General features: G+C 42.6%; 3 protein-coding genes across 3 annotated transcripts; 1 reads left to right on the top strand and 2 right to left on the bottom strand.

The window, feature by feature from the left end:
* Window positions 1-9,780: 9,780 nt before the first annotated feature.
* On the bottom strand, window positions 9,781-26,100 carry LOC149305661 (TBC1 domain family member 31-like). The gene is made up of 22 exons (XM_089477330.1): window positions 26,024-26,100; window positions 24,977-25,123; window positions 24,558-24,673; window positions 23,282-23,460; window positions 22,521-22,672; window positions 21,249-21,408; window positions 20,277-20,477; window positions 19,953-20,141; window positions 19,463-19,542; window positions 19,201-19,347; window positions 17,753-17,886; window positions 17,343-17,476; window positions 16,463-16,642; window positions 15,758-15,990; window positions 14,575-14,727; window positions 14,334-14,469; window positions 13,570-13,662; window positions 13,205-13,339; window positions 12,299-12,493; window positions 11,950-12,103; window positions 10,371-10,484; window positions 9,781-9,923 (listed from the first exon to the last, which is right to left on the bottom strand). Exons 1-22 carry the CDS (start codon window positions 26,098-26,100, stop codon window positions 9,781-9,783), a joined length of 3,252 nt encoding a protein of 1,083 aa, XP_089333456.1.
* Window positions 26,101-28,380: 2,280 nt separating this feature from the next.
* Window positions 28,381-40,471, top strand: LOC149305660 (derlin-1-like). The gene is made up of 8 exons (XM_089477405.1): window positions 28,381-28,533; window positions 32,353-32,464; window positions 32,829-32,893; window positions 33,811-33,837; window positions 34,469-34,564; window positions 39,084-39,136; window positions 39,829-39,939; window positions 40,333-40,471. The coding sequence occupies exons 1-8, from the start codon at window positions 28,381-28,383 to the stop codon at window positions 40,469-40,471; spliced, it is 756 nt and encodes a 251-aa protein (XP_089333531.1).
* Window positions 40,472-47,396: 6,925 nt separating this feature from the next.
* LOC149305659 (zinc fingers and homeoboxes protein 2-like) lies at window positions 47,397-49,802 on the bottom strand. The gene has a single exon (XM_089477276.1). The coding sequence runs from the start codon at window positions 49,800-49,802 to the stop codon at window positions 47,397-47,399; it is 2,406 nt and encodes an 801-aa protein (XP_089333402.1).
* Between the last annotated feature and the right edge of the window lie 17,642 nt (window positions 49,803-67,444).

Genomic DNA, 67,444 nt, shown 5'->3' with positions numbered 1-67,444 from the left:
ACACCTCGCCTTTAGGCTACAACAGTGGTTTGGCAACTCCTCTGCCGGGTTTGTGAAACCCTGTCATATATCTGCTCGGGATTTCAACACGTCGGTGGAGAAGAGGCTACTTCAACTCGTTGAGGTGATGGAGCAGTTACGTCGGAGCTTTCCGGAATGTTTATATACAGGGTCAAAAATAACCACTCGCTAGGGGTCTGTAGCAAATGTCATTATGTGCTAGAAAAGCACGGACTTGTGAGTATTGAATTCCACGAGGGAGAAGTGTCCAAAAACACAAGGATGGACAAAATCTTATGGACGTTATCCTGGAATCGAAATTTTATTTTATTTTATTTTTCTCTATTTTATGCAGGTTGAGTAACCCCTTATCCGGAATGCTTGGGACCAGAAGTATTGCGGATAAAGGATCATTTCGAATAACGGATCTGTCTTCTCACCCGCATCCGCTCCGTTATTCATGCTTCTCCCGCGGCCCCTGAGCATTTCCGGTTCGTTGTTCCGGCTTCCCCAGAGCACTTCTGGTCCTGAAAAGGCGAAGCCTGAACAACGGAGGGGACAGCAGAGAACGCGAAAAAGGAGATGGAGAAAGAATCTATTTCCAGGGCTAGCATTTGGTTATTAGGGTTTCTAATTAAAAAAGGGTCCCTCGTCTCTGTGTTTTTAAATGTTTATATATTTAAGGACTTAGCAATTTTAAAAGACTGGGGCGCCCATGCATGAGGCCCTCGAGTTGCTGCTTGATTATTCATATACCGTAATAGTCACTGATGGAGCATCCAATTCCTGCATTTATGGGCAATATAGATTACACTTGGCTCATGGAACATATTACTAGGTGACTGAATACACATAAATTACACGGAAAAATGCAATTAAGATGGACTGATTGTCCTGGCATGTGTATAAGCGGTATTTAAAGAGTACATAAAATCTGTATTTTTCCATGAAAGCATTAACCCTTTTTTTACAGCCCAATTAATTGTTGCTTTGATTCTCTTTCTAGCCCCATTCCCTTTTGCCCATTGACCTTCCTTTATAAAACAAAATTGATGTATTGGCATTTAATTTATATATAAATACATGTGCATAGCCGGGAACTCTCAGGGTTTGGCCCCGAATCTCAGGGTTTTTGCCATAATCTCAGGGTCTCGGTATAAAGGGCCAAAATCTCAGGGTCACACATTCTGGGGCTGACTCATTCCTATTCTACACTGCTGGGATAACATATAAGACTCTAAATTGGAGTGATGGGAGTGATAAGGGGCCATTGGAACACAGGAGTAATGGGAGTGATAAAGGGCCATTGGAACACAGGAGTGATGGGAGTGATAAAGGGCCATTGGAACACAGGAGTGATGGGAGTGATAAGGGCCCATTGGAACACAGGAGTGATGGGAGTGATAAAGGGCCATTGGAACACAGGAGTGATGGGAGTGATAAAGGGCCATTGGAACACAGAAGTGATGGGAGTGATAAGGGGCAATTGGAACACAGGAGTGATGGGATTGATAAAGGGCCATTGGAACACAGGAGTGATGGGAGTGATAAAGGGCCATTGGAACACAGGAGTGATGGGAGTGATAAAGGGCCATTGGAACACAGGAGTGATGGGATTGATAAAGGGCCATTGGAACACAGGAGTGATGGGAGTGATAAAGGGCCGTTGGAACACAGGAGTGATGGGAGCAATAAATGGCCTCTATTCCCCTATAAACATTAACCATTCAAAATCAGCCATTCCCAGCTACATTAGTCATTTACAGCATTAACCCCGTGTGCGCTGGATTCCTGATCCATTTCATGTTATTTTGACATTTCAAAAAACAAGCAAATTTCAAAGTGACCCCAAACGTTTGAACGGCAGTGAATATAATTTCCTCCTCCATTTGTTTGTTTTATTGTGTTTACGTTGGTTCAGCGTATACAAAAAAAATTGTCCCGAAAATATTTCCCAAAATATTACGTATTATACCTGGTATTTGTTCCGATAATTTTATTTTTCTTTTTTAGAGGACGGTAGGTTAATGTTTTCCATGAGAAGGAGAGAAACCCAAAGAGGATCAAAGGAACTAATTGTACCGTGAAGGTAATTACACTTTCCAAAAACCTGAGGTGTGCTCCTCTTTGAAAGGCAAAACACCTGGCTCTCCTGACACTTTCATGCGCGGCGTATGGATACATCATGTCTGTACGCGATAAGAACACCCAGCATGGATAAAATCTTTGAGGAACAGATGGAGCTGTCCTCACGTTTCCAAGAGTCCTGTCTTCATTTGCATTTATGAGCCCTGGATCGTGTCTTATATTCAGGATACCCATATGCCCATCCTAGGGATGTTTTAATCCCCCCCACTGCATTAGTCTCTACCACCTCTGCTGGGAGGCTATTCCACATATCTACCACCCCTCAATAAAAGAAAATGTCAGCTACAATGGCCATGTTCCTCTTTAGATCAATTTGGTCTTTGCTGAACCATTATACAGTTTTTTTATTGCACAGAAAATGTGCATTTTTAAATTATATTAATTATAGAATAGGTAAGAGGAAAGAACGTGCTATAACCTCATTTCATGGGATTATTTCTGCTCTTGTATCTCCGTTTGTTTCACGCGACCTGCAGTTGTTACGCTGTTAGTACGCTGGAAACTATTAGTTTATTACACTTGGAAGTTGCTCCATCGGGATAACGGAGTAAGGATACCACGAGAATAGATTTATTTTAGCGTCCGCTAAACTACTAACATAACGGGACGCTCTAACTATTTTACATACCTTGGGACACCCCAGGGCAGGCAACCCAAACTTCTACCCCTACTGTAGGAGAGGGGCTAGCCAGGAGATGTGGTCGGCTAAACAAATCTGGCCAATGGCAAGGTGCTGGGGACTGAGAAACGAGAAAATGGGGGAAACCACAGAAATATCACGGGACCTTTCAGCTTTCATACGCATAAAAGTGCACACGATGGCCGCAGCGCCCCCCAAAAGTGTGGCCCCGGAATGTCTCTAACAGCGTTATAATATCCATTTGGATGTTGGAGGTCTTTAAGGACACCGTCAATAATTGATGGAGTAGGTGGATGCGTGGAAGGGCCGGCTGACAGACTGTACAATGTGTAAAATATGTAATTTTGTTACCGATCTGCTGCCCCAGCCCTGACGACTCTCGCAGGTATTGGTGGCTCCACTTAGTCTCATTGTTGGGTAACCTTCAACTATAGACATAATCCGGCTCCAATTGGCCAACTGGCAGACTCAGCAAACGCCCGGTGGGCCGATGGCCGACAGCAATTAATTTTTACCCAATTCAGTGGTATATTGGGTGCCACCGAACGTGCATCCACGCGTATCCAGCCGCATTTATGTAACTAGCAGCCTGAAAATATTTAAAAAAAATGTAAAAATAGGTGCAAAAACACCCCCCATACTAAATGAAAGACTTATATAAATTGTGTGGGTCACTAAACACGTTTGAACAAAGATATTGTAAAAATGGCCAAAAATCTCCAGTCGCTAAGGGAAGTAAAACCCCTGGTCGCAAAGAGGTTAATGATGATCGCATATTGGCTATTGTGACTGTATTGTAATTATATATAAATCTGCATGTATTGTGGTCTGGCAGACAATCTCCCCGCGTACGTTTGGATCGTCGACAATAAATCTGTCGCGTTGAAGGAACCGGTTGGCCTCGAACGCACAGCACTCAGCATCTGTATTTTATTCTCCAAATGTTACCGGGTGAAAAAAAGGCCAAAATAACCAATTGTTCCACCAAGTTACCAGAAAATGAGTAACGCTTTCCAGAAATACAAGGCGTGCGCCTCCTGAGAAAAAACGCACAATGTTATTCAAAGGACTTTTTCCTACACAAGAACGCGCTGTGGGCTTCACGCAAAATGCGACTAGACAATAAAATATACAATTTATAAATACACCGATCAGCCATAAAATTGTGACCACTTCAGGTGAGGGGAATAACGCTGATAATCTTGTTATCGTGGCGCCTGTCAGTTCGGGGGATATATTTGGCAGGAAGTGAACATTTCGTCCTCAAAGTTGATGTTAGAAGCAGGAGAAATGGGCAGCGTAAGGATCTGAGCGACTCTGACAAGAGACAAACTGTGATGGCGGGGTGACTGGGTCAGAACATCTCCAAAACGGCAGCTCTTGTGGGGTTCCCCGTCTGTCAATCAAAAGTGGTCCAAGAAAGGAAAAGCGGTGAAACGGCGACAGGCTCATGGGTGGCCAAGGCTCATTGATGCACGGGGGCGGTGGGGGTTTGAAGGCTGGCCTATGTGGTCAAATCCAACAGACGAGCGACTGTAGCTTAAATTGCTGAATTAGTTAATGCTGGTTCCGATAGAAAGGTGTCAGAACACGCATCGCAGTTTGTTGCGTATGGGGCTGTGTAGCCGCAGAGCAGTCAGGGAGCCCATGCAGCCCCCTGTCCACTGCCGAAAGCGCCTACAATGGACACGTGAGCAGAAGAACTGGACCACGGAGCAATGGAGGAAGGTGGCCGGTCTGATTACGCTTTCTTTTATATCACGTGGATGGCCGAGTGCGTCACTTACCTGGAGAACACGCGGCACCGGGACGCATCCATGGAGGCCGCAACTTACAGGACTTAAAGGATCTGCTGCTATCGTCTTGGTGCCGGAACCCACAGCACACCTTCAGAGGTCTAGAGGGGTCCATGTGCATTAATTTATATCATGCTTTTAAGTACCTTTTAGGATCCTTGGGCATTTCCACCCAGGCACATTGCTATTTATTGACTGGTAAATATTAGATCATACACGATGCACACAGAAGGGAAAACGTTGATTTGATGGTTACATAGAATTAAGTTTCACTTGTGGGGGTCTGATCTCTTGAGTTGAGTCCAGTTAACCCGCCTTGACTCGACTTAAGTTGCAAGCACTTGGAAATCCAACCCAAGACTCATAAAAAAGAATTGTCATTAAGTGAATAAAAGTGCTTGAGAGCCGTCGTGCGTATGAGAGCTGGAAAGTCACTCGAGATTCCTATATGAACCTGATTCCAGTTTGAAAAATAATATATATATATATGACAAACAAGCAACTTTCAGCAAAAAAAAAAAATGTCGACTCCATAGTGTAAATGGGCCGGCTGGGGAGAACAGAGATGTCCCTTCTAAACGGTCCATTGGGCAGCAGCACACTAAAGGCCTAACAGACCAAGCCACTGGTTTTGTGGCCCTCATGGACCTGGTGCCCTAGGCTTAGGCCTGGTGTTTATGTGTTTCATGTATCAAGCTATAGCTCATCTGGAGAAGCATCGGGTCCACTTCTACTTTACTTCTCGGTGGAATATGGTAATAGTCCTCCTCTCTCTTACTTTCGAATGCTTATCTTTTATCCGGTCCTTTGGTTTGAGGACATCGTGGTTTGCATTGAAAAGCAGATGACCCGGCACCAATTATTTTACAAAATAGCCCCGATCTCTGGCTCTGAAGCTGCAGCTTCTTCTAGAGGTAAGTCATTCATTTTACTTTTTAACGGGTTTAATGAAAGCATATTAACGTACTTAACAAAGTTGCCGAGGCCCCGTGGGACATTAGTCTGTCCCTTTAATAGACATGTTCTCCTGAGATTTCCCAGGTTCCGCTCGGTACAAGCGCCCTCCTTTCTCGTTTATAAATCCAATTGAAGGATATTAAGTAAAGTTGTCGTTTATTTTCATGAATTATAAGTATGCGTGGAAGATATTTTATATTTATACGTGATGAGAATTTGGCTTCATGCATCCCACAAGGGAGCAGCTGCACCTCTACACCTACTTGAAACCGTGAACAATCTCATTAAAGCGTCAGAACACGCTGTCCTTGTGTTACGTTTCCGTGCTTTCCGCTGCCTCTTGAGTTTGTAGGCAATCCGAACCTTCTATGAACTGATAGTTACACCTTATTTCTGATGTGGTTTGCACCTGAGGTCTGGAGCACTCGAAAACAAGCCGATTACCTGTAATAATGGGTTTCTGTTCCAAGAACATCCAGTATCTAAGTGCCAGAAATAATCGTAAAGAAAATATGCCGGGAACACGAAAGGCACGGAAGACACTGGAAAGCACTAGGTTATCTTCAGAAACAGGATGGGTCATGTCGTGTAGGAACAGGTCCTGTAAGTCTCTTATGAGCAGCAAACTACCTTTTACCATACCCCACAACTTTCCAAATGGACAAAAATGGGCATTTTGGCTTTTGGGGGTGTGGTTACAGGTGCCCCGCTAGGGGCGTGGCTTTATAAATACTTGTGCGCAATAGAGAGCCAGTTATGGGATTGTTCTCATTCGGAGGAATGATGTATTTTACATTCTTAAATAAACATGGCCGTCCAGCTTTGTATATTCAGTAAGGAATTTAGAACAAGACCGCGGGGTCTATGTGAGCCGCAAAATCATTGTCCGGTCTTGAAACCGGTCCCTGGAGGACGAGCATTGGGAACAGGCACTTTCAATGCCTGGGCACCACTTGGGGTTTCATTGTGGCTTCATTGCAACAAGGGCATTAGGTTTTGCCCCATCGATGCCCAAAAGTTGGACATTATGCCAAATGTACATATTGAGGCCCAACCTGTAATAAACATTGTATTGTATGATTCCAGAATCCTCATAACCAATTAACCATTGTGAATAAGATCAAGAGCCGCCATCTCTTTCTGGATCGATCTACTCTAAAGGAGCAGTTGTGGTTATTATTATCATCTTTTGTTTGCTTAGCGCCAACAATTTCCACAGCGTTCTTACAGTCCCTACGTTCAAAGGATCTGACAGAACTTGAACCGACAGACTAAGATGAATCGACACATTCATAGGGGAAGAGGGTCCGGCTCACAACCTGACTATTATATTCCTATTGGTAGTGGCAGCTATTTGTGTGCTGCTGTTGCACCCAACGCATTCCTCCATTGCAGATGTGTTCAAAATTAAACCAAAAAAAAAAGACAATAAGAGCAGAGCAAAAAAAAAAGTAAAAAAAATTATATAAGCCCAGCAGTGCCTTCAGTGACGTATTTTTTAGGGTGGCAGGTTGAGGGGTGGTAGACCCCCTGCGGCATAACCATACCTGGGAACATTCAGGCTGCAGCTACTTGGAGCCCTCCTTTTTCGGGATGAGGGTAGGTGGTCCCCCCGACGTTGAGGAAAACTGAGGCCGTAGTTTAAGGCTAAGAGGGACCAGGAGTTGGGCGCGCTCAATTGCCGCTACCGCGACCTGGAGTTTCTCTATGGTGACTCGGAGACCCCGAGATGCACCGCTTTATCTGGAGTCACAGAGTGAGACCCACCGGGTTCCCAGGTATGAGCGTGATGGGGAATCGGAGGCCATTACTCAATGGGTCGGTTAAAAAGGAGATTATGAGTCGCCACAGTCGCCAAAGTGGGGCGCTGGGATAAGACATCATATCCTGATGCCCAGAAGTAAGAACAGCGGCGCGGAGGGGGGGGGTAACATGTGGCAATGCCCTGGGTTATGGCCAAAGGTCAATGCATCACCGAGTGCCTCGTAGCTAAACCGGCTACTGTGCCAGATCATGGCAATGAGGGGGCTTAAAAGCTCTGCAGAGTGTTTCTCAGCTACGCTGGGGTAATTCATTTTTAAACTAAAGACCGATGCTTTAGTAAAACCCCTCGATTGGCTCTCCACACCTAGGTGTATCGTTGCTCACGTACATATTACATGTAGAGACAATAACATGCCAATCAGTACTCAACGTGCAAAAAAACATTTCTCCCCCTCATTAAATACAACTTGTTAAAACGTGCTTAGAAAAAAAAACACCTACAGGGGTAATGGTATACTTCTAATTACCAAAACTATCACACGCATCAATAAAATATATATGTTACAAGGTGGATTTTTGTATTACGGGAATAGGCTGCCTGTCGAAGCACTTAAAGGGACACATCAGTCATCATATGCACTTTAATGCATACAATAGCTGCGCGGACCCTTTAATATTTTTTGGTGTCCATTTTGCAACTTTATGGGGGGATTCTGCAGAATCTCCCATATGAATTCCCCAACCCCACAGCTACATGATGTGCTAGAGATGTGCTTGCCCAAGCTCCAGCGCCGAGTCGGCAAATGCTACTGGTGGGGTCCATTCAGACCTTCATACGCATGGTATTGAAAGTACTCGTATTGTTTTTAATGGGAGCTTATTTATTTCTTTAGGATTCCTTTACTTAATGTAATACAGTAGAAACGAATGACTCTTCAGGCAGGACAGCAGCTGTTTAATTCATTTAAAGGCTGCATCTGACTTAATCACGTAATGTAACAATATCTATCGTATCACAGTACCAGAGTTGACCGGTGGGGTTGGAGAAGCCCAACCAAGCAAACATGACTTTGCTTTAAGATGCCCAGGTGCCTCTGCCACGGGTTAAAGACACAATGTAGGTTCTTGGGCTTCTGCAAGGGAAATTCCAAGCAGAAAAGAGCTCAACACAGGCCATAATACCCCTCCAAAATAAAATAAAAATAAAGCACGTGATAAACGATAACAGGAAAAACAAACTTTATTTTGGGGGGCAAAGTACCCAGAGACTCGAACAAACTCAAAATGTTATATGTGCTAAACTTCAGATTGGAATTTTCATTGCGTTCAACAGACAGTATCGCCATCTAGTGGCTGTTTGTGTCATTGCATGATCAGATGTGCCGAATAATTCAAATCTGCCGTCAAGTTCCATGTCTACCCTTTCCGCTTTCTGTCCCAGTTTCGGGTTCCGCAGTCTTCTCCTTATAGTCCGTTGAGGTCGTAGCCACCCGTACTCACATTGGATCTTTCAGGTTAATACCCAAAGCAAAGCAAGCTTCTTAATACTAAAATATATCAAAAAGTGCGAGTGGAGGCAATAGTGATTTAACGCCTCCGTTAGGGGTCCACCATCACAATCAAAATTCGTTTCATGCTGTACTCATTCAGTAGACATATCCAACCCCCCTTCTTCCTTCCTTTTCTCCATTCTTTCTGTAAGTCAAAACTCACTGGAATTGTGCAGTTTTGCCTTTATTGGAGGAGCGCTCTTCAGTTATACCCAACAGAACATTCACATTTCTACATAAAAGACGGATCTAACGTAAATTACACATCAGGGTGTTTGGCAGGACCTCCGGCACATAGAAGATTGAATCGGGTATCAGGTTTATTCACTCGGCACTCCTTTTCTACCATACTGTGACTGATGCATTAACACGAGGCAGAGCTTAAGTTCTATTAATGCCAGGTTTATTTTTAGTGACAGTTTCACTAAAGGGATGGGTTTACAGAAGAACGAGAAGTCTTTTACTGGAATTACTGGAATACTGCACTGTGAAAGCTAATTCTCCCAAAAATCTTGCTTTACAAGACCTACTGGGTCCTATTAAAGGATCATTTAGCGTAACTTCTACATATTTCTTAACCTCAAACTTTAGTCGGCCCCCCAGTCTTGTCTTCTATTCGGTATAGTCTTATTTGTATCCTTTACACGTTTAAATCATGCATATACTAACCTCTACCACTTCGGCTGGAAAGCCATTGCAATTATCCACTCATGGAATGAAGAAGCCTGTATGATGCCGCAGCTTCAATAAGAAACATTGCATGTCACAAGGACTAGGCAGCACAATATAGACAAGGAGACGTTTATTTTAATAGATTCAAGCTTTTTGAACCAACTGTACAAAACTCAGCAATCACGCAGAAAATAACCGTAATAAATAGAATAAAATCACTTATGGAACTAGTATAGGAATGTAATTTATGTCTTTATGTCCAGTTTGTATCAAAGAAATGCGGTGTGTGATATTTTTTCCGAGCCTGAGAAGCCAGTTTTTGCCTCAGATCTCGTACTTCGCTCATTAGGACACGTTCTTGGCATTCCAGGTCAGTGCGGCCCCGATCCAAGGAGACTAGACACAAAAATTCAAAAAAAGACATTAAGTCAGTAAAAAAGAATTAAAAATGTTTTTTTAAATGTAGAAATAAATGCATAACCAGCAGGACTTCACACTCACAGAGAAACAAAGCTTCATAAAATCACCTGCAACAACAAATGCAGATTACAGGGCAGTTTGGGCCCTAGTGCCAGATATTAGAACTTTAAAGTAAAGGCTAGGAGTAATAATAACAGCAGTATTATATTATTACAAGTCATCAGGTACACTTGGCAGTACATTTGTGTAAAGGCTGGTAATGTATACGTATTGTGCCCGTGTTTCTTTTACACATAACCTTTATTATTTAGGAGTATTAATCTTGCACCGAACCCGCCGTGTTATTTGCCATTTATTTCACTCACTCATAATGACGTAAGAACTGGTGATCAGGAACAGTATTAGAAAAACAAAAAATCTTACAATGAGCAGAGGAGCTGGTGGAAGAGACATCATTTAAGCAGACATTTGCCGGTTTTGGACCACGTTGCCCTTGATTTCTGTCCGAGGAGTCAACTTTCAGATCGCTGATACTTTCTGCATCAAATAAATAAATAAAAAAGTTTTAAACAGCCAATAGTTTTAATTGCCAACAGCGAATGGCAGCCCAGATGTGACTCTAGGTTGGGATAAAGTTTTCTTCTGTTTCAACACCAAGTGTTCTAATACTTTGAAAGTACTGAATGAATAGAATGTTTAACACAAGATACATGAACTGAACAAATACATTTTACCCCTAAAATCATAATCAGAAATTGCTGTTCCTGATCACAATCCATAAGACTTGTTTTGAGTATTAATCAGTCAGGGGTATGCCTGGCAGATGGACATTTTAGATCCGGACTTCTCTATGCACTATGAAGAGAGCAAACCCTGGGGAGCTTCTCCTGTACGAAGGTCTTAGCTGGTTGAGATTAAAGTGACCTGAAAAATCCTAGTATTGGATAAATCCCTTTGTGTTCTGAAAATAAAATATTTAATTTTTCTTTGAAACTTTTTTTCTTTGAACTGCTCCAAAGTTTTTTCATTTCATGCTATATAATATATATATATATATATATATATATATATATACACATATATATATACACATACATACATACATACACACACACACATATATATATATTATATATATATACACACCTTGTCACTACCAGGATAATACTAGTAGTTCCTTTTTCATTTGGCTTACACAAAGTAATTTATGCCTATATATCCCAGGGGTCGACAAATTTGGTTTGGATCTAGGAGACAGCTTTTTTTTCTTCCCCAATCATGTTTTTACTTTCATACATTACCCAATCTGGCCCCCCAGGGTTTGTTGAGCCTTGCCATACACTAACATACATTTACACACCATATGACAACAGACACATGCTAACATCTTATGCTCACCAACACACTACAGTAACACACACACGCTAACATTCAATGCCAACACCATACACTAATACACACGCTAACACTATAATGCTGACATACACATTCATCACTCATGCTAATGCCATACTGTAACATAAACAACACCATACACGCTAGCACCACACTCTTATACACATGCAAACACTGGCTAACACTATACATATATAAAATGACACACTAACACAACTAAATCTGGGCATACTGACCCTGGCACTATACATTTGCACGCACACACACACACTGATTCTAGCACTATGAATATAGCACAGAGACTACAGTATACATACACACTACTCCCCTCCACACCTGCCACGCCATCTACTGCCTTTGTGAATCTGGCACACTATGCTTTCCTACGAGCGTGAGGTAAAGCGAGCGACACGAGGCACCCAGCGGGGTTACATGGTGTACATCATGTGACCCTCCTGACCGCCTCATGGGACCCGCCACACCGGATTCATGAGGATAGCCCTGCAAAACCCTGAGCGCCACAAAGTGGTTTCTAGTCAAGCCCCGATATGTATAATGTGATATATCCTATAATAAGACACAATTTGGAAAACAAAATGCTACTAACCGAAATACTCGCTTCCGTCATCGAGTAAAACATCCTCGGGCCGCACCTCCTGCACCATCCCGCTCTGTAATAAACATTTTCTCTGGGCGTCCAACACGGATGTCGCCAGCTGCTCGCTTTCCAGTTCCGCTCTTTTATTTGCAACGTCTGCCCACTAACAAAACGGAGAACGAATGCTTCACTTTACACAAGTACTACCACAAGAAATGAAGCATTGCGCGCTAATACATCACTATATGCTGGAGGGATGTTAACTGCATTTGTTATACAGAGTACCTGGCCCCCAAGGAGGAGTTATACAGGGTTTGGGTTTTCCCCATAAGCGGGGTCTACGTGTCTTCCCACCCACCTTTCTTGTCTCCATGTCTTGAATCACATCGAGCAGCTCCTTCTCTTTTTCTTTGACGCCTTCCGCTAACTTGGCGACTTCTTCATAACGCCTTCCTCGGGCCACATCATCAAGTTTATGCTTATTCAGGGCTTCGATTTTCCAATCGGTTTCCAAACACAGACGATCGGCCTTTGCCATGCTTTCTTCCAGTAACTTTTTAAAGAAAAAAAACCCAAAAGTAAGGCAAACAACATTTTTTGTTTTCTTATCTAGGTATACATTCAAAAATATTCTTGAAATATTGTCTCCCCCCCCCCCCCCTCACTGTGAGAGCGCCCCGTGTACTCAATTAAGAGCCGCAGCAGAAGCTAGAACCTCCGAAAATGTTCCGACAAGGCACTCGCCGTAGGGATATACCCCGTCTTCCTGCCCTCCCCGGCCAAAAGGGTTAGGGCGTCCAACCATTTGGCCAACATCAAGTGTAGCACCCTAAGGGCTGAGGGGTGAACTTGGACTTCTGGCCTTAAGGCGGAGGTAGCTTTTTTTTCGAGCCCCCAGAGCGTTCCTGGGCGCACTGACAGCATCGCACTATTGATTGTGAGGAGCAAATAAGTGCACGAAGAGCGCCTAGAGCTCAACACTCAACTCCACTATTCCCTGACCCTTTCGGGCTCAGAATATGAAGATTTGTTTTTAAAACCCATAGCTAGGTGGAATTACCAAACGAGAGGAGGGGATGAAAGGGCAGCATACATATACTGATCAGCAGAATCACTAACAATCATCAATCATGTACATTAGAGGCAGCAAAGATATTACCAGATGGAATAAGATCTCAAATAAACTTCAGGAACACTAACTAACAAGTAGAATCTTGGAAAGCTCATTTTTAATTATAGGGCAGAAGTAAGTCTGACGGCTTACCCTGTGATCCTTGAGGTCTGCTTCAGTCTCCATGAGTCTCCAAAACATCTGCTCTTCAAGGTCGGCTTTTCTGCGGTTGGCATCCAGCTCCCCCTTGACTTCTTGAGTCGCTACCTCGTGCTCTTTAGCCAGTTTCTGCGTAAGGAAATAATTTGCAGACATATCGTATGAATAGCAGTCTGAAAACACATCAAAACTGATCACACTCAGAAGAAGCTACATCCAGCCCCTACTGATCTCCGTAACATTCAGTATGTTAAAAAAACCTTTCACGCGGACGACGGCGACGAAGAGGATTCATTCCGAAAATATTTAAGTTCAATAGTATTGAAAATCAGAACACACTTCGTGTAAAGCAGCGTTACCTGTTCAAAGAAACGTCTCTGTGCTTCCAGCTCCATGTGTCGCACCTCTATGTCCTGGACCACTGCAGCGCTCTCTCGTTCGCGGGTACACATCTGTTGGGGAGAGTTACAGCGAATAAATGCTTGATCATGTATACGCAATACGTAGAATTATTCTAACATTACAAGTAGTATGACACACCTTGGGTATACATATCTATACACGATTCACTCTATACATTTCTGATTCTCCCGCAATCAACATTATCCTGCAACCCCCTCACTCCGCCACTACACACCAACAGTATCCTGCAGCCCCTCGCCTCCCCACACACCAGAGGCTTATTATTAGTACATGTTCCTGGTCACTCAGTGCAGGGCATATAGGAAAAAGTCAAGTTACAATGCAGTTTGACTGAAAATGACAAGGCTATTAGGTGTTTGTGAGTATAAATGAGATTACATATAGATATATATATATTTTATTTTTTTATTATTTATTTTTATTTTCCTTCTAGAGAATTACAAGATCTGTTTGGCATGAACTATTATGGAAACATTTCCAACTATCTTAGTAGTTTATAATTTAGGAAACATAACTAACCTCGTACCGCATTTTCACACATTATTAAAATGTTATACTTGTGAAAGCCATGGTTTACGTCACACAAGAGAAACATGCTAGATATCAAAAACACAGCTAGGCTACCTGTACGCCAATGACTGGACGACATTATAAACATATGTATGGCTACAGGTACGATGGCCCTGGCTCTACACAATACCTTTCTTTCTATCTCATCGTCCAGCCGCTTCAGCTCCATCTTGCGCTGGTCCTGCTGATATTTTAGGAATCGCCTTCTCGCTGCATCCAGTAGCTGAAGTTCCTTCATCCTAAGCTCACGTTTCACGGCTGCCAGCCTAACAAGAAAAGAACACGGAAAGAGCACAAAAGTGCCAATGAGAATGGATTGGGTGCAGCAATTTACTGGCAAGGGACACTCTCAGAAGTCCTGCGAATAATACCTTTGACGCTGATGTAGCAGCTTTTGTTCCTCCTCAGTTAGAAGCTTCCTCCTCTGTTCTTCTGCCCCACGGAGGAGTTCTTGTTGCTGGTACCAGGCTTCATCCTCTACTTTCCGCTTTATGGCTTCTACTTCTACTTCGTGGGCCAACTGCCTGCAGGGAACGGATAATTCGGAATAAGGAAAGCACACCACGATAGCTACGCAAAATATAAGGAAGAATTGTTCCGCATGTCCCGCAAGATACGTTCCTTGCAGACAGTGCTTTGCCTTCAGATTATTCACATGCAAACATGAAATGTTATACCGTATTTGCTCGATTATAAGACAAGGTTTTTTTCAGGGCAAATGCTCTGAAAAATACCCCTCGTCTTATAATCGGTGTCATCTTATAATCAGACCTCAGATAGGTCTATAGGACTATGAGACGACTAAGATCCAGATCCCCCGCAGAGCTGCAGGGGACCTGGATCCTCCTATCACCCCCCCGCCCCACAACCCCCGCCGCTAGGCGCACCTCCTCCCGGCTGCAGCGGAAGTTGTGTACACGAATCGCGTAGAGCTCTTCACGCTGCCCCGGCTACGTGACAGGGGAGTCAGAAGCTCCGGTAAGTTGGGGGGGGGGGGAGGGGGAGTGTTAAATGGGGGCATAAGGCATTTCTGGAGGCAGAGTGCTCTGTGAAATGCCTTTTAACCCCCTTAATGCCACTCTGCCTCCTGAAATGCCTTAAACCTCCCTATATGCCACTCTACCCCATGATATGCCTTTTAACCCTCTAAATGCCAAAGCGGCATATAGGGGTATAAGGCATTTCTGGAGGCATAGTCGCACATAGGGGGTTAAAAGGCATATCATGGGTCACAGTGGCATTTAGAGGGTTAAAAGGCATATCATGGGGCAAAGTAGCATATAGGGGGTATAAGGCATTTCTGGGCAGATGTGCATAACTGGGGGGGGGCGCAGGTTGGAAAATAGAAGGAAATAAAACCAAAATATTTTTCTCAATCATAGCTTTTATTAAAAAAATAGTTTATATGAATTAACATTTACTGGTAAAACTTTTTTCCTTTAGGGTCGTCTTATATTCAGGCTTTTTCTTTTTTCCTAAATTAATATTCAGATTTGGGGGGTCGTCTTATAATCGAGCAAATACGGTATTTAACAGAGAAAATGCTACACGCACCTCTCGCGCAGATATTCCATCTCTTCCTGCCTGATCCTTTCCCGTTCCTGACTCTGATAATCCACGATAAATTTGGGGTACTTGTTGAAGATGGGGTATTGGCCTTTCGTTAGCGGGACGATGTCACTCAGCGAACGTCGAGGATGTATATCTGCTGGGGTGGCATCCATGAGATGATAGGCTTCCCTGATCACAGCGTTAATATCCAGATTGTTCCGATGGTGAAAAAAGTACTGAACAAACCAAGACAAGAGCATGATATATGAAGACGAACAGGGTAAATATAGTAGGTTTCTGATCAAGGCCGTAGTTATTGTGCTCATTTTCTCTTGTAATCTATTTGGTTCGGCCTCCTTGACACAGCCTTTGTTTGAATGAAATGGCGATGCTTTCCCATTGCGCTCTAGCTTAAGTGGCTTAGCAATATACAATTAATGCTGTCAAGTTGTACAACAAGCCACGATTAAAATAAAATACATTGGCAATACTAAGCCTGGGGGAGGTTTGGTAGAAAAAAAAAATCTAAATATTTTAAATTTAGTGATTCGTGTTACAAGCTATTTTTTAATACTTAAAATTGCAACATAGATATATATATTTTTTTTTTAAATTATTATTCTTTTTTTTTTTTTTTGAGTACACGCTCACTTTTTAGAGTGATTTTTTTTTTATTATTTGAATGCAGCTAATGTACAGAGTTTGTACCTCAAAGTCTTCCTTTTGGTTGCAGTTCAATAATGGAGCCCGGGCCGAGACGTTATAAGCCACGACAGCCATCAGAAGGAAGGACGGGTGATTGGAAAACACGTTATCGAAGAACTTCAGCCATTCCTCTCTTGTTAGAACCTCAGAGAACAAAGTTTCCAGCAGAGGCCACGCATAGATCTACAGAAATCATACGTGAACATAAATCAATCCAACACCAGACAAAAGGAGGAGAACAAATTGTTTCTATAGACGTTATCAGATATTAACAACCATGAACACTCATCTAAAGCCTGACTTTTTCTGTGGTTTACTGCACCAAATATATTTAAGTTTTAATATTCATAGAAAGAAAAGTAGTTACATGATCTACATGGAAACACGGCCCCTGCAGGGCCAACAAAATGGATTTGGATTGTCTAATGAATAACATTAATGTATATAAATCCATAACATGCATACAGGGGCAGCTTCATATCAAGGCAAGTATTACATGTGTCTCTGCGGGTATAGAAACCGAGCTTTATTATTCAGACAGACTCATGCACAGAAATCCCAGTTTATGCTTTACCGTAGGTGTCTGCGTGATTTGGGGGATATTTATGGTTTTTAGGAGTCAACCTGATTTTTGGGAGTTCAAATAAATACATCCACAGAGAACTTAAATCTGGTTAGAAAAAAATAAAGGCTCCTGGGGTTCCCTAGGTATATGCATAATTTTATGTCAAACATATATGTTTATATATACACATACATACATATAACACATTATAACATATAGTTGTATGTCAAGGCTCTAGAACAGTTATTCGGCCTATATGGGTAAATCCGATCACCGGTATAAGTCTGGGTATCTCCGATCTCAGAACGCGAGGGTTACCTGGGAAGTGACGCCGTAATTCACAAAATGCTGCAGCAGCTCCTTGTCGTGGTGGACGAGGACGTTCTCGATCATGCTCAGAATGTTGATCGGAGGATTCGGAAAATACTCAAACCAATGCTGACACCAATTGGCTAGACGTACAATAAGAACGACCTCAATGAACCATAATCACACAACATACGTCCACGATCACGTAACTACTGAAATAAATTACTGGACACGGACAGGTTAAAATTAAGGAATTTGAAGCAGTTATCCCACGTCCAAAATATAACTTTAAAGGAGATTCAGTGTTCTTGTTTTGGAAATATTTAGATGTTTGAGACACTGTACCCCATTGTTAACACATTAGGTGTCAGAGAAAGCCAAGAAGATTTAATGTTAATGGCCAAACAAATATCACTTACATATAACCGTCGCAACAACTTCAAAGCAAATAAGCTGATTGTTCTGAAATAACTTCACGAACGGGAACGCAAGCAGCGGAAGGTATTTCGTTTCTCCAAATATCACCGACCAATGTGCGAGAGCAGAAAGCGTCCTGGTGCAAAAAAAGAAAGATTAATCTATAGAATTATAGTATCAATGTAAGCAACGTAAATCATAGACAGGCGGTACCTGTATGGTTTGGGAACCGGACTTTTAAAAGGAGATATCCTAAGAATTACCGTCTTTCAGAACAGTATCTGATACAATTTAAGATTTTTTGAAAGACTCAAAAATATAAAAAAAAATTTTTAATGCAGGTATTTAGGAGCTTTCTGAATACAAGACATAAACAAGCTTAGGATATTGTCCAAAATGCAACTTAAACCCAATTTTGTATACCTTGCACAAAAAGAGTTCTACACAAGCCCTTATAAAAATATATTTTATTGTACAACAAAATATAAAAAAAAATCAAAACATATATAGTATTTCATAATATAGACAACAGAGGTTTCTACGAAACTAATCAGAGCATTTGGACGAACTATGGTTATATATACATGAAGTGTCTCAGGTGCATGTAAACAGAAAGTAAATCACAAAGTGCTGAGACATCCAATTATTAATTGCCTATTACTCACTATGGAGTGCACTTATAAGGACTAATAATTACAAAAATCATCTTGAAAGTGCTGTAGTGCTTACCCATGTTAACCTCCACAAGTGGAGGTTAACATGGGTAAGCACTACAGCACTTTCAAGATGATTTTTGTAAGATGTCTCTTGATTATCTGGACTATTTATATATTTATTGTAATTATTAGTCCTTATAAGTGCACTCCATAGTGAGTAATAGGCAATTAATAATTGGATGTCTCAGCACTTTGTGATTTACTTTCTGTTTACATGCACCTGAGATGTATATATAACCATAGTTCGTCCATATGCTCTGATTAGTCTCGTAGAAACCTCTGTTGTCTATATTATGATATACTATATATATGTTTTGATTTTTTATATTTTGTTGTACAATATATATTTTTATAAGGGCTTGTGTAGAACTCTTTTCGTGCAAGGTATACAAGTTTGTGGGAGTTTCCCTGTTTTGTAGGATGAGATCCTTGTATCCACCATAAGATTTGTGGTATTATGCTATTTGTGGAAGGTGTTGTAGGATTCTTGTGTGTTATAACTTAAACCCAATGTAAAAGGTAAGTTCAAATAGTAAAGTATTAAAGGAGATCATTTTCCATCCAAGAAGATCTAATAAAAAGTTTTGGGGTTTTTTTGTTGCCACACAGCCTAAGAACAATACTTGGCTACTGACTGCTTGTAAAGATGTATCGGTCTGCCTATTTCTACCTACATTATTACATTTGGAATAAACTGATAATAATGGAAGAACAGCATCAAGGACGGCACGTACCTCTGCAAGACTCTCAATAGCTTCCTACTTTTTATAGGATAATCCTGATGAAGGCGCAGGTATTGGGAATGGATTCCCTTGTCTACTAAACTGCTGAAGGCTGCGTGATTCTCCGGAAGCTGCAGCAAAGACCTCCAAATAAACATCCTGCGTTAAAACAGAGGTGAACAAGATATGTGGTCAATAAAAATAAATGTAAAAAAATATAAAAAGTAAGCACGTGGTAATTTATCCAATGCTGGAACATCGATGTCTTGGTTACCTATATTTTGTAGGATACTCCCCAAAGCCCTTCAGGATTGCCTGGAGACGGGGTTTGTGAAGCCCACCGGGTAATTCATTCTGAAAAGAAGAAAAAAGAGAGTTATGGTTTGCAAATATAGAACATAAAATTCACGCATGCATGAGATTATATGAAACTGCTCCCGAAAAACATTTTATTTGATAAGTACAGAAATAAAATACAACCAGATGTAAATGTGCTACTTATTAATAAATGCTACTTTTGGGAGACAGATACACTTTTAAACGGCTTCAGGGAAGCCAGGCCCAAAACACATTACATGCATCTAAGTTTGACAACCAAAGCAAATAGATTCTTCTGATTTTAGTTACTGACTTTTAACGCCAAGGTATTGATTATTGAAAATATATTTTGCCTACAAGTGCGAAGGAAAGTGATGGCTTTACCAATCCCAAAGTATATTCAATGTCACATGAAGCCGGTGAGTTCCTTCGAAGCTCATCCATACCTCTTTGTTTTCACAAGTAGTATTCCCTTGTGGCTTCAGAATTCTGGTCTTCACTATTTCGTCCTTAGACTTCAACGGTCTGCCGGTCCTGCCGGAGGACACCCTGACCTTCTCGCTTACGCCCGTTTTGTTGATGGTAGAATCTTTGTCTTTGGAAAAATCTGCCATTTTAACAAGTGGCGGCGGCGGCTGCAAATGAAACAGCAAAACAACCAAATAAGTAGGGAAAAAATAACAGATATGCTCTCCGAAAATGCAGAGCTTAAATACAAGGTGCATTAGCTCCCAGAATACCAAACGTTGTCGCTTTCAATAGAACGTTACCTTATTCACCTCGCTGGTCAGAGCTTGGACGCTGTATAGGTTCACGCTACCGTTCTCCATAATGCCGGCGATGTAGCGTCCGTTGGGGCTTACAGCTGCCGTGAAAATGCCTTCGTCAATGCTACCGATGTCAAACGCAAGCTTGCACGTCTGGATGTTGATAAACCGCATGATGCCATCTTGGCAGAGCACACCCAGCACCTGAACGAGAAACGTACCATTTTCAAACAAAGCAAAGAAGCAGTAGGTGAGCCGCAGGGGGTGAGAAACGTAATGTCGTGCAATCAACTATGCACTATGCAGGGCCAACTCATCCGCTCTTACCGGGGCTTTGCATATTGAGAAATGGACATCGTGGCCCAAAACATTTGTGTTTAAGGGGCTAAGCTCAGGTACATGAAAAATAAACACAGGTTGTGCCAGTACACCGTTAACATAATCTTCTTACTCGTTTCTCTGGATATACGTCTATTGTGGATTCACAGCGCTGATTGTTGCAAGTTACATACACTTCATACAAGACGTGTGAGCGGCGACAGCCGTTAATCTACCATCACATGACGGCAACGCATTGTTTAATGGGTAGAATTAGGGAATCATGGGATCATTCCTCCCATGATCACCAGCCGGCACATTGTATGGGCATGAAGCGAGCGGATGTTTTACATGTTGTATAGCTAATCTTGCCTGTCTTGGGTTTAAACACCTTTGACATACAATCCGAAACACAGAACTAACAAACCCTTAAATGTAACTCACTTGAATAAACATTCTTGCTGCACAACCATATACTTAATCGCGTACCTTTGATTACGTGCACACTTATATGAAGCGTTCAAGGTTTCGGTGTAGGGCTGTGTTTTAGTTGTAGGTAACTATACTGTTACCATATTATACCATCCGATGAATCCTTTAACCCTTAACAGGACTGTTATGAAAGTTCAGATATCAAATCATACAGACGGCACTGACCTGGCTGGATCCGCCATCAAAGTTATCAGGCAGAAACTCCATCTGTCGGACGCTTCTGACTTTAGCCGGCATCTGTATCACGCGGAAGAGCTGCTTCGACTCCAGACACCACAGGTGCAAATTATTTGATTTTCCTCCGGCTGCTAGAATCCTCCCGTCTCTGCATAAAAAACAGATTCATTTGTAATGGGGGAAAATGGATAAAGCCATGAATCTTACTGTCACCATTAACAAAAGCAAAGTGGACAAGATTGTGGATGATCTAAGAGCCAACAAGATCCAAGAGGTATGGGGATCAACTATGGGGGGAGCAATATTTTTCACCTGCCAAACTTCTGCCACCTTAACGGGTCGTCCTTCTTGAATAGATGGCCAATGGCCCCTGTATCTGCTTTGACCTCGCTGGGATATGTGGCAGTCATATAGCTTTTAAAACAGAATGGCATGAGAGTCTAAGCACCCCCAGACCTAAAGAGCAGCCAGGGGACTGAGATTAACAACAAGATATTGGAAATTCCTCTATGGAATTCATTAGCCAGGTTCACTTTGAATAGCTTATTACATTTATTGCGCCAGAGAAGGGGCAGCCAGGTATTATAAAAGCAGGGTGCTGGGTTGTATAGCGAGAGCCATTAGTAGAAGGAAGAGGGGGGTGTTCTGACACGTTACAGATCTCCGGTCCGATCTCACCTAGAGTATTGGGGACAGTTATGGAGACCCCCCCCCCCATCTACAGAAGCATATTAACAAAGTTTAGGATCAAAACGATGTTTGTCTGTTAGATTTTAATACGCTGCGTAGCCGCGCAGGACCAGTACACCGTACCACGCGGTGCGTTGAAGAGCAGTTTGGATGTCTGATTGTAGGACATCAACATAAAAGTTTTTCACATTTGAAAAAACTTTTGAGGTTTTAGTCTCCTCGGCCAGATATCTTCCACCCAAATCACTCTGAAAAGGTACAGTTTATTCTCCGAAGCGGCTCTGCCCTGATCCATTGCTGTAATTAATCCTATGAATTCGTTTTTCAAGGGGCTTACATGTAACGGGAGGAAGTTTAACTTTACTGAGATGGTGGTTGATAAGTGGAATGGTCTCCCAGAAGATGTGGTAGAGGTTAATAAAGGAGGGGACATTAAACACGCATGGGATAGGCACAAAGCTATTCTCAACGCATGATGAGACCAATGACTGATTAGTGTTTGAGGTTCTTTACATCAGACTAGATGGGGCGGATTTATTAATTTTTTTTTAATCTATGTTTCTAAAGTACCTTGTTACAGCAAACGCTTTATAACGTAACTTGGAAGCATCCTCAGGATTGGGAAGCTGGTATTTGCACGTCAGCGTGTCGCTCTCCCAGGCAAAAATGGAGTCGTCTTTAAAGCAGCTCAGTATCGTGTTACTTAAAGGGAGGAAGAATACCTGTAGAAATAAAAAAATAATATTATTGCCATTTATCGAGTCAGAATATTGTTAATAATTATTCTAATTGATGCTCAAACTATCAATAGATAATCATGTACGGTATAAATAAATATTATGGATTAGAGCGTGCCTTCCATTCTTGGGACATTAGTATCAATAAATATTTATACGATACATAATTTATATAACATAAATGAGAGATAAAAGTACATAGGCGCGCTGTACACAATATTACTCTTACAAAAAAACCCTGAAATTATAAAACACAAAAGGCTTTACGATTTACATATAGATCACTAACGAGTATCTTCTAGGAAAGTTTTATACAATGGGATTCATGAAGAAAAGTGCCTTAAGGGCACAACAGGCAGAATTGTTACAAGTTGTGTTTTCGGCATAATTTTACAATTGTTTAGAATTGCTATTCTACACCCCCCCCCGCCTGTGACTGTTGTATACATAACCCCCGACTGTCAAAGTTTTTTTTCTCTCCTTTAATGCTTTGTTTTGTGTCAATAAGGCCAAACACAAACAGACACGCGGGACCGTTCACTAACACACAGCAGTTCTAGCATTAAGTATATTTCTCCTTTCCGCCCCGCACACCTTCTGTATCCCCACGGACTGCCGGACGTTGAGTTTTCTTTTCCTCTGGAAGGTGTCGAGGTCCCAGAGCTGGGCGGTCTCGCTGGACGTGGTCACCGCGTATCTCCCCGAGCCGTGCACAGAGATGGAGGTGACGGCGGAGTCGTGGCCACGCATCCAGCTCACCAATTCCTTGGAGTCTGAGATCAAAAAGAACAGGAGAGCAAAAATGCTGAAAGGCAACTGAACCGAATAGCAAATACCGCGTTCAGATAATTCCCCGCAACCCCGGAGACAGACGCACCGCAACCTTCACACTACGTCTACTCTAAATAACGGTTATGCAGATAAAACTGCCATACACCGTACCGTTCAAAAGTTTGGGGTCTCTTACAACTTTCCTTGGTTTTTTTTAAAGAAAAGCTCATTTTGTCCATTAAAATAACATAAAATGGATCAGAAATTCAGCGCAGACGGGGTTAACGCTGTTAACGACTATTGTAGCTGTAAACGGCTGATTACCCTTTATCAGTCCCATCACTCCTGTGTTCCAATGGCCCTTTATCACTCCCATCACTCCTGTGTTCCAATGGCCCTTTATCAGTCCCATCACTCCTGTGTTCCAATGGCCCTTTATCACTCTCATCACTCCTGTGTTCCAATGGCCCTTTATCACTCCCATCACTCCTGTGTCCCAATGGCCCTTTATCACTCCCATCACTCCTGTGTCCCAATGGCCCTTTATCACTCCCATCACTCCTGTGTCCCAATGGCCCTTTATCACTCCCATCACTCCTGTGTCCCAATGGCCCTTTATCACTCCCATGTCCCAATTTTAATTTTCCATGAAAACAGCTGAGTGACCCCAAACTTTTGAACAGTGGTGTAGATTTGTTTTTTTGCTATTAACATTTTCATGAGCGACGCAACGTGCAGACCTCACCTAAAATAAGATTTCACATTTATTCCTAATATTAAAAACAAATAAGAATAATAGCGCCTGGCGATCATGCAATGGTTCCAGGGCTGTGTAATATTGGCCAGGACTATTTTGCACGCGTCTTCAGAGAATATCAGTACTTTTTCCCGTTCATTTTTATTTCTTTTGGGTAATTATTGGCACATACTTCCTTAGCTCCAATGTTTGGTTTTTTTTTACCTCATTAATAATAACCATTTTTCGTAAACTAACAATATTTCGTGATCTGAAACAGCAATTTCTATGAAGTAATTAAGTAAGATGAAAATATCAATATTTTATAAATAACCCCCCTGACCCCCCGAATAATTGCAGTACCTGCATCAAAACATTTAACGGAATAATCGGCGAGGGCCACGAGGAACTCGGACTTCCGGTGCAGGTTAAACGCCAGAGCCGTGCAGGCCTGGGCTGTACGCTGAACGAGATCGAACCTGCGGGGGGGGAGGAATAATTCACTAATAATCCTCAACGCGCTACAAACTGTTATACGATTTACAGAAGAAACCTGCTTTTTGGCGACTTTGGATTGGTGATGTAGAATGCACCCGTTAACCCCTTCATGCCTGGGAACACTGTACAGCGGACGGCAGCCAGCAACGGAGCGGTTACCGTTACGAACGCACTGAAGTTATTTTTCCTCCTGATTTTTGTAAACGGCTGAAAACTTGGAGAACCTAATTTTCCATTTCTTTCAAGAAAAAAAGATGAAAGAAAAAAAAAAAAAAGTCTCTTACGTGTTTCTGTTCAGATGAAATAAATAGACGTGTCCCAGGTGATCTCCGGCAAGGAAGGAGTCGCCTGAACCGTCAAAAGCCACCTGCAGGAAGCGCATGGTCGTGGGGTGACGGGCCGCACCGCCGTGGACGATATTCACGATGATCCTGCAGAGAAGAAGATTGTGTTTTACGTACGAGGCGGTTACAGTCCTTCCGCAGGCCCAACAAAACATCCCGGGATAAATACGGTTATTGGTGGTTTATGGGGTTTTTTGCTCTGGTGATTAGCTCACGGAGCAGACGGCTCCATTAGGCGGGCAGTACAGGCGCTGACCGGTTACTCGGTTACAGACTCGGATCACTCCCGGACATTAATAATAAACGGCTCAGAGTCGCGCTCAGCTGAAGGAGGAACGGTTATTTAACTTTACAGGTTACAGGGCCGGCTCAGCACGTCTTGCAGCAGCAGATCACTGGAGCTGGACCTTCATAATGTATAGCGACTTCAAGGAGCCCACCCTTTCGCGAATAAACCCTAATAACTAGAGAATAAGATGGGTCATTGGAGGCCTGCGTTTATTCACTAAACTGGAAGGTTGCAGGTAAGGTGGAAGGTTTTCACTATACATTATCCAGGGCTTCTTTCCCCAATTCTATGGGGGGGGGGGGCTAGGCCCTTCTTGCAGGTGAAGCATTGCGGCTGAGCTCCCCCTGCGTAATGAAGTCTGTGAGTTGCCTCCTGCATTTGTGAATGCATCGCACTGTTAAGTGAATAATCCCCTACTAAACACACTACACAAAGTAAGAGAATGTAATAATCTGCGGGCAAAAAAACAACAAATAAAACAAAACAGGAAATAGGAAAACGAGCCAATCGCTGCTTTAGATCACATTCATAAACCGCTATTACGGAAGAAACATGGTTTCCATGGTAACTGTCTCAGCAATGCCGTTTAGAAAGTATGTTTCTGACCCCTGTCCCCCCCTGTTGACTATGAGGCAGCAGTGGGGGTTCAGATGCTGTCTATTCCTGCACCCGTCTCCTAGCTTTGGCATCTGGATTACCCGTCGTTGGCAGATGGATTCGGCTTCCGGTGCCAGATCTTCCCGGTGTCTTTGGAGCCCAGATCCGTAGTCTGCATGGTGATGACAGGACGAGCCGTACAACCTGCGCAGGAATAAGAGAGTGAATACCGACTATGTCATACATGATACACGTTAAGCGCTACACGTAAACGGAGGACACTCCTCTGACTGCAAGGGATTTACTCAAAGTAACATAGAACGAGACGGCAGATCAGACCCAATTCGGCCAAGCTGGGCCGACTCCCACCTTAATCTAAACCCTTAGTCTCATTTTAGATCCAGGAGCTATATGCCTATCCCATACATGGATAAATTCCCTCAATGTATTAACCTCTACCACTTCTCCTGGGATGGCATTCCACTTATCTACCACTCTTTTCAGTAAACGTTCAGCACATGTACAGCTGTGTTCTTACTCACGTTTTGTGTCCCGTTAACCCGGTGGCTCAGCCTCTGTTCAGTTGATCTGTTCCATAAGCCGTATGTGTCTCCCGTGCACATGCGTGAGGTAATTATACGAATGGCGATTACCGGTATGCGTTCTAACAATATATTCGTTATGTGTACATGCCAACAGTCCCGTGTATTCGCTGTGCTTGTGTTACTCTATTAGAGGCTCCGACTTGTCTGTTAGATATGTCCCTCCCCTAATAACAAACACCGAGCTGAGCCGCGCTGCGCAGCGGGAAATTCAAACCCGACCCGTCCCGCCCCTCCGTGACAACAGACACCGATCAGGCCCAACGATAACACGGACACAGAACCCGCAACCAATTATTATCCCCGTCTTTTACACTATACAAAAATATTCACGCATCAGGCAATAACCCCAGAGTGAGGAGCGCGAGGCAGCATGGGTAGTGTAGTTTTGCTTTGGGCGCAGAAGCTGACGTCAGCAAAGATCGCAGACTATGTAGAAGGGCATCCCGCCATATTTGCCAGAATAATTGCAGTGAGCTAAATTTCTTATTAAACGCTGTACAAAGCAGTGATATATAATTTATTACTAGAATATTGACTGTGTGCAGCCACACTGATTTGTTGTAATGCGTTCATAGATGGAAGGAATGAGAAGCAATAGTCGGAAGTGCGGTCACCGCCTGTTGGCCGAGCCGCTTCTAAAACCGGAAGATTGCTTAAGCTTGCGTTCCATAAGCAGGAAGTGGTGGTGACAGAATACAGTTTGTGTATGTTCCAGGAAACGAACAGTCTTTTATTACGGTATACGATACGATGACCACCTCGAGGCCTCTGAAACCGGAAGTGTTAGAAGCGCGAACGCTTAAGCTTGCGTTCCACGAGCAGGAAGCAGTGGTGACATGGAATTGCGTGTGTGTGTTACATGGCTGGAGAATATTAAAGGGACAATCATGTTAGTATATTTATTTTTACGCCACACAATGTACATTTTTCCCTATAGAACTACATCTGTTCTGTGTGTCTAAATAACTCCAAAGCAAGCCGACCACAAAAGTCTCAACTACCAATAACTGTTTAATTAACAATAGATTGTAAACGCAGGGATTTAGGACAGGGCTGTCCTCATTGTCCAGGTTGCTAGGTGAAGAACATTACATTGCAATTGTATAGCGCTACCAGATTCCATAGCGCTGTTAAAACAGAGTGAGTGAATTCATTGAAAACATCACACTATAACAACCTTGTGAGCTTACAATCTAGTCAGCGGATGAGGGGGAGGTGAAACAGCAGGAGAAATCCGCTTGGACAGGGACGAGGGGATGAAATCAGGTTGATCTGCAGATGTTAGGAGGAAAGGTTGTTTGCTGAAGTAGGTTTTCAGAGAGATTTTGACATTTTGGACAAGGGAAAAGGTCTGACATAACAGGGTATTTTCAGTCACGATTGCAGACAGTCACGTGATGTTTAGATAGATTTCACCCGCTCAACCATCACACAGGAGAAAACATGACTATTTAAAACGTGTTTCTCTCTGAATAAACTGTCTTCAAATGTAATGTCTTGCTAAAATTTTGTTTGGGAATATCTAGTGACCTTATTAAGAGAGCAGTCCAAATAATTTCGGCCTGTTACTGTAAATTGGCTGTGCGTGATGAGAGTGCCAATTCTTAACCCAACAACCCCATCACGATCACGCCTAACTCGGGGCTCAACTTCGTTCCTCCAGTGATCCTCCTTGCGGGGTGTGGTTTCACGGCAGACCGGAAATCCGGGTAAGGGTGACGCGCGTGCGCCGGGAGTTGCCGAATTCGGAACGGACACGTCAGTGCAGCGCGCAAGAACGACGCTTGACAGGCCGTCTGAGGCACCGGTGCGAAATAACGGGACCGGCTGCCGGTCCTCCGGCACCCTCAGCCATGTCTGAACTCGGGGACTGGTTCCGCAGCGTCCCCCTGGTTACCCGTTACTGGTTCGCGTGCTCGGTGGCGGTGCCGCTGGTGGCGAAGCTGGGTTTAATCAATCCCCTGTACCTGGTGCTGTGGCCCGAGGCCTTCCTGCACAATTTCCAGGTCAGTGACCCCACACACACATGGGTAGGGTCAGGTGTAGACGGCCTCTGGATGGATGTATATCACGTGATGACCTTCCATTGGGCTGGCTGAGCAAGAGCTGCATTCGGCGTAATCGAAAGGGGAGCCGTTTCTGACCGCGACAGGCGGATTATCGCTTGTATCGGCGGCTGATTCCGTCTACTTGATCTGTACACTTGCAGGGTGTATAGGTCATAATGCCGTTCACAGTAGGGTGATAAATACCGGTATTGTGTATGTGATCAGTTCTCCTGCAGATGATCTCCCCGCTGACACCTGATATCGGGGATGTTTTGGAAAGGGACGCTTGTTAGAGGCCGCAGCTCAACGTGATGAATGCCTTTTCTGTACAAAACTGGATACATTACAACAGTGCAACATTTACCATAAACTGCTATTTCTATTATCATTAAATGCACTTCAAACCTAGACACAGAAGTATTTCAAATGGGAAGTGTATGTGTGTGTGTGTGTGTGTATGTATGTATATATATGTATATATATATATATATATATATATATATGATACTGAGCTGCAGAAGGGGTACCGCGCTAATCCAATGAGGCAATTTAAACATGCATGGTAATGGGTATATGGCTCTTGAATCTAAGATCAAGTCTTTAAGAAGGGCAGACTATATGGGCCGAATGGTTCTTATATGATGGTTCTATGTAAAAGAGCAAAATAATAATGTAGAGCATACATTGAAAATGTGAGTTTAATATTTCTTGTTGCGTATTAGTACCTACTGTCCCCTCTACCAAGAAAAGTAAATCATAGCTCAGGGGCGTCCAACCTGCGGCCCTCCAGCTGCTGCAGGACTACATATCCCATACTCCTCAGCTAGCCCCTTAGCTGAAAGAGCATTATGGGAGATGTAGTTCTGCAGCAGCTAGAGGGCCGCAGGTTGGGCGCCCCTGGTATAACTGGATGGTAGTGCTGTATGGGGAGCACTACATATAGTACAACATACCGTATTTGCTCGATTATAAGACGACCCCCCAAAATCTGAATATTAACTTAGGAAAAAAAGAGCCTGAATATAAGACGACCCTAAAGGAAAAAAGTTTTACCAGTAAATGTTAATTCATGTAAACTATTTTTTTAAATAAAAGCTATGATTGAGAAAAATATTTTTTTTGTTTTTATTTCCTTGTATTTTCCAACCTGTCCCCCAGTTACGCACATCTGCCCCCAGGCTTGCCACACCAATATGGCACTGTGGCCCATGATATGCCTTTTAACCCTCTATATGCCACTGTGCCCCATGGTATGCCTTTTGACCCCCTATGTGCCACTCTGCCTCCAGAAATGCCTTATACCCCTATATCCCATTCTGGCATTTAGGGGGTTAAAATGCATATTATGGGGCAGAGTGGCATATAGGGAGGCATTTCAGGAGGCAGAGTGGCGTTAAGGGGGCATTTAATAGAGCACTCTGCCTCCTGAAATGCGGCATATAGGGGTATAAGGCATTCCAGAAATGCCCTATGCCCCCATTTAACACACACACACACACACACTTCCAATTTCTTGCTGTATTGCTGGGGCAGCGGGTTGACGTCTCCTTCCACTGCAGCCGGAAGGAGGTGGAGTTGGCAGCGGGGGTTTGTCTGCGTCCGTCGCGCATACCTTCCCCGGCTGTCAGAGATCAGAGTGCGGCACCGGTGTGGGGAACTCTGATCTCTGACAGCCGGGGAAGGTATGCGCGACAGACGCAGACAACCCCCGCTGCTAGCCACACCTCCTTCCGGCTGCAGCGGACGTTGTGTATGCGGATCGCGTAGACGTCAACCCGCTGCCCCGGCAATACAGCAGGAAGCACCGGTAAGTGTGTGTGGGGGGGTGTTAAATGGGGGGGGGGGCACAGGAGGATCCAGGTCCCCTGCAGCGGTGCGGGGGATCTGGATCTTAGTCTCATAATCAGACCTCTATTTGAGGTCTGATTATAAGACAACCCCGATTAGAAGACGAAGGGTATTTTGGACAGCTAAGACAAACCGATACGTTGGGTAATAATGGCCCTGCTCAGAATCTAACAGTCTAGAGAACTATTCCAACCATCATATAATGAATATACCGGTAATAGTGATATGGTGCGCTTCAGAAAACAAAAATAATAATTCACCCAATTGTATACTGAAGTTTGGTCTCGGATATTCCACATATAAGGACATAAACATATACGTCGGAGTGAATTTTGAAGGGGTAGGTCCCAGATCTCTTCAGCAAGTTGAGGGTTAAAAGATACTCCAGTCAGCAGGTGGTGTCCTAAAACCTGGAGGAATCGTATTGAAGAGCGAAACGCGTCGCATTAAGGAATTTGAGACTTTTATTTATTTATTATTATTATTTTATCTTTACCATTTCGCGTGCACAAATATTTGGTTACACTTTTGGAGCTGCGGATGGTACATGTAAGATTTCCTACTGATTAAATCACTGGTTTTAGGATACCACCTGCTGATTTATTTACGTATATTTTAACCCTCAACTTTCTGATAAGTATTTTGCGCTCCAACTTAAATGTGAGTACGTTGGAGTGTTCTATTTAGCGCAATATCTTTGCAATATTACGCTATATTTGTTTTTTTAATGTTTATGTCCTTATATGTCGGATGTCTGAGACCAATCTTCAGTATATAATTTTTTTTCTCTGAAACACGCTATATCACTTCTTGTTTGCTGTTATGTTCCAATGTATATGTGATTGAGGATAGCACATAGATATTTTCATGTTTTTGTTATTTAATTAATAAAAATGGGGTATACGTGATGGTGATACACCCCATAAAGCGTATTGAGTCACTGAACATGGTATGCTTGTTACATAATCTTTCCGTATAGGTAAGATAAGTATGGCGTAATCTCATAGAATGGGTTAAGTACACTTCGTCATGGACGGTCTGCGTCCTGTACCTTGGTCTGGGGTAGCATTAATTTTTTTCTGCTGGGAGATCTCATACCGTTTCACAATAAGGAAGTTAAATAGGAAGCACCTGTACAAGTATGAAGAAGGTCTCCTGCGATATAGTAGCTTCTTTTAATTACGGTATATAGATTTAAATGATACTAAAATAGCCAAGATAACCGGGGAACTACCATATAACAATGTAGTGCCTTTGAATGTATAAAAACCCCTGTAGTTCGTAAATTGTTTAGTACATCTACAAAGAGTATCTCTGCATTTCCATAATACTTGATGCCTTTACTTCACAGGGGGAAGTTCTTTCTTAGAAGCATGGAAGAGTGTGGTGCTGTAGTTTAACATTAATAACTATAAAATAATGCAGTTGGGAAGTTAAAATACATTGGGAATTTAAACATGCATGGGATAGGCATATGGCTCTTGGATATAAGTTGTCTCTGTAAGTCAATTTGTTATGATACATGCTACTCGTTATGTCCTGTCTACCCATTGTACATCGCTACGGAATTTGATGGCGCTATATAAAACAATAAATAATAAAATAATAAGACTTCTAGCAGTAAAAATGGGCAGAGCGGATGGGCTGAATTGTTCTTATCTGCCATCAAATTCTAGTTCTGACCCCATATTGTACTTTTCTGGCTTTTGGAGCCGTCATCAAGAGTTGTCTGGAAGGCAGAGCCCGCTTCATGTGTTACGCTCAATGAAACGTTCTAACTAGCCATTATAAAATACATACATTACCTGTACACAGACAAGCAGTAAGTAAAGTAATGCTGATTAATAAACGATATTGTGTTTGAGGTTTTTTTTCTTTTGACGGGTAAATCAATCGGTTTACATCTTTCTTATGTTTTATTTTGAACAGATATGGAGGCCGATAACTGCCACGTTTTACTTCCCTGTGGGACCCGCGACGGGCTTTTTGTACATGGTGAATTTATATTTCCTCTATCAGTATTCCACGCGGCTTGAGACGGGTTTGTAATACTTTTTTCCTTTATTCGGCATTGTTCTGTTCTCTGATAACCATGTCGGTGTCTGAGAAGTGTAGGAAATGTATTCCTCCTGGAACTGCCCTTTATAAATACACAGAAATAAATCATTCATGGGAAAGTTAAGGCGTGTTACCTTGGGAGGTAGTGACTTCAAGTACTGTGGGAGCCTCCAACGAGAGGGCCAAAGGTGGGCAGACTTTGGTGAAGCTCAAACTTTTCTTATCTTTTTCAACCTACAAATTATGTAAATATGGCGTTGGATTCATGGCATGGAGGGCTGAGCATAATAGTTAAAGCCGCAAGGCCACCCGGAATATAAATGTATTGTCTTTCTCTTCTGTTGCAGGTGTGTTTGATGGACGGCCTGCGGATTATATGTTCATGCTCCTCTTTAATTGGATCTGCATTGTTGTATCCTTTACACGATATAAAGAAATATATATAAATGAATGCAAACTGTATCTGTAAAGGAACTTTAGAATGAATGTATTTTAGTGGGAAGGTTCATGTTAAGGTATAACGGGATAATACAACCATTTGCTTTAATAGTTGGGTTTATTACTCTGCTATAGTCTTTAAAACACATTCTTTAATATTTGTGAAGCTTATATTAGTAACTTAGAAACAAGCTATTTGCCAAGATACGATATAGATGGGTTTTGATAGCCAAGTAGATCGATCATTGGAGATGTGTTAAGGGAGCTTGAGTCTCTCTACTCAAGCTCTAAGATAAGCCTAGCAGCAGCATTTAGGACAGGCTGTGGAGGAGAGAGTCGAGTCAGTGGAATGCCAACCAGAAGAGTGTTGCAGTAGTCAAGACGGGAAATAAGGGAATGAACCAGGAATGGGCGGATGCGAGAGATGTTTTCTTTTAGGTGCAAGCGTCGGGATCTGGCAAGGGACTGAATGTGAGGAATGAAGGAGAGGTTTGAGTCAAGGATGACCCTGAGGTATCGGGCCTGGTTTGTAGAGAGATAGTCGTGTTGTTAATGGTGATGGAGACTTCAGGTACTGGGGTGGAGATTGAAGGAGGGAAAATAGTGAGTTCAGTTTACTGAAGAAATAGCAGACAAGCAGTTGGTAATACGGGACATGAGAGACGGAGAGATCACGAGAAGGCGGGTAGATTTGGGTATCATCTGCATATTGATGATACTGGAGGCCAAGGCTGTTACAGTACAAATTTCCATGCTAAACATGTAGAGGATTTTTTAATAAAATTCCTATCAGGTTTTCTAGAATGTGTTTCTTTCAGAAACTAAATCTAACTTCACCTTGTTTGTAAATATAAATGTTGTGTTGATTTGCTTTGACCCGTGCGACATAAGATATCTGGAGTGATCATGGATAAGCAGGTAAGGTGTTTGATATGCAGATGTGATATACATGGGTCACTCATTCACAGGGTGTTTTCCCTCCTGTGCGTTGGTTCAATGGTGCCCACAAGAAAATGTATGACATAGGCATCAATAAGGACAGGTTTAACCCTCGATGCCAACCATACATCCCAAATCAATGCCATCAAGGCCAGCCATATATCACATGATCACAGACAAAAAAACTTTCTGTTGTGTAATTGTAGGCAGAAATCAGTTCCTGGCGCCGGCAGCCTGATATGCTAGGATCAGTGATTGTGACATCAGATGCCCCCACTCTGAAATACCTTCCATGAAAAATAAAATAAAAGCACATACATTCATTAATGTATTTTGAAATAAAAAAAACAAACCCATGAGCGGTTGTGCACCGCGACTGCCATCACCCTCTGGCATAACGACGGGGGTGGTGAGAAATGCATGGGTTGTCTTAAATTAGATCTCTATGCTCATGTTGAAGCAAAGATTGTGTTTCCCTAGCTAAATAATTTATAGGTTTGTCTCAAAATCTCTCTATAACAAAGCGATGAGGCCTGTGCTCCCGGAGTGAAACATGTGCCCCGCGCCCCAGGTATCAGGTGACTTATTCGTTTTGTTTTTTTTCTTTCAGCTTCTGATGATTCCCCTGATCATGTCAGTTCTTTATGTCTGGTCCCAAATGAACAAAGACACAGTTGTGTCATTCTGGTTTGGAACAAAGTTTAAGGTACGGTACCCAAGCTTGTGGAAAGAATTGATTGAAAAAATTCATGCAAATAGCACATCAATTTTGGAAACGCTCTTGCCATCAAAACTAATTAACGCTCCCCGGGTAGGGGAAATCCTATGAGGAGCCCACTGATCCCTATGACACCTGTGTTATAGGTCTGCAGCATACCCGCACACACAATGACTGATCAATCAATGACTGCGTTCAGTCAGTGAAATACACTACAGCCCCCACATGTCTTTGCCGCATCAAAAGGAATCCCTGGCAATATCTGGGCATTTAAATAGAATGTAACGGCGCTCAATTAGTGTGCTTTCTCATTTTGACAGCTTGGGGCCACCAATTTTGGCCCCAGCTGTCAGGGGAAGTTTAGACTGTCAAATTAGACAGCCTGATCTCAGGTCACCGGCTGGGATTTAACCCCGACAGTGCTAAAACTCCATGGCATAGGGGATACGTCCTTGGTCCTCCAGGACCAGTTTTTTATTATTATTATTGTGACATAACCCCTACATCACTAGTCCTTAAGGGGTTAAGAAGCCAAGGTAGATTTGGTGCTGTTGCAGGACTGAAACTACTTGTTGTGATAACATTATTTCCCTGCCATCCCAGGTGACACTAAGGATAGACTCCTCCTCCGTACCTGAGATAGGGCAGGACTCAAAACTTTAAAAGGGCCCTCCCCTCCTACTAACACCAGTTTTTTTCCTGCCCTACATCAGGTAGGGGGACTCCCTTTTTTTGTTTTCTCCAGCTCTAGGTTGAGCCGTTTTCCCCGGGCTAAGCCCCCATTCCTGGGGGATACCTTGTACCTTTGCCGAATGGCTGGTACTGCGTCGCCCAGCGCTTGGTCCCGTGTTCGCGGCTGCGGCGCCGCTGTCTCGGCTGCGTCCCGGCTGTGTTTGGGGAGTAGCCAGCGTGTATGCCGGCACCTCCTATGTCCAGGGAGGCTTGCCGGTCTGTGATTCAGAGGCTTCACGCTGCTGTTGCGGCTTACTACAGCGGCCATATTGGAGTTTGCCGACTTCCGGTTTCGGGCTTTCGCACTTCCGGTTGTGCGTTCCAAGCCTCGTTCTCGGTCAGAATTCCCAGGACAATCTAGAGCCCATGGTTCTAGATTCAACCCCTCGTCCAGAGAACAAAGCTTCCGAGTCAGATTCCCTCGTGGAAGGGGGAGATTTGACAGAATCACCTTCCCCAAAGCGTTTGAAGACCCCAAGAACGCTGCATGACACCTCCTCCATTCCGGTGGGAGGAAGGCTCCGATTTTTCAGGGACAGTTGGTTTTCACTCACCCGAGATCCTTGGGATCGCACGGCTATCGGACCATACCTTCAGACCGTTTTTTGATCTCCCACCTTCCTCCAGACCAGGCAAGGCGGTCGGTCCTGTTATCTACCATTCAGCAGCTGACAGACCTCAGAGTCCTGGTTCCTGTCTCTTGGCCAGAACTGGGTCAAGGGGTTTATTCTCTGTTTTTTCTGGTCCCCAAGAGACCGGGAGGTCTTCGCCTAATCACAGACTTGCGATTTTTGAACAGTCACCTTCCAGTTCGTCCGGTTCAAGATGGAAACCGTAACATCCACTCTCGACACCTTATGCCTCAACGACTTCATGGCTTCTTTAGAGCTGAAGGATGCATATTTCCATGATCCCAAACATCCATCTCATCAACGTTTCCTGAGAGTGGCGATTCCTCAGGGTACAGCTGTCCAGCACTTTCAGTTTCAAGCCCTTCCATTCGGATTGTTAGCGGCCCCAAGAGTCTTCACGAAACTCTTGGCAGTCGTGGCGGCCCGTCTCCGAGTTCAGGGAATCTCAGTCATTAATTATCTGGACGATTGGCTTATCCATGCCCGGTCAGCGCCGATTCTTCGGGCTCACCTTTCTACGGTGGTCAACACGTTGCAAGATCTCGGCTGGATTCTGAACTGGGACAAATCCTGCACCGTTCCCTCTCAACAGCTAGTGTTCCTGGGTCTTCGCCTGGATTCCGGCTCCGCGAAAGCTTTCCTTCCTCCTGCCAGGATCAAGGGAATTCGATTCCTAGTACGCAGGATTCGCTCTGCACACCGCAGCTCCTTACGGTTATGCATGTCCCTGCTGGGCAAGATGGTCTCCGCAAAGTATGCGGTGCCCTGGGCTCTGGCCCACACGAGAGTTCTTCAAAGATTCGTCCTCAACCATCTAGAAGACAACCCATTGGCTCTGGACCGGCATGTCTGTCCTCCTCGGCATGTCAGAGCTTCCCTCTCCTGGTGGCTCCAACGGGATATCCTCGCTGCAGGGAGGAGTTGGTCTCCTGTCTCCAAGGTACTTCTCACCACCGACGCCAACATCAGAGGATGGGGAGCTACGTTTCAGGACCTGTTCGTGCAGGGTCTCTGGTCTCCAGCTACGAAACTTCTTCCCTTGAACTGTCTGGAGTTGCTTGCAGTAGAAAGCTCTCCATCACTGGGAGCATCTGCTCGCCGGCAAGGACATTTTTCGCTCTGACAATCAGGCAGCGGTAGCCTATGTCAACAGACGGGGCACAAGAAGTCCTCGACTTCTCCGTATATCGCTCAGGATTTCCTTTTGGGCAGAGTCCCGTCACATGACTCTGTCCACCTCAGGGGAACTCTAAATTCTCAAGCGGATTTCCTGAACAGAACTCCTGTGCTGAGTGGCGAGTGGGCTCGGCATCCGGCGGCCTTCGACCTCATCGTCTAACGGTGGGGCTTACCCGAGATCGACCTTATGGCATCCAGAGACAATACTCAGATTCCTGTCTTCTTTTACCTCAGGCCTCAGGATCATCCCTTGGCGATAGATGGCTTCGCACAGGAATGGAATTTCCGTCTCGCCTACGTTTTTCCTCCGTTTGCTCTGGTCTCCAGGGTCCTACAGAAAATCAAGATGGACCATGCCTCCGTGATCCTGATAGCACCAGACTGCACGAAGCGAGTCTGGTATTGGGACTTGATCACTCTAAGTCTCTCTCCCCCTCTGAAGCTCTGGAGAGACCTTCTGCATCAGGGTTCGTTCCTACACCCAAACCTTGCCATGTTCCACCTGACGGCCTGGAGATTTTCTTTTCCTGTGGCTGAGACGCTTCTGCAGAGTAGAAAGAAGGTTACCTCTCTGCGATACATTAAGATCTGGAAGAGATTTCGGGGTTGGTGTTGTTCCAAGGGAATTTTGCCATCTTCCTGTTACTCGGCCTCCATTTTGGACTTCTTCCAAGAGGGATTCGACAGTGGACTTCAACCTTCCACTATCAGGGTGCATATTTCTGCCATCAGTGCTCTCCTGGGGTTCGAGCTTATATCTCTGCCTGCGGTCAGACGTTTTGCCAAGGCCATCGTCCGGATGCGTCCTCGTTCTGTTACCAGGATGGTTCCATGGGACTTGAATCTCGTCCTTCGTAGACTTACATTACCTCCTTTTGAGCCTCTTCAGTCTGTTTCTCTGTATCTTCTATCGCTGAAGACAGCCTTTTTGGCAGCCATTACTTCTGCTCGTCGGATTTGTGAACTTCAGGCTTTGTCTATGAAGGAACCGTTTCTCCGTTTTTTTTTGTTTGCACCCAAGGTTCAGTCGGCTTTCCACAAGAACCAGGAGATCGTGCTACCTACCTTTTTTCCTGCTCCTGGCTCAGCTGAAGAAGCAGCTCTTCACACTCTCGATCTGAAGAGATGCCTCACCATCTATTTGGAACGGACTCTGCCCATACGTCAGTCCTCTCGTTTGTTTGTGGCCTCTTCGGGGCCCAACAGGGGTGTCAGCATCTCCAAGTCTTCCATTGCTAAGTGGATTGTTGCCGCCATCAACTTAGCATATTCTGCGGCTGGCCAGCCTGCTCCTGTGGGGATCCGTGCCCACTCTACTAGGGCGGTCCCCACTTCCTGGGCCGAAAGATGTTGTCTTTCGCCTGACCAGATCTGCAAGGCGGCTACTTGGCAAACTCTCCACGCTTTTGTACAGCATTATCGTCTCGACCAGATGACTCAGGAGGACTCTTTTTGGTCGGAAAGTCCTTGAGGCTGTTTTGTCTACTTAAGTTTTCTCACCCTTCTGCTTTGGTACATCTATCCTTAGTGTCACCTGGGATGGCAGGGAAACAGGAAGTTCTACTTACCGAGAGCTTCTTTTCCCTGCCAATCCCTGGTGACACGGTTTTGTTCCCTCCCTTCCTTTCAATAAATTTTGTTGCATCGGATTGCTTTTCCTGTGTGGTCTTTGGTATTCACTGGTGTTAGTAGGAGGGGAGGGCCCTTTTAAAGTTTTGAGTCCTGCTCTATCTCAGGTACGGAGGAGGAGTCTATCCTTAGTGTCACCAGGGATTGGCAGGGAAAAGAAGCTCTCTCGGTAAGTAGAACTTCCTGTTTTATGCTGCCTCTATTATAATATTTAACTGGTCCATTAACTATATTTGCAGCCTTAGGCACACTGTATATTTATTCGTGTAGAACATAGAAAACCATGACTAGGTAACGACAAATATTTTTTTCTATTTTCTTTTCTGGTGCAACAGGCTCGCTACTTACCTTGGGTCCTTCTCGGATTCAACTACATAATCAGTGGATCGTAAGTATTTGCTTTGAATTTAAGTTTTAAAAAACTTTAGCTAAACGCAGCACTATAAACGTAATTCCCAGTGAGGTTGAATACCGGAACCCTTCCTAGAAATACTACTTTTACAATGTGACACAAAAGCAGACTATTACCTTGAAATAGACACTTCTTAAATGTTTTGTTTCTATGTAATAAAGCCTTCAGCGGAAACAATGAAACGAAAAAAAAGCCGGTAAGGTTTATTTGTTTAGCATACTAAAGAAGTCAATGAATCTTGTAAGTCTCTATAGTAGGTAAAATGATGTTTTTTTTTCATATTAGACAGAACTCCATATTTCCTTCTCCTAATAAACCAAGCATTTTTGAGAACCTCCTATTTGCCCGTTTAGGCAATCTCTAATATTCTTTGTGGACCCGACGCATTTCATACATGACTCTAAATTATTACCCGGGAAATACATTTTCAAATCTAATCTCAGGAGGGGCAGAATGGATACGTTTGTCTATTTCGCTAGGTATAAATAACCACAAAAAAACCCGAAAGCCCAGCAGGCAGCTGAAGGAAAAACTTGATTGTGAAGCCGTGGAGATGAACCGGCATTTCTTTTCCTTTTGGTTTCCCTTTTAGCCAGTATATACATTTTAATGTTTGTAAGTCACAAGGAGAAATGTTCTAAATCTGGCCTGTGATGTCATTTGTTTAGGGTTGTTGATGAGCTCATCGGTAACCTAGTGGGACACCTCTACTTCTTTTTGATGTTTAAGTACCCCATGGATTTAGGCGGAAGAAGCTTTTTGTCCACTCCACAGTTCCTGTAAGTATTAAATATGGAATTTCACATTTATGTGATCGGTTTACAGCAATTCATTAATCCGCTTTTAACTTAATTTGAAGGAAGTTCTGTTTTCCATTCATGGATTTTGCTCTATAGACAAAACAATTAACAGCTTTCCGCCTTTTACTACTATAAGACATCAGTTTCCCTGATTCTGCACCTTTACTCAGGGGGTGCAGCCCATTGTTGGTACAATACACTGTGACGTTCTTTTAATATGTTAAGATATTGTTGGGAATGTGTGCCCCTAATTCTGCATGCTGACCCTTACCCTTCGAGTCTTGGGGAAAGCCTTTTTCTCCATCCTTCTGGAAGTGAAAGCTCCCTGGTACATGGGCGAGACGCTGAGGGTAAATCGCTCTGCTCTTTCAGGTACCGCTGGTTTCCCAGCCGAAGAGGCGGCGTGGCCGGATTTGGAATCCCACCAGAGAGTGCCAGACGAGTGCCGGACGATCAGGGTGCGGGCGGAAGGAGGCACAACTGGGGACAAGGTTTTCGATTAGGAGACTAGTGAAACCAACGCCACTGAATTACTGCGCTGGGACTCTTTTCTTTTGTAACCTTAAGAAGGACTCTGCCCGTAAGGAAACAGTCTTATACAAGAGACAAAAAGTAGCTATTGCTGCTATGGAGACTCTGTGCACCATGTCTGATTTACAGTGATTGTATCGGACCACCGTGTAGCCAATATAAATTGCCCCGGGTTTGTGTTAACATCCCACTCCTAGGGAAATATGCAGAGCTGAATGCTGTTTTTGTTACTTATAAAAAGTTTGCATTGAACCATGGAAGAAACGTTAGGGCGGGTATGCAAAATTTGTCTTAAGGATGTGTTGATTATTCTCTGTTTCAAATAAAATTTTATTTACATCCTCAAATATGCTGCTTCGGGATCTTTTGGTGTAGCCCGAAACACGATTTTGATCTCAAGAGCAATCCAGAGAATTCCTAATGTTTCAGGTTGGAACCTTAAAAGAACACACAATGCATCCGTAGTGCGGCTGTCATGAACCTCTGAACCGGGTCCGCGTCGCGGGTTGTGCAACATCCGGTGTTACAGAGGTCCTTCCTGCATGTGCGGCCCAGTGTACGCTTCTTAATGTATGTCAGACCACGCATGCAGCGCAGGATGTGGTAGCCTGGAAGTGGGGCAAAGGAAGCACGGCCTGATGTATTTGCTTCTATGATCTATATGTTTACATTCTGCTCGGGTCAGGTTAGTTTATTTTATGAAGCATAGAAAATACAGCTCATTTACTTCCGCCAGGGTTTCAGTACTCACTGGGTAGTATTCTGGCGTGATCCCCATTAATCAGGAAAATCTGGTTGCCATAGTAATGACTAATTTGTTGCTTAATTACAGAACCGCATCGTGGTCTTGCCAGTTATTGAGACTAAAATATTGAGCTAAATAAGTCACAATATGTAGAAAACGTATATATAGGAGGTAAAGGTATAACCAACACTGGATTTATCCAATATTCCACTCTTCTGAAAGGCAAATGCCCCTTACTCTTAAAAGGGGAACCCTCCATTTTTATTTTTTTTTAACTAGTATTATATGAAAACAGTAATTTTTTTTCATGTTTTCAAACTGCCCCAGATTAGTAGTTTGTATGTGTTGTGTCATACTATGTGACTATCATACTGCTCTTTGGTGAAGGGGAAAAAAAAAATAAAGGCTTAGTCTTAATCACCCAGCCCAATTTTCTTTTAGGGTGATGACCCCAGATTCTTTCAGCGCATGAGAATACAATAAACTGAGCCTAAATTACCATACCACATATTAACCCAATAAACACCTGAGAAAATAGTTAACTGAGCCCAAGCTAACATGACCCACGTTAACCCATTCAACACCTGAGAATAGGGTATTTAAGTGGCACGGAAAAGGTTTCATATAAACTGTCATAACAAAATGTCGTTTTGCATAAATTGTTAACAGTGCTAGGCACAGCACATGGGAAGAAAGGGTTAATGCAAACAAATTAATTTGTTAGGAACGTGTTGTGTGGCATAAAGAATTCCACGTACCCTTTGAGTGTAAATCTGATCAAAGAAAGCCACAGCTGGCACGCTGCCTAATCACTCAATACAACACAATTTGGATCACATTGATCTCTGCTTTAAAACAAATGCTTGAAAACATTCATAATTTTTCCAGAGGGTGGGTAATTATATTTCTTGTGCCGTTACAGTTCCTATAATGAACCCTTTTGCTGTCACACTCGTCAGATGAATCACTACATAATGTATGTGTAATAATTACCAGGAATATCATTTTGTTTGCAAACATTCTGGATACTACATCCCCCAGCTGTCAAGTGTATCCGTACCTCTGCTACATACATGTCGGCTGTTTGACATTTACATACAAACCAGTTTCGGATTCCCCCCCCAATTATCTTTTGGGAGGTGTGATATTCAAGGAGGTCTACAACTAACACCCGTAAAAGCCAAATCAAATGAGACTCCACCACAGTTTGTGGCATCTTATGGCCAAGGACGAAAGGGTTAGGGGACAGTGACCGGACGATGGTCACTGTTGGACCATTAGGCTCACTATGGTGCCCCTTGCTTAATTGGCTGGTTAAAATGGAGATCACATATCACTCCATAGCTTACCTCTGTCCTGGCGCCACATGTACCTACAAAGTGGAGCTCCAGCACAGGATGTCATATCCCAACAACCAGCACGAAGGATGGTGGCACCAAAGATATATACATCACTGGCCACAATGCATTAGGAATGAGGACATTGTGGGTCCACTAGGGCAACACTGAAACAAGTGATATTAATGGGTCCCTCCCAGATGACCCATATTGCTTTATGTTTTTTAAACCACTTGGTCTTAAGTGTCAGTGCCCCCTGCTACAAAACCAAGGGACAATCCAAAGACTGGACAGCCAGGCAGCGTTGCCACTACTCAATGTGGCGGTCACAAGGGAAATCTGGTCGGTCTAGCCACCTGGCCCATTTATTCTATGTAGGACTGTGCTGAACTGGCATAGCCTTCAGAGGGATAATTAAGAGGCACTGTGCACCTTTAAGATATGGAGTGTTTGGATAGGACATCATACCTCTACGCTTTTAGTGAAGACAGAGGCTGGGGGGGGGGGGCTGCCCTGGGCAGAGGCCGAGGTAAATATGCTGCTGGGTGGAAGCCATGTTTAATTAAGGTACTCTGCACAGTTTTGTAATAAAAATAAAACCTCAAAACACATGGAATATATGCGGTAGGTGCTCAAGAGTCAGACAGTAGCGTAATGATAACAGAGGCTGGATAGTAGGGCGAGTCAGCATTGGCACCAGCCCAACATAGGTATTGGGAAAAGTAGAGGAGTACAAGTATGGCTGGAGGAGAACTATCACCAGTCAACAAAAACAATAGAATTTCTTGGCAGGTAAGATCCATTCAGACCATCCAGTCTTCCCATGTTTTCTCAGCACGATATCTTCTGCTGATTGAGTAGTAGTTACATTTTGTGATACAAGTAACATTTTATTTTAGATATTGTGGAATGGCGTTTAGTAAATCAAATTAGGTTCTGGCACCAGTTTACTGTGGGTACAGTGGGAAATTCACCAGATCTCTCTACAAAGCTTACTCTTCTACAAGGTCTCTCCTGGTTATGCTACTGTTCATTGACTCAGTATTGTTTCAGGTAACTCGACTGTTCAGGTACAGCGGAACACTTTATGTAAAGTGTTGGATTCAGCTGATGCAAAACCAAACTCATAATAAATGCTGAGCACTTTAGGCGATTTAAATTTGACAATTAGCACCACTTGCGTTGCTGTAGTATTTTAAAAGAAACCAAAAACAAACAAAATAAAGAAAAAGGGAAAATCAAATGATATGGACTAGCTCTTTTTTGCTTGGCTGTTTTGGCTGAAGACAACTTTTGTGCCTCAGCTTCCAGTTAAACACCATGATTATTCAGGCATTAATAAAGAGAGCCTACCACACACGGCATATAGTCACCGAACTCTATAAAGACATCAGAGTTGAAACCCTAGCAGCTCCAAAGTCTACATGATTGGATTTGCCAGCTGTCAGACCATATCCGATGTGGAATTTGGATTGTTACACAGCACAGTAGGTAGCCGTTAGTAGACGCAACTATGCCATTCAGGAGCCACCAGCATAAAGTGCCGGGGCCACCGAGTCTTCCCTGGTACGGCCGTGGTAGCCATGACTTTACAACAGCCAGACTTTGGCAGGGGATGTTTGTCCAACAGTCGGCTACAATGTGGTGGACATTATGGCATAATTAACAACTGATCACAGAGATAGAGGGTCCCATGCACGTAAACACAATTTCAAGAGAGGAACAGAGCATTTACATCTGCATTAACGTTAAAAACCGTGCTACTATTAAATAGTATTAACATGGTTGTGATTTTTCCGATTTTTTCTCGATTGGTTCTTTTAGTCTGGCCTAAACACAAATAAATTAAACTTTTTTTTAAAAAAGATTTTTTTTTATTTAAACGTCCTAGCATATTTGTGCAGTATACTGAAACAAGGATACTTCCCCCCCCGCCCCAAACAAGTCTATTCTTATTTCAATATTTTCCAACATATACAAGTTTATTTTGGAAGGGGGGGGGGGGACATTATTCCGAAAGTGCACTCAGGTGGGTTAAACTATACCTAAAAATTCCACACACAAAAAAAAAAAAAAAAAGTCTTCAGTTGTGCTCACCGCTGTCAGGCTGTCAGGGAAAAAAATTAAAAATAAAAAGATGGGGTTTTTGGGAAAAAAAAATTAACACTTTAAACAAAAATGACATTTCACAAACATATTCCACAGCAATTTCTCTCTGTTTACTTAAATATATGAAAACGCTCCAGTTTATCCTTATTCACAGGGAAGCCCTTTATAAGTATGAAACTATTCAAGAACATAACCAATTACAAAACTACCATGGTGTACCAGAGGGTAGGTGCAAAAGCCGGGAAGTCCATCATGACGCCCGCCCCCAAAAAAAAAAAAAAAAAAAAAAAAATCAACTTTGATTCCATTTTGTAGACACTGATTTTTTAGCATTTTTTTTTCTTGATGTTGCTAAAATCTCTTTGTCCACAACCGCCACTCTGCAAAGGCCAGTGGTCCCACAATAATACAGCGGTACCAAGAGGAAGAAAGAAAGATGTATATACACAGCGAAGGTAGGAGACAACTCAGTGGTTACTAAATTCTAAATAATGCAAAAAAAAAAAAAAATTATACATACAAAAATGCAAATGTGTCTGTCCAACAGCAGGTGTGGGTGGGGGAGTTGGCAGTTTTGACCGTTACACTCGAAACAGTCCTGTGTCTGGCCCATATGTAGAATTTACATGGTCTTTATGGATTTAGTTCTTTGGCAAAAAAAGAACTTTCCATGATTTGTGATCAGAGGACCGCTGCCATAATAGTCGTTCGATGAGCATATAGTCCCAAACGTGTCAGATTCATCAGCCGAAGTAAGAAAATATATTTCTATATCATTTTCCATGAAAATGGTGGAAGGAAAAAAAAAGGTCAGATCCACTAACCTGAAAGAGACAGAAACAAATAAATCAGTAATAAATATCGCATAATATTTTTCCATTTAAAAAAATGTTAGGAATCACGTCTACTTGACTTCTGTGAATTGTAGTTAATTATTTAATTTGCATTTTTACGTCAAATGATAAATATGTCATCAAGACAATGGTTAAGATCCTGGTTAAGTAACTTAAATATATTACAGCAGATCAGAGAGTTCGGTTTTATAAAGGATTCCTCGGCTTGAAAGCTGCAAACCACATGATCATTCATGACCAGGGTCGGAGCGGCCGCTGGCCGACAGCACCTCCATGCCCAACCGATCTACCACTCCGGTGGTAGAAAGGGCCGTTACCTTATCCCCAGGCCGGCCCGGTTCATGACAACAGAAGAATAAACATTTAAGTTTGCTCTGTTAAAATTCTAACTGGGTGTTTTTGTTGTCTTCATGAAAGATACATTTATCCACAAGAAGAGTCCCAATCGCAAAATACAATATACCGTATTGGCTCGGATATAGGCCGCATCCTAGAAGTTTGGTGCTATTTTAAAGAAAAATGTATTTTTAAAGAAAAAATACACATTAGTGGAACGGTAATACATGTACATTTGTGGTATCTGTTATGCAGCATAGTCAGCATATCTTATTTAGAAACAGAAATTTGGAAAGCCAATAGCTTTCACGCCAGTTATGTCACGCCGGTGCTCCACCATAGAAGCCCCAGAGGAAGTGCTGGCCTTCATCGGCTGCCGGAGAGTAGGATCCAGGTCCCCTGCAGTGCTGCGGGGGATCTGGATCCTAACCCTTGCCCGGAGCAGGGCTAAAAGAAAAAAAAAAAGTGCGGCCTATATTAGGTCGAATACGGTATAATATATATATATATATATATATATATATATATATATATATATATATATATATATATATATATAATCTGTCCCCTAGGCTGCTTCCGTCCCAAGATTTCAGAACATTTTGTGTATTTCCACTTATAGACACCAGGGTGCTTAGAGTTAAAACAGCTTCCGGCGGTTATTATGACCTTTCGTCATTTCCTTTTTGTGAAATGTGCTTTGGTATTAAATGTATTTTGGACTGTTTTTTTTTTTTTTTCTCCCCACTAGGGTCAAATGGCTAAACTTGACCACTGGACTGAACGTTGCCTGCCCTGCAAACACATCTACGAACACACAATGTGTGATCACTCGGTCTACAGCTTTTCGCTTATTCCCTAAAAACAAAAGAAAAACTTGCACGGAACCCCAAGATACCGTCATGGTGGGGGCTGTACCTGTTCTCACACTAGCGGAAGAGTGTAAATAAGCAGCTGGGTATAAAACGGTATCTACAAAGGTGGTGTGTGTGGGGGGGTACTCAATAAAATGGGAGTTTGATTAAGGATGTTGTGTTGGAACAGCAACTCCCCTTTATTCAGTTCAGTGAGGTTTCCCAAAAGCATCCTCACAGATTGAACTATACATTCTGCAGGGCCGGATCAGCCCTTCCCACAGGACAGGCAATCTGTTAATCTGACACAAATTGGGGAAATACACATTAACAGGTGACCAGCAGAATTCACCAAAATTACACACACTTTGGTAGCATGGCGCACCTCTGAAACATTACACAAGTACTGTGTGATCTCGGCTAGACTACAGGGTTCCATTCTAAACACGTTTTAGTAGGTTTCACGAGATCTTGGAAAGCCCAAAAAACGCAAATAAGGCCGTCGTGGTTTACCATTATACGTTGTGTAACACAGGAAGATGCTGAAGTTTTTCATTTGCATTAACCAGACACGCAAAACAATACATAAAACAGGTTTAACTATATGTATGCCATTCCATGTTTTATACAAATTTTAAATACTTTTTTTTTTTAAAAACTGTACTATTACCTATTTGTGAGCATTCTCACTAGGTACACTTCCAAAGTCATAGTCTTGCGTTTCCTCTGGGGTTTCATTAGTAGCGTGACCCCAGCTGTCAGCACCATCTGAGATTGCCCCTTCATCTCCATGAGATATTTTGACCCAATCCTTATCGGTAGACTCGCTGTCCACACCATGGTCCCCTAGGCTGCTGCTCTCCAACTGGTCTAGAATGGCCTGTTGCTGCAACTCCTGGAGGTACACTCTAACTTGATCAAAATCCATCTTGGACTTCAAAACAAGGAGATCTAGGTCCTCTTCATGAAGCTGGCCGTACTCCTGAAAATATCTCGTAAGAATGTCTTTGCCGACGGTGGTGGCCGCAACCATCTTTATAAACTTTCTCCGCTCTTCCAGTGAGCGTTCGTAATGTTTCCTATACTGTTCCATCCACCTTAAGCTACCAGTCCGGAGGACACATCTATTGTCTTTAAACCATTTGACTATTTCAGTCCTAACGAGACCAGTCTGTGCTGCCAACTGGTCGTATTCCTGTGGGGACGGCCACTGGGTCCTTGCAAAGGTACTTTTTAGCAGATGTAGTTGCTCTTGCTTAGATTTGTACTGAACTGTAGGTTGTGGCCAAGCGCCAGATAACTTACAAGTCTGTTTTGAGGTCCCATTCACTAGTCCTACTTCATTAGTCTTTCCCGACCCCATTGAATCCAAAACCGCTTGTTCCATGGAATCTCTAATTTTTCGTCTTTCAGAAAACCACAAGTCAATTTCTTTTCTACTTAATTTTGTTTCTGCTTTCAGGTGATCGATTTCAGTTTGTGTTGGATACGAACTTTTAAGAAAGCTGTTCTCAAGACAACGGAGTTGCTCATCTGTTGTTTCCGTGAGTTTCCGTGGTGCTAGCTCACGGTACGAATGGTAGGGTCTCCCTGACCTCGCTACCGATACCCTTTCTCTGGCTATTGATTCACTAGTGATATGGACAATACCTCTCTGGCTTCTATACCGATGATCGCTGAACCACTTTTTAATTTCACTCCTAGACAGTCCGGTGGCATCTATCAACCTATAGATTTCAGTGTCATCTGGAAACTGGCTAATTACAAAACTAGCCTTCAAAATAGCAATTTGTTCCTTGGTCTTTTTCCGCTCATTGTTGGTCACCGGTACGGCGCTGGACTTGGGCGTCAACGGCGATTGCGTCGTGTTTTGACGTTTAGGCTCTGAAGTTTCTTGGGTGGTTTGTGCCAATCGTTTATGGCTTTGACTGGAAATATTGGTGTTGGCTGAAAACTGAGGAACGGTGACCGTAGGGGTATTTGTAACTTGAGTTAAAACCAGTCCCGTCTGTCCAAGTATCTGACACGGCAAGGCTGTCTGTATGATAGGCTGAGAAACTTTAGCGGTCGTCAAAGGACCGGGTAAGACCGTGATGGTTTGCGTTACAGACTGTATAGTGCCATTAAACATTTTCTTCCTGGCTTCTTCTACTTCTTCAGGAGACCAGCTGATACCGTGCTTCAACCGCTGGGTGGCAAACCAAATCCTAATTTGTTCCTCTGGATGTTTTGAGGCTGCTGTCAACCAAGACAACTCTGCTTGTGTCGGGTAAGGAAATTTATTGAAAGAGTTGATCAACGTTGTATTTGTATCAAGGGCAGAATTATACTTGGTGCTGTTCAAAGGGACCGGAATCTTTGGAAGAAGGTTTACATTGGGGGGAAGTTGAACAGACGGCATGACATGCGTCAGGACATCGTGATGATGAATGTCATTTAAAATGCCATTGCTTACAACCCCTTCAAATTGGTTTTCGTGCAGCGTTTCCTCTAATTTTCTTCCCTTTTTCATATCACCCCTTGCTTTTCCAGGTTTCATGATTGGCATTTTACTTACTGAAATCCCAGACGAGTTCTCATCATTGTCAAAATGTTCTTGGGTGCTCGATACATCGGCACTGCCCTCGATCGACTGTTCTAAGATGGTTTGATTATTGCGTTTCATTAACTTTAACTTGAAATTACTTTCTCCGGGGTGATATTTCGAATTGTGGTCCGATAAAGAATCGTATTTTTTGGTTGTAAAGTTACATTCGGCACACACATAAAGGGGATTGAGAATCACATTTGGGTGCTGGAGATCCACATGTTCTGTAAACTCGTTGAGATATTGTGTCACATATGGACAGTATTTGCACTCATAACCACCTTGAAGTTTTTTTGACTGGTTCTCAGGTGGTGGCTTCTCCTCTACCATCTCAGTGTCTTTATTGCACCTCTCTTTTTCCCAGTTATCCTTTGTTTCCACGCTTGGCGAAACAGCATCCCTCACAACATCAATATCTTGGTCTTCTTGATCGATGAGCTCGGTCGCTCGCACCATGCACGGGGTGGTAGACTTCCTTTTACTGGCCATTATGCGTTAAATAAGTTAACGCAAATAGAAAACAAATGCAAACGTTGTGTCCGCTCGCAAGGAAAATTTTATTCCCCGTATTCAAGCATCAATCGAGACTGCGTTGCATCTAAAAAAAACAAAACAAAACACAAACAATTAGCTAAAAAGGCACACTAGAGAAAAACAAAAATTCTAATAGAAGTGGCTAATATGCAAAAATGCTATTTACGACAACATTGTTGCAAAGGCAGAATACAGAAAGTTTTGTTGTATGCACATATTGGTCATTTGTTAAAATTAGTATTTATATGCTATTAGGGTGTGCTTTATTGTTTTTGTACTTTTTTCTTTTTACAAAAGGATGTAGCTAAACCTACATATCACTTAATATTTTATCATCCAATACATGAGAATGTTGAATCTTTATTTCTTAAGCATCACTAGCAGGACAGTTATGTAGGATATCCCTTGGCGGAACTTCTGGGTCAGATGGCAGTTGATTCCGCAGAACCATGCCCATCGTTGATCTTCATGAAGGGGCAGTTCTACCCATAGACAGTCATTAGTGGGGGTAGTATCAGAGTAGACAGGAGTGTGCATGACAAAGCACAGCTCTCTTGGAGAAAGAGAAAACCAACACGGGTCTTCACCTGGAGACTCTGGGACAACCTCATGGATGCTGGAGAAGACCGTGCATAAGGAAGTATACTACCTGCCAGCAAAGGGTGAAGTTAAAAAGAGACAGAAGACGTGTTTTCAGTACGTGGAGCCTGAGACCATACAAAATGGTATAATTCTAATTTTTTAGGTCTGTTTTTTTTAACCTCTTCATGACAAAGCCCGTACAATGCATTGTTTTTAATGGGTTTAAGGACAACCCATTGTCCTTAAGGGGTTAAACTGCATTTTAAAATCTATTACAAAGAAATATATAAAACATGAGCTTATAAAGAATACCAACAAGTTTATACGTCACTTTGCAGGGTATCGTTACTCATTCAGGACGGATGATGTAGCGGGTACGTCATGAACAAAAAAACGGGTCCAATTTTAAACAAACTGCTCCTTTGTCTCTCTCCTTCTTGCTGCGATTGTGAGTTTTTGAGAGTCCTATGTCCCAGATATAACAAATAATACTTTTGAATTTGATCACTTGACACTAAGGGGCTATTTTTTTTTTTTAATATTTATTTGGTTTTAGTTTGTGGGGTTGGTGGTTAGTGGGGAATCTCTGAAATATGGTTAGGCACGGGTAAAAAAAAAAAAAACAAACAAACCAAAAATTAGAACAAAATAAATCCTGTGCAAATCAAGTCAAGTTAATGAATATATTTTCTGTATTTTTCTCCCTTTGTGCTAGCAGTGTACAATTTATATACACGTAAAACCGAACAAATACATTATTTTTCTCTCTATTTTTAAAACTGCAATTATAAAAAAGTCACATATATGAATATGGTTTCAAAAGAAAGCCCCCGTTGTCCAATAAAAACATTTAGAATATATAATTTGTGTTACACTAATTGAAAAATATATATATATGTTATAGTTGAAGAAAGAAATCTTAAAGTACAGAATTTTCTGGAATTGGCAGAAAAACAAAAGAAATGCAAAAAGACAAGTACTGGGACGTGTGAGCTAATGCCCCGTGGAAGAAACTAGGCCGCAGAAGAGATTGCGAGGGCTAAAGGGTAATAAAATGGCTAGACGGAGTGAGTCATCAGGATGAGCCTCTTTGAAACTATCGTCTTTTGCCTCTAGACAGCACTCAGCTGGAGTCATCAATATTCTATGTCTGTAGCTGGAGACAAGCCCCAGTGAGCTCACCACTAACCAATGTCTTGCACCAGCGACCACGTCGGTGACTAATTCAAATGGAAAATGGCTTGGTTTCTCGAGGAAACGTCTTACGGTTTCAGATTGCCTTGGGTCACACAGGCAATGCTCCTGACTCTCAAACACCCCTCCCCAAAAATGGTGAGAAGGGGGAAGGGTGGTTACCACTAACAAGATGAAGGCATTCACCTTATGTATATATATAAAAAAAAAAAAAAAAAAAAAAAAATTGCTTGAGAGTCTTAGTGGGTTAAGGCGAAGTTCTGTCCCACTGATTCCACTCCCTAAGTTATATAGCCGTGAAAAATGAAATTCGCCAAACTTGGTGTACTGTGACGAAGCTGCGGGCTAAGCGATATATGACCATATAGTGTCCCGGGATCCACGCCTCAGATAGGGGCTTTTAAATAGCATTTGCTGGGTTTTTGCTTTGTTGTGCGTAACATGTTGGGCATTTCAGCAGCATCCCGGGATCTGAATGTTTACGCAAATTTTTTTTTTTCCCCAGTTTTTTTTTTTAGTGTGATAATTAGATTTTTGTTACTTGAAGCAGAACAGCAGGAAAACAAAGTTTAGCGTGGGTGTCCCTCAGCTCCTGCTGTCCAAGTGTGATTTACGTGCGGGTAATCCAGTGTTACAGTCGAGTGCCGCTTTTCCTAGCCGGACTTCGGACACTAAGAGGCAGCCCTAGCCTGAGCCGGCACCAGCGCGCCATACGTGAAGCCAGCCTATCGTTACAAGTAAAAGGCACCTTCGGATATTTTTATGAAACGTATATACATATATTCCTTACAACATGAGGACAATACCTGGACGTGCATTTCTAAGCAAAAACGGCACAGACCTCAGGAGTGCTAAAGAAACTAACCAGAAAGTATGAAAAGCTGTGGATATTTAGGATATACACAAGAACAGTTAGGACAATCTAAACGTGGCTTCAACGTACATCGCCTCCCATAAAAGCTGCATATTGTTTACGATGCTTGCTTTAGGGGCCACGGGGCTCTCAATTTTAGAAGATTAGTATCAGGTGAATGTCATCTGTAGACATCACAAATTTCATGATAAAAGGTAAACACTTGTTTTTACAATGTTAACTGCTTTATTAACTAAATTATGGGTTTTAGGCAAGCTGCAGCGCGATAAAGCTTTGCCCGTGCATTCTGCGGGGCTGGATCGGCCCTTCCTATAGCAGAATGTTACCAGGACTGGACCCCCCCATAATGCATAGCGTATGCAACCAAAAGAAATGGTTTTGCTTTGTATCTCACCTACAGCAATCTAATGATTAAAGCCCCGTGACTCTCGTCGAACAAAGAAAAATGTAACTAGAAAGGCTATTACTACTTTCTGGCCAAAACCAGATATCACTTTAGATAGAATTAATTGTAAACGTACTAATAGGTAAACCACACAGAGACGAGTCGGCGGCGCTCGAAAGCCCGGAAACAGCCCCCGGTCGGCAGAGCAAAGGCTTGTCCCCGTGCCCGGCTTTCACTTGGATAACGGATGAACCGACCACGGCGGTACATGAAACTTTGTTTTAGAAAACATGGATCCCGGAGGTGTAACGTGGCTCCTTAGCTTCAACCAGCGAGCCACGTTATTCGAGTTGAGCTTTATTATACCATCTGAAGTAGAATGAGGGAGTTGACAGTCACAGAGTCAAGTTAAATGATCCTTTGAATATGCTTTATGTTTATTTTGTTAAACTTTATAATTCCGTATTTTTACGCTTTTTTTGCATGCGTATCAATACACTGCAGGGCTCCATGACAGCTCCTAATGTAAGTCCTAATGAAGCTTGCAGCAGACGCAGCGAAGAATGATGTCATACTGCAGCTCAGAGAGGAGGAACGCAACGACCACGAGCTCTCCGCTAACGCACGGGAGAACAGCAGCAACTCACAGGAGATTCAATCAAATTTCTAAATTATCTGCGTGTACGTAGCAGATTAAAACATACGCTACTATTTCCACCAACCCACCGTGCCGGTGTACAGGAGCAGCCCCCCCGAGAACACATTCCTTAAAGATCTCAATTTCACCTTTGGAAGAATGGAAATAAATTAAGTACATTAAAAAAAAAACAAAAAAAAAACAAAACACAACAACAAACAATAAGACGGTTCCAAAACATCTCAGGGGCGATGAAAGCGGCATCCTGCCCCATTCAATAACACCGATGGGAAGACTCAGCTAAACCAACAAAGGTCCCAGAAGACACAAAAATAACCGAGGACCACCGAAATAATTGAATTATCACAACTATATAAAATCAACGTATCAAACTTACAGCATACTATTATAACAGCCATTATATGCACTTTCATACTCCCCTTTAGAATTATGGCTTCACCCCATCTCTCCCAACACAAATATATAACGGGGTATGCAGAATCGCTCCTATGCATTTGCCCCTTTCTACACCCCGAGGTCCAAGACATCTCCTGGTTGCCGAAGCATACGGATGCTATACTCAGCCAGCTGCAGCTTCTCCAAAATGCCTTTTTTATCCTACAGATGAAATAATTTGTAGTAAAGTGTTTATAACATGCATTAACACGCATTGTTCATTGGTGGGGCTGCATGGGATGCTAGGCTGTCCCTTTAAGTCCACGTTTTCTTTTTGGCCCGTTGGACACAGCGGGTCCGACAGACCTGACCTTTCGGAGTCTGCCTATGGGTACGACAGGCTCACTTTGAATGAGCGTCAAACTCCCAATTCAATCGCCCGGAGCAAGGGGGCAGACAAGCAGGGGGCCTGCGGGAATTATACCCCCCACCCCCGATCTTCTGTATAAATGAAAACACACGAGAGATCTAGTTTTGTTCCCGAAATATCTGCCACGCTGTCTACTGACCTCTGTATCCAGGCCTCTGCATCACACCATGTCTTAAATTACACTGTCTCTATGGACTGTTATCTTGCATGTATGGCACCGGGCGCATTGATATATATAGATATATATATATATATATATATATATATATATATATATACACACATATACATACATACACACATACATACATACACAGACACACACACACACACATATATATACACACACAGAGACACCTATATATGTAATTTAAAAAAAGCAAAATATAGGTATATTGACACAAACGCAGCAAATACAGGATTTATTTTTTGGGGGGAACTCATTTTCCAAAGAAAAGCTGGTCCTAAAAATACCCTCGTCATACTCAGTAATATGTGAGTAAGATGAATTATTTTTTTAAACTATGTGGTTCTCTCGCCCACCCAAACCTCCCACCGGAAGGAGCCGTCAGGCCAGGAGCAGGGATGGGTATTCCTTCTCTACACGATCGTGCCGAATTTCACTTGCAGATGCCAATATCACATGCTGTTAACCTCAAAGGGCTGCTCGCATCGAGACGAGGTGTGCGCGGGGGGGGGGGGGACAATTAAAATGGGCAAGAATCAGGATTAGTGATTTAACCCTTTTATATCAGCAAAATGTAAACATGGCTTCTCATGCATTTCCCCGACTCAAGGAGTTGGCAGGCAAGTCGAACGTTTCCACTCGCTGATTTCATTACGTACAGAAAGCCAAATCCAGTGAGCTTTTACTGCAAGAAGCGATGAGCTGGCCCTGTATAATGCATAGATTATATGGGGGAGAGGTTTCTCTATCAATATCCCACAGACAGTCACCATGGAAACCAGAGGAACGCGCCGGCACACGGCGCCACATTCTACACTCTGTAACAACTTTACTTCCGGCTGCAAGTATCTGAAAACAACATATCTGTTTCAACATTTCTCACACACCGCATGAATATTTACCATAAAATAGTTCATGGTTTGTAACTGGGCTGCGAAGATTCAGCCATGCATGTGTGTGCGTGTCTGTGTGCGCCTGCGTCTACATGCGTGTGTGTGCACACACGTGCGCCTGCATGCGTGTATGTTTACGTGTGTGTGCGTGCGTGTGCCTGCGCCTACACGTGTGTGTGTGTGTGTGTAAAAAAGGGTTTGTGCCCCCCCCCCCGAACTGAGAGCAGAGATTCCATGTTGACTGCATTAGTTAATGATACAGAACGAAATCTTGAAACTAGGCCACGGCCGGAGCGAGTGACTTGAGTAGTTTATAAGTCATGACAGGTCCAGAACCCCGCGATGATTCTGCTCTGCCTCCAGTCCAGTCCTGGCGAGGTCCCCAAACTCCTCCTGTCAGCAGTGGTGACCCTTGCCGGCTCAATTCAACTGTCCGCAGGCCTCCTGGACTACTGCGACGGAGGGGGATGGGAAACAAGTCGAGAAACACTCACAAGTCCTTCGAAAGTAGGGCCTACTGCCCCGGATCAAAGACTTTACACAACACAGACGTTCATTTAGCAAAAGTATTCTGGAACACAAAATTGCTAAAAACAGACAAAACTTTTGATTTAAATGTAGCGATTTAATGGAATGCCAGAGTTCACATTCACAGTTTTTTTTCTGCCAATTATGTTGCGATTGGCTAGTCCGTTTTTATGCATCCAACGCAATTCTTTTATTTCTATAGCGGCAACAATTTCCGCAGCTCTTCTTACACAGTGGCGTCGGCAGGGGGGGCCAGAGGGGGCCATGGCCCCCCCTACATCATGCTGTGCCCCCCCGTGTGCCCCCCCAATTGAAACGCCGTCTTTTTTTTGTTTTGTAATAGACGCGGAGGAGAGAGAGAGGCGCCGAACGGTCGCTGAGGAATAAGTTTTCAGAAACCGCTCGGCGCCTCACTCTTCTCCGCGAGGCCTCTGCCTTGGTCGAAGTGCCGGCATTTCAAGTTGAGCGCCGGTATATGATGTCATATCCGGCGCTCAACAGTGAAGCCGCGCACACTGCGGCAGAACCAGGGAGACGGGGACTTCGCGATCGCACCGCTGGACTTCTACAAGCCCAAGGTAAGTGAACTTCGAAGGGGGGAGAGGGTAGAAAGTTAGGAGGAGGTTAGAGAGTGAGAAGAGGTAGATAGGGAGGGAGAGGGGAGAGATAGGATCGATTGGGAGGGAGAGGTGGTAGGGAGGGAGGGTAGCAAGAATATTGAAATAAAGAGTCAGAATGAGAGAGAGAATGAATGGATTAATGTGTGGATGCATTAATGAATGTGTGTGAAAGAATAAATGATTGTGTGAATTAGTGAGTTACTGTAAAGGTGTTTGTGAATTATAGGTGTATTATTGATTTGTCAAAAAAGCAAAGATTGTATAAGCAGGGTGTTTACGCAATGGGGACAAAGATGGCACAGTGTGTTTATGGGACAAACATGGCGTACGTTCAGCTGTTTGGGGACAATGTTGACTCATGCTGGGCTGTTTGGCGACAAAGATGGCACGTCCTATGTATGTGTAATTTGGGTGCTGGTCAGGTTCTATGTGGGCAGTGTGGACGCCAGGGTTGGTTTTGGGGTGTTCGACCAGTGATCTATGCCTGTAATTTAGGGGGGTTTATCTATACCTTTAATGCAGAGTTTATATGTAATTTCCAATTGATCTATACCTGCAAAGCTGGGTTTTCCATGCATTATTTATGTTTACCTGCAAATATAGGATTTGCATGTCTTATTCAGTTGATCAATACCTGGAGTGCTGTTTCCATGTGTTGTTTATTTGATCTAAACCTTCAGTGCTGAGTGTACACGTGATTTCCAGTTGATATATACCTGCAATGCTGGATTTGTGTGTTCTGTTGGTTTATACCTGCAATGCTATGTTTCCATACATTATTTATGTATACCTGCAAATACAAGTTGTTTTTTTTTAATCTCATTCAGTTGCATGTGCTGTTTTCATGTGTTGTTTATTTGATCTATACCTGAACTACAGGGTGTAAGTAAAAGAGCGGTATGGTTTAGTGAATGAGGGGACAAGGACTCTGGGGATGATTACAGGGGAGAGGACCTCTCAATGTCACGGTGCAGGACTGACTCTCACGGTCTTTCTCTGATCTGCAGTCAGTGTGGCAAATATTTTTTTGGTGTGGTAGCGGAGGGAGTGATTGCATGCAAGGAAGCATTGAGCGGGGCCCAAGGAAATGCTTGGGTAGGGTCCAATTTTTTCACTATAAAATATATTGGCAGCACGTTCTAATATTTATATATGTTTTAGCAGCAGGGGCTAATATTTATTTATATATTGGCAGGAGGGACCAATATTTATTTATATATTGGCAGCAGGGTCTAATATTTATTTATATATTGGCAGCAGTGTTTAATATTTATATAGGCTGCAGGGGCTAATATTTCTATATATCGGCAGCAGGGTCTAATATTTATATATATTGTCAGCAGGGGCTAATATTAAAGAATGAAAAATAACTGCCAGTTTAGCTGTTATTTTTAAATCATATTTCAATCACGGTCTTTACTATTATGTAGTTAAAAATGCACGTCTAACGTGTGTTTATAATTGGCCCCCCTACTTTGGTCCCTGGCCCCCCATGTGCCCCCCCTAAATATGAAAGCTGGAGACACCACTGTTCTTACAGTCCCAACATTCAAAGGGTCTCACAAAACTAGAACCAGACTAAGACAAACAGAAACATTAAAGAACACTCACTGATTATACATACAATATATATATATATATATATATTTTTTTTATGTATTCATTTTACAGACCCCCACACTACGTGAGGAATGATGAATGAAGAGGGTTAATAAAATCAGACAAAAAAGAACCACACTGCCTGTGCAATTACGGGTGTTAACTGGCTCTGAGTCACTGCGTCCGGGAAATTCCATTACATCATCAGGTTCTATTTAAATGATGTCATTAGAACCGGACAGTGACCTCTTCACCAGTAAAATAACTCTTACCATTTTTATTTTTTATTTTTTTTTTAAACACACTTATACAGGCTCTTCATCCCCCAATGAGAGAGGAGGTTTATTTAATTCATGTCATTCTGCTTTCCAACGTATTGTTCCTATTACTAATAATAATTATACCCGCGTTTCCCTTTCCTATAGTGCACTGCCAACATCTCAGATAAAAGAAGAACATCCCGCGAAAACCCCCCCACACACTTTAGGTAATAAAATGTATTAAAACTACATAAACTGTCATCACAATTCACTGACTTGTCAACATTTTTTTTTTTTTTTTTTTATTTGGAATTTAGACCGCAGTACAGAAACTAAACTTGTATTTTTTTGGCACAGGGAACAGAATTGAACCTGCAAGTTTGGCTTCCCTCCTCCCCATTTAAGTGAATACTTCAAAGAGGCCACAAAAAAAAAAACCCCATACCTTGGTTATGATGGAGGCTTTTTCCTGGACATGTCAAACTGCATTCCCAAACTACTTCAAAGCCTCTTCACGGGACCTGGAAGAAAAATAAACGATTGTTTAAAAAAAAAAAAATCCACGTTCTACATATCAGTGTACTAGATAATAAAGCCGAGGTGCCATTGTCTTCCTTTATGGCCATTACTTTGCATGTTGAATATATCGACTGGACACGTTTAGCAGGTATTTCTACTATTGAGAACGTACGATTTTGGGGCACACAGTCGCCCAACGGGCCGGCCACGGGTTCGGTATCATATAGATTACCTGAGATTTGCAACAACGCATGCTACGCACTTACAACGCTAATTTAGCATTAACGGCTAATCGGGGTATAGCGCCAGTAGAACTGGCTCAAGGACATAAGAGCAAAATGCCGGTAAAACTGCCTCTAGGGAGTGACACCGGTTATCAATTATATTCAGCAGTGTATTCTAATTTGAAGGTAAGTGGGCATTTTCCCCTTAATTTAGCTATTAAAATCCGTTAAAGCCATGACTGAGCTTGAAAACAATGCAATGACAAAACGCAACTCGCTTAGTTACCCAAGTCTGTCTTATTATAGAGATGTGTTAACATGTCACCCGCCCAGTGCACTCAAGCCAAAAAGATCTATACAATAAAAGTAGCGAAAAAGGATTTATGATTTGGATTGAACAATATGAGTGGGGCAATTATCAAGATGGCTGGGGCAAATAAACACACTTGGCTGCATCAGTAACCACCATGTGTACCTTAAAAAGGAACGGGGCTTTCGGAAGACTTGTCGTCACGTGATACCGGCCGGGTTCTTAATTGCTGAAATGTGTTACAGAGTGTAGAAAAGACATTGTCCGTTAAGTCGCATTGATTTAACCGGTCCGAACAAATATTCAGGCTAATCCAATAAAGCATTTCCAACGGCGAGCCCGGAGTTCAAGTGGATTTTCTACAAACCTAAAAAATAGAGGCTGCGCCAGATTTAACGTCCATTAGAGCAGGGGCTCGCTGTACGACATCCCGTGCAACGCAGCGGATTTAACGGCGGGGACGGGCTTACTAAAAACACGAGACATCCACAGAAACGTTTCTGGGCTCGGGAATTTTGCTTTTCCCACTCAGAGCCAGTTCTTGGACACCGACTCAGCACATTGGACACATATTAAACATTTATAATCCGGCAACAAAACAAAATATACGGACACTAATATATAGAGCTCATTAAACAGCTGCTTCAGTCATTTCCATAACAACCTCCTGGACTACAAGTGAATGCAATTAAAAGAATCGAGAGCCGGGCAACAAGTAGACATCCTGAACGTTCAACTACAATTCCAATGATGCTCAGTCAACAACCGGACTCCATGATCACCATTTTTTTTTCTTGAGGGTCTGCAATGGCTATTTCAGCGCCCCGTATGGCTTTCTACCACATACATACGCTTTCTCCCTAAGATCTGCCATCAGAGAGATATTCCTCCCCATCTGCATGCATTTCCCATGGCAACACGTGCCTGCTTTTCCAGTCTACACACTACTCCTTTCACACGGTTCCTACATGACCACACAACACCCACTGCCACAGGCAACCATCAAGACACAGATCAGCAAGCTGTAAGTGTATAGAAAAGTATTTATCTTAAACCTATTCTACGTGTGCAAAAATAAATAAATGAAAAGCATAAGATATTCCTCCTAACGTATGTGACACGAGGAGAGTTAGCGCTCGATGTTACAATACTGTAGGTCCCTGGTGACAAACTTCCACCTCATGCCCGAAAAACAGTTTTTGAAACGTTAGCACCGTACATATAGGTCACAAACCTCCGGTTAAAATGGTTACGGGTGCCAAGATACTTCCCCTTTAGTATCTCTGCCTAGAGGTATTGGCGTTCCTTGCGTCCGGTCATGCAGTAGGCCAACTTTAAAAGCAATAAACTCACTATGGAGAATAAAAATATATATAGTATTAATTTATGATGTTGTATGGACCTTCTATTTAGCCCTAATTAAATATGTACAAAAGCTATAAAGGCTTTTATACAATAAAAAAATATATATTCTTTGAAAGAATCCATTTTTTATTTAGATATTTTATCTTTTTTTTTATTATTATTTTTGAAGAGTTCAGTTTAACACTATCAACACTTTTACCGAAGACCAAAGGCACGCAAGTAACAGACATGATAGAGGTCAGCACATGGGATTATCAGATTTCTCACACACAGACACACACACACACACACACACACAAAAAGCACCAACGTCTTTGCAATGATTACGCTCTCGTCCATCAAGATGGGGGAAGCAAATCTGGTTGACACTCCTCACTTCCTGCTGTGCCATACAGTAGCTTCCTGTCAGAGCTACAATTGCGATAAGACTGTGCTTTAATGTAAAAGAATCACATGCAATACTTTAAAGTCTCTTCATATTCCCGGAATCTTTTGAACATTATTCATAAATGTTACAAAATGATATTGTCATCTCAAAAGTGTGTTTTGGGTAGATCAGATTACAAAAAACTTGCAGGGATGACAGTCTGCTTGTCTATCGCTCCCCCGACCATTTGTTTAGCCGGTGAGGTGCCGATAGTTTTTGTGATGTTTTAGCATAAGAAAGCTTGGCTTCTCTGGGGCTGTTTGGGGTAGGCTTTTCAATAAGAATACCCCTGCTGATAGAAACACAAGAACAAAGGGTGCATTTATTGGGGGGGGGTAAAAGGGCATTTTACATTTTGATTCAGATTCTATTTTCTGAATGATCAGGGGCCGGTATAACTGACACTGCAAAAAATATGGGTAATAGTTTCATCAACGAGCTACTGGAAGGTCCTTGCAGGCTGGTCGGACACCAGAACCACACAAAACCTTCTTTAAAATATGGATTCTTAAGTATGATTTCAGCATTCACTGGGGACTCCACTTTATGGGTCCACCGAGGCAAAGCCCTGCAGCAGTAAACAGCTGGAGCCTTCTCTGATCTCCCTGACCCGTCCCATGTTCTCCTTTGAGTTGTTTCTCTGCTGTAAATTTCTCACAGGGCATTGGAGTACATCCTCCCTCTCTCCCTCTCGCTCAGTTCTCACGAGAAGATCCTCAGGGGAGGATGTACTCCAATGCCCTGTCAGTTCCTCCTCTGGCTCATGTCCTCAATGACCACCATGAAGGGTACAGACTGACCCAAACAGCCCCTAGGAAATGATGTTCCTACTGGGAGAAGGAGATGTCTATTCGCTAAAGGGAGAGTTTTATTTTCAGTTCCTTGACTTCACGATACATTATGCACCAACAACCCCGGAGAGATTCTGCCGCAGCATGAGCTTGGCTGCTCCTGTTTCACGTATAGTTAAACGTGTACCATTTCTCCTAACACATTGAATTATACATCATGCCGGGCCCGCTCAGCCCGCTGGAGAGACTTGCCCGTGACGACCCTTCATAAGAAATAGAGTAAAAGTAGAAAAGATAATGTTGATCCAGGGCAACTACGACTGCCTTGGGACTGCCCTTCGAGATGACATTACCGTCTTTTTTTTCAACCTAATTAACTACGTAACTATGTAAAATATACACATACTTCCTATACTTCAAAAGTCGGGGCTTGAGACATTCTTGTATTACAAAAGGAGTCGATTTACAACAAATAAACAGCGGAAAGAGAAATGCGCTTCTCTGAAAAGGAAATCACTTGACCATTGAACTGTGTCTTCCAGCAGAGAACGCAGCCGCAGCGAAAACACAGGACAGATCCGAGGCTGCGGGACCATATGCTGCGGCTTCACGGAACGTGGAAAAATACAGACTACATTCACGTCACGCAACCCCGTGCCTCCACATCACCTTATGTACACGCTTATAGCATGAACGCGGCATTCTCGCCAGATGGTTACCACGGAAAGAAAAAAGAATATAACATGATCATATATAAACTAATATATATATACATATTATAATATATACATATATATAATGGGCCAGCTGGGGAGATCAGGACCTGCCCCCCTAGGCTAGAACATGACACTGATAAAACCTCACTTATAATACTCACAATCATACATATACAGCGCTCCAGCAAGCTTAAATTCTAAATTAACCAACCATATTACACTTTACTAGGTGTTTTATATTATTTCTTATTCTAAATGATTTCTAAATCTAAATGATTTCTCTCAGCCAAAACCAGTACCGATCTTATGCCGCAGAAAAGAAAAAAAAAAGAAAAACAAAAAAAAAAAATCATACGCGTTGCTAAAAGGAAGCCACCAATGAAGAATACGTGAAGATGCACACACAGGTGCATATACGTACACACGCTATTTCCAGGAAACAAATGGTCAGGGTGCAACCACCGGCAAGTAAACGGTCAACGTGTAACTGAAACTCTGCTTTACTGACCCATGGTGAACAAAAAAAAAAAAAAAAAAAAAAAAAAAAAAAAAAAGTGTGTCATCACTGACTCTTCAACATATGATGGAAAATATATCACGTACAACCACGTAAACCCGACTTCCTATCCACTTACATTACAAATCATTTTGTTTCCTCCATAAAGGCCACTACCCCACATTCTCACCAGCACCCCGACATATGCAACAACGCGTCCACGCTAATAACACAAGAAAGAGGGCATTTACATTGTTACATTACAAGAAAAAAAAGTCTTAAGACATTTAAGAAAAAAAAAAAGATATATGTTATTAAATGTATGTTTGAGCGTGTGAGGACAGCATATGCAACTTAATACACATTAATAGGAGTGCGCACAGATTGTGTATGGAAACGTGCAAGTTAGTGCTATGCAGTCAAAGCTTAAAATAAGCGAAAATGAAATCATGAAGCACGAGTGATGTCACACTTGGCCTGTGGTCAGCACAGCCCACAAAGACAAGCAAAGCCCGGCCTGTTCTATATTGAGAGGGGGGGGGGGCAAACTACCTCCAGCGCACAGATGCAGCCTGGAGACCAAGCCAAGAATTCCATGGAAGCGAAAGCCATGAGAACCACGCAAGCTACGGGAAGACGCCGCATCTCACAGCAACCAGCTGCACACGAGAGCAGCGACTACGCCGCATCAAAAGCAGCCTCCATTTTGTGGCAGCAACGTTAAACCAAGCAGGCTAAAAATTTAATGGCCCTATCGATTCCAACGCTATTAAAATATGCGCAATTAACAGCCAGAGAAATTCAGCCATTCCAGCCCAAGGGTATAATTAACTTTAGCTTTCTGGATAATAAAATAAACGCTCCACGTGTGAACCGGCATGTTTTAGCAGTCGATATGCATTTATCCGCATGTGTGGACAGATAGGATTCATTTACACAAGTTTGTGTTTTTTTTTTTTTCTTTATAAAATTTGTCATTTCAAAAAAAAAAAAAAAAGCTAGAACCCCCCCCCCCAAAAAAAATGAACTTGATTCAATCCCGTACTCGCATCCAAAAGTTAATAGGCCACATATTGACAACCTTTCTATTTTTTAACAGGACTGATTAATTCTAGTCCATGGTCATGTGACCCAGGAGACACAGAGGATAAAATGTTTGTTGCTATAGTAACAGAAAAGGTTTACACACAAACCTTAGGATCAAACTTTCAGTACTTTGTCTATACGGATTTGCACTTGGGAGCCATGAATATTAAATTGGTGACCCAGTTATCGGAAACGAGAAGATTGTGCATAATGAACGACAGCTCCTGTAATACTGCCTCCCAACTCTCCCACATTGCTAGGGACAGTCCTGATTTTGCTGCTATATCTCACTGCCCCGCAGGGCTCTGCCTTTTCGGGACAGAGGTAGAGCTCAGCAAAACAGCGGGATTAGGGAACGCAATCCTGCGGGGTCTGATTTCATTCACCAGTGTCAGGGGGACTGTAGAACGCATATCACGCATGCACAGAGGGCCACTCTACCTTCCAAGCTCTGTCCCGGTGTCCTCATTAGCCAGGGGTAGAAGTTGGGTGGTATGGAGTCCAGGAGCCACTAAACTTACAAGGGAACTCCCTCTATTGTCCCCTGTATGTAGCATATCTGTCAGTAGGGTATCCAACAATGTACCCGAAGAAGGGGAGCAAATCTTACAGGAAGTAATGCGCGAGTCTCTTCCCTCCCCCATGTGAGTTAAAGGAAGTACAGAGCTCACTACAGTTGAGTGTCGCCTTTGCTAGGCGGACATTAAGGCACCATGGTAGCCTGAGCAGACATCAGAAGGAACATCTCCATCCAGAGGATTGTCCCAAACACCAATTTTTGGTGGGTTGGCTGGGTTATGCAGTCAGTGCCATGGGCCAGCCTCCAAGGGGCTTCCAGGTAACGTCTCAAAAAGCTGAGGACCACACGCAGTCCAGTATCCATGCGAGACAGAGAAATAAATGATAAACAGAACTTATTACGCATACAGTATGTGCCTTGGATGCATCACAGTCTAGTATTAAGCTCTGAAGCTACCAAGACTGGTGCGTCAATTCCCAGCTGCACAGCCACAGCAGACAGGGAAGCACATATACATACACACAAACATATATATACACACATTATATATATATATATATATATATATATATACACACACACACACACACACACTTTCTAGTAGCATCCTGGCTGCCCAGTGGAAAGCCCACCTAAACCTCTCCGCTTACCTAATGTCATCTACTAAAGGCACCCAGATGTCAGACTATAAGGCAAAAGGAAAATCCACCAGAAGTATACTCCAAATCTCGACACCGAGTCACTAAATGCCAGTTCATTTCCTTAACAGTTTAATGGAGCCGCATTACTCACATCTCTGGCACCTATTAGTTATTTGCGACGTTATCACAACAGGCAACCAGAGCAGGCAGCGTCGGAGAAAAAACGACCGGCCATCAGCAAAGCTACATTACATTACATGTATTTACAGAGCGCCGCGACAATACATTCAAACTGAGAAGATACAATTGATAAGTGGATCAACCACATACAGAAGGAGAGGACAACCCTCCTCTGGGGAGCTTACAACCTATTAGGGCTGATGTTGAAACTGGTTACCAATAAACAAGAATGAAAATTAAAAAAAGAAAAAAGAAAAAAAATCAAACATTACGTCGCAGCAACCCAAAAATTAGACTTAATTCTGTAAACTATACCAGAGTATCTACTCAGCAGGAAGGCTGGCTGAGGATTCTTCGAGTGGCAGTCCTGGATTTATTTTTTATTTTTTTTTAGAAACTGCTGGAGGAAATCCTAAATAGAAATGAATTCGAATTTTGATATTTTTCTAAAATCCTTTTACACCTTAAAATTTAGGAAGAAAACAAAAACAAAAGATACTGTACTGAATACTGATATCTCCATATCAGTTTCTTACAAACGTCAAGCAGAATAATCATATGAACGGCTTTAAAGAACAAGTCTAGCTCTTCATACAGATTATTTAACATTATTTAGTTTTCCCCACTAGGACATTTTCTGTTCTTGATCACTGACCTGTGGCACTTGGAGAGAGAAAAAAAAAACTTCAATAAACTCACGTACTTTGAAGATATACACAAGTTACATTTTGGCCAGTAAAACTGATACAATGTCTTAAGATCTCCATTTCAAAATATATACTATTATAATCCAGCATTTACACTAAATAACCCCCCAACCCCCTCAAGTCTGCTTTCCAAATAAATAAGCTACATATATAGTGAAAAGTATAAAAGACACATATAACCCCTCCAATGAAGAACGTGTATTAAAGGGCTTTGCAGTTGGATCAATGGTGACCTACTGTGACCTTCCATAGGAGCCTCCAGGACCAGATCAAATTAGTCCTGGGGATTCCCATATAGGAATCTGGGTTTATTTCGCTAGAACACGGAGGTTATCACATTCCAGACATCCTTCCTATGTGTGGAACTCAAGCTTGAGCTATTGGAAAAGCAAATAGCAATAGTGATGGTTGTCAAGTGGCAACTTAAAATTATATTATCTTAGACATGTGTTAGATGGTCATCTTTGGTGTCCATTAAGGAAACCTCTGATATCACCAACCTGGAGGCAGCATCTGAGTTAACGATTTAATATACGGGCACCATAGAAGATGTTAATCAGAGAAATGCTACATGAAAACACCTCCGTAACCCAAGTAAGACAAATGATTTATGGTCTAAAGTGCTCTTCAGCACTAACCTTCTAACCTCTAATTAGAAGAGCATCCCTTAGACCAAAAACAGGCCTCAAAATACATACAAATATAACAAGTCTCCAAAAATAAAAAGCAAAATATTTTTTTAAATAAAATATTTACAATTTCAGCACCATAGTAAGTAGAAGACAAACGGTCAACAATAACAGTACTAAAGCTTCCCAGCTCTGGAGACATCAGACATGGCACCATCTATCATAAGGCAACCCGCTACATCATCAACAGTAGAAGACCCTAAAACATTAGTTAGGTAAAAAAAGTTATAAAGGAGGTGGAAGCGCCTTAATTCTACGCACATTGTGCTGAGCCACCTTTAAGGAGAAGGTCCTTGTTTGGCCAATAATGACATTTAACTCATGGTGAAAGCTGGGATGTT

The sequence above is a fragment of the Sceloporus occidentalis genome, unplaced genomic scaffold, assembly GCF_023333645.1.
Source record: "Sceloporus occidentalis isolate IW3139 unplaced genomic scaffold, rSceOcc1.0.p SCAF_11, whole genome shotgun sequence".
NCBI lineage: Eukaryota > Metazoa > Chordata > Lepidosauria > Squamata > Phrynosomatidae > Sceloporus > Sceloporus occidentalis.
Note: the sequence above shows the minus strand (reverse complement) of the source record. Positions and strands in the feature narration are given on the sequence as shown.

Coding starts and splice junctions, on each gene's coding strand:
- LOC149305661 (XM_089477330.1), bottom strand. CDS start 26,100: ATGCAGACTACGGATCTGGGCTCCAAAGACACCGGGAAGATCTGGCAC. Junction 24,674..24,976: donor TTTCATCTGAACAGAAACAC/GTAAGAGACTTT, acceptor CCCCCCCCGCAG/GTTCGATCTCGTTCAGCGTA. Junction 20,478..21,248: donor TTGATGGCGGATCCAGCCAG/GTCAGTGCCGTC, acceptor TTTCTCGTTCAG/GTGCTGGGTGTGCTCTGCCA.
- LOC149305660 (XM_089477405.1), top strand. CDS start 28,381: ATGTCTGAACTCGGGGACTGGTTCCGCAGCGTCCCCCTGGTTACCCGT. Junction 33,838..34,468: donor GAGTGATCATGGATAAGCAG/GTAAGGTGTTTG, acceptor TTTTTCTTTCAG/CTTCTGATGATTCCCCTGAT. Junction 34,565..39,083: donor GGTTTGGAACAAAGTTTAAG/GTACGGTACCCA, acceptor CTGGTGCAACAG/GCTCGCTACTTACCTTGGGT.
- LOC149305659 (XM_089477276.1), bottom strand. CDS start 49,802: ATGGCCAGTAAAAGGAAGTCTACCACCCCGTGCATGGTGCGAGCGACC.